Raw genomic sequence first — 72,089 nt, 5'->3', positions numbered from 1 at the left:
AGTCGGTCAACAGATACGCGAAAACAAATTCATGACAGAGATATGGAATTTGTTACAATATTGTACCGGCTCTAATATTGGACACATATAAAGTTGCGTTCGCGAACGATACAGAGTGGTATAGATTTGAAGAGCCGTTCAGAATTTATAATAGTTTAACACTCGTTGTGTCCCCAAACATTTTGACCACTCCTGTGCCAGTGACAAAAAACAATAAAAATGCGGTCGTTTTCCGGTCGGTAAAATACAGTGCGGTCGGAAATTAAGCGATCGATTAAAAAGTAGGAAGTTGGGCGAAATGAGTACTGTAGTTCAAGTGATGTAAGCATATTTCTAACTACATGTAGTTAATTCACTCACTGTTTACTATAGCCAGAACGCTGTACGTGTCTTTCCTTTCAGATTAGTTCTTCTGCCGATTTCTCGCAACTAACAACATGATTTTTTTATTTGGGATTTCGAGAAACTTAACATGAATCGTTATGGCATTCATAACTCAACACCTCGCCATGTTACAACTTTTGAGTTGTCAGTTAACAAGGCCTTTTATAGTAGCATTTCTATGGGATTGACGTACTAGAATGAATAGGTTCAATTATCAGTGTTCACTAATGACATCATTGACTGGCCCTCTAGAGGAGAAATGACGCCAGGCAAAGCGGAAGTTTGTCGTCTGCTTCACAGCCCGTTTTATACCAGATATTTGGGGCATTTCGGAGCACATACACGTTGTTTTTATTGATAGAATTCATCCATAGATCTCAAATTTCATGTACAGAGTGACAAAAGCCACACCCCTGCTCCCCTTTAAACAAGAGGTAACACCTCTCCAACCAAAACAGACTTCTGGTGTGTTTTTTTTCTTTTTTATTCAATATTGACAAGCAACACATTATTCTGTATTGTTGTATTTTAATACTTTATACCTGCATCCTAATATTCGATGACTAAATGGAAGAAAAGGCTGTCTATTTACTGATTTGTCACCTTAGATGGAATAGACAAAGGGGAAAACAAAGACAAACACGTCTCATTGCTTCTATGACAATGGCAGTTTTATCGATTATTTTGTAAATTAAAAAGCAAATACCCATTGTTTATCATACCAAGGTGGGTGTTTTCCAATAAAATTATGACAATTTAACTGATAACATTGTCATACAATATGGACAATGATCCCTAAATATACATCACAACATCAGACACACAAAATGTCATTGTTATACAAACAATGGGTTAATTTTTAACTAACTTAAACTATAAGTACACAAGCAGCTTGGTAGCAAAAACACACTTGTCGAGTGGTTGTTTGAAGCAATCGTGGATTCTGTGACCCACCTCCTGATTTTCCAGCAGTTATTGTAATTGGTGAGTTTTTATTATAAAAATATTCATAATTATAGCTTTCAAGCACACCAATCTATAACATATTTTAATTTCATATCACTGCGAGTATCTATAAATGCACAATAAGCACCGATTAAAGCCAAACGGTTGTGGTTCTGGTACTTTTTTTGTAAAATAACCACACCGAATGTGTTCTATATCTTTACTACCTTATACTAAAATATATTTGGATATTTAGAGTATTAACAAAATTCCAACTTCCGGTCTGATTAGATTTAAAATACACCACGAATATTCACTTTTGAGATATGATTTATGGTATGTGCTGGTTCTTGGATATTTCAGTTTCGTTGGCCTGTACTTCGTTTAGTAATTCGGACTTCCAAGACAGCGTAAAAATGGAGAGTTTTGCGATTTTGACACGGAAAATGCCTGAGCTAAATCATTTGCTGAGGGGCAGTCGCTTAGGTACATTTGTATGTGCACTGTAACTTGCAGCACATGAACCTAAAAGCGTTAGGTAATCAAACAAAAAATAATGTTGTACTAAAGTACGTTCTAGCATAAAAACGATTCGCTCCCTCGCTTATTTTGACACCCTCAAATATACTGATTTCCATTCCCCTCAAAAGTCAACAATGGTTTAGTCCCCTATTTTACGCTACGACTCAAAACAGTTTTTCATGCTTCACATGTTTATTTGCTTTCAAGTACGTTTTGGTGGTCGTCACTGTCGTCCCTGGAATCTAGCCAATAACGTTTTGGTCCAAATTCACGTAGCTATCACCGAGGAAATTCAAAAAAACAAATTGCAGCTATAGCAAATGGCGAATGCCATTAGCTTAACAAAGTTTTGACCTTTGTTGCCATGTTTATTTCACGATTCACTTCCCAAATCTAGTCGCTAATAAATCTAACCGCTGGGCTGAATTAATGACATAACCAAAAATTCATAGCAGATTGGGTGAAAATCTGTCGTTTTTGACTTCAACCTTTTTTCACTTGGAAACGCAAGGACGATAAGACTAGATTTTCAAGGACGCAGGTCATTTCAATCAAACATTTTTTTTTGTTTCGAGTTTATTGTTAGCCAGGAACATAATCCACTGTTTTGGTTAATATAGAAAATGTTCTATTCAAGGATTTTGATGTGCTCTACTCAAAATGAACTAGGTGTTCAGCGCGTCTTACATTGTAGCAATGTTCATGTCACTGCACTTAAAAACATTTGAGTGTTTTAAGGATAGCTACTGGCCGGGATAGCTGTATTTAGTGTTCAGTTCGATGCAATCTGCCCACACTCGCCATTCTCAATTTCTATGTGATCGCTGCTGTGGATGGCGATGAACGGCAGATTGTGTTAGGCAACTGACGTTTAGCTTTAGTATTTTACTATTCTGACGTTTTTCTGGTCGCATTTTGTATATACCAGTTAGGCACTGACAAGTAAATAAATAAATGGTCGGCGACATAGTCAACATGGGACTCAGAATCACATGCATATAATTACATATCTCATATACTTTGTATCATGCATGTTAATGTATTAATATTTAAATACAGATCATTCTATAATTAATAAACAATATTTTGCATGATCGTGTTACAATCATGAGTCTACTTTTATTTATACATGCCATTCCCAGATTAACACCGGTTGTTAATGACACAACATTAAATTCTCAACTCCGATGAAAAGACAAGTTTCTATCACTCGCCGTAAAAGCCACTGATCGTGATAGCCACTCATTGTGAAGCTACTAGTTATATAATAAAATGTGTATATTTTCAGATTTATTGGCGATCCGCTCTGCTAGGGTTGCTCTTAAAATCACTTTTGTGTGTCTGTCTGTGTGTGTGCGATTTCCAGTGTCTTCAATATTAATTTTTCTGTGTTTTTTTTTGCTTGGCCGATTTCCCTCAAACTTGGCAGGCAGGTCACATTTTCGCTCTAGTTAAGGTGGTAAAATCTGAAAAAAATCACAAAATAGATTTGCGGCAATTGTATCCTCTCGTACAATTCTAGGGCTAAACACCTCAGACATAGCTCATTTTACTCAGCTTGGGTGTGGGCACAAAGTTACTATTGATTTTCTGGTATCTTTTTTCATTACCGTGAATTTTGAACTCAAAGTTGAGGTAACTTTTCACCAGTAACGACATCTTAACTCTTCCGTGATTTTTTTGGTAGAGCCGATTTTGTTTATACTTGGCAGGCAGGTCATACCGTCAATCTAGTTGGGTGACAAAAACAGAAAAACAATTTCGGGCCCACCATTGCCAAAAAACTGAATAGCTACGCGCCAAATGTATCTCACCCTACAATTCTTGGACTTAAAATCTTGGACATAGCTAATTCTACTCAGCTTGAATGTGGGCACAAAGTTACTATTCTTTGGCGGTCTTTTTTCATTACAGAGAAATTTGGCCTCAAAGATGGAGTAACTTTTCACCAGTAACGCCTTTTTAACTCTTCTGTGTTTTATTTTGCGAGGCCAATTTTGTACATACTTGGCATGCAGATCATACCATTACTAATCGGGGAAACAATTCCTGGCCCGCTGCTGTAATGGCAACAGCCAAAAAACTGATTTTTGAATACTTTCGCCCCAAATATATTACCTTCTACAAGTCTTGTAACAGCTGTGTTCAAATGATCAAGCTTTTTATTTTGGCTGAGTTGCACACCGACGAGAGATCACTGGTGCCCACATTGTTAAAATGTATAATTGTTATTCCAACGCAACTTGAATGAACTGTAAATCCTGCATTCAATCACAGTCACAGTCAGATAGAGGGTCACTGGATAATAAGGTCACTGGATTGCCATCGGGGTAGTTTGAATGTCCTGTACCATGAGGTCGAAATGCAGTTGGTTCAATGTATTTACCTAGTTTGGTTATCGAGATATGGTTTTTCGGAATATATAATGGACCATGTGCTTATGTATGTCATGTCATTGTTAAATTAACTGAACTTTGAAACGTCTTATACCACTTCTTGATTGTATGTGTGTCTGATATTGTGATGTGTATTTATGGATCATTGTCCATATTGCATCACAATGTTATCAGTTGTCATCATTTTATTGGATAACACCCACCTTGGTATGATAAACAATTGGTATTTGCTTCTAATTTATAAGTATAGAATGATATATGAGTGAATTACAATCATTCAAATGTTGAAACTCGAGACAGTCACGGTCTGATTTTATATCAAGATGGTGGGCGGACAATACCTAGCTACATAAATGCACATGGATACAGGAACAGTCGGTCAAGAATGTCTATGAGAACAAAAAGTTAAAACATGTGAAGTGGTGTAATAAACCGAATAAAGCTGATAAATTTGGGTGACATGTGTTATTAATGTTTTGAGCTAATGCTACACATTGTTTAATTCACCTGTGTACTAGTTTATATTATTGTATCAACATTTGATTTTTACCAATTGTGATTGGTCAATCGGTTCAGCAGCCATATATAATTGAAATTGAACAGGAAGTGGCTGTTTGACCACTTTCTGAGGGTATAGGCAGTCAGATTTTGTTATGGCACATAGTAAAACTCATGTGTATTAGATATCAGCAATAAAAGCTTTAGCGGTCACGTGACTTTTTCCGCCATGTTTTTTTTCCTCCAAAACGGCAAAAACTACTTGAAAATCTTCTACAGTACCACTAGGCAAAATTCTCTCAAATATGGTATTTAGCATCTGTACATGCAGCACATTCAGGTTTGAAAAATTTGTTATGATTGGTCACATTGTATGGCTAAATGGTCACATGAACTTTTTTCGCCATGTTTTACTCATAAAATCGCTTGAAAATCTTCTTCTTCAGAACCACCAAGCAAAATGCTTTTATATATGATATTTAGCTCCTATATATGAAGCACATTAGGTTTGAATTTTTTAAAAAAAAATTTATGAGTCACAAGGTTGGCCGCTATCTTCGATTATTAACAAAATGACCAAAAGTTTGGGCATTTGTTTCTCATTGGTGCTTCAACCAAACAACTGGTGATTTTGTATATAACATGAATGGCCACAGCTTGTTGTAAGAACAATGTTATAAATTTAATCAGTCACATGGTTTGGCTGCCATCTTGGATTTCGTGAAAACGTGAATTGTGCGATTACATGTGTTATTTTTGTCCGATTTGGCTAAAATTTAGTATGTGCATTCTACTTGTGAGATACAATCTTTCACCCGGATGACACACATTCTAATTAAATAATATTCTCATTATATGCATAGCCGTTATGAATCAAGCACTGTTGCAGATAGGAAGATGAAACCTTTAGACTGTTGATACACTGGACTGTGTTGTCAGCAGAATTTGAGATACATACATTCTATTTCCCCTGTGGCAGAATGGTATGTCCCAGACAGTGGCATGGTGATTGTAAAATACCTTGGAATGTGCTGAGCCCAGTGTTGTTGGAAATGAAAATAGATATGACATCATTGACCCGAGTTCTATTTTTACCAAACGCTTCAGCGTGGTATTAAGAATTTGTTTTCAGGGTTGGGTGATACCAAGGTGGAAAATGGTTGCACATATGGGGGTAATTCCTGGAATTGCAATAGAGAGGGTTCAGGCCAAAATAGAATATATAGTGTTTCCATGTTTCGTCTGATATTTCTGTGGTATTCTGCTGCTGTAACTAATGCAAGATTTGTTCCGAAATTCAGTGTATTGTGTGCACTCAAGGGTTATTCGTTTTTTGCTGAAAAGACCCCTATATTTTAATGGCAGATTCGAACTAGGTTCACTCCCACTGGGAAATATGCTTTGTCGCTTGAATGAGAGCTAATTAAACACATTTTCCAGACCGGCGAAAGAGTATGTAACAGCCAATTGTAACAGCCTATCACGTGATTTTACTCAGAATGTCAACATGGAAAGAGGCTATTCCAATTTACGCAGGAATAATTGGGAGTAGAATATGTGAAGGATTGTATAAACAGAGATGTGTATACTGAAAAGTAAAATCTATCCTTCTTTTGCATCGCTGAGCATTACTTTTTTAGTATACTTGTTTAAAAATGCTATATTTGCATGATTTGCGATGTTTTTTTTTTTATTAAAACGCCCCTAATGGTTGAATCCCGGGTTTGAAGGAGAATGTAACAGCACATCACGTGGTTCGTTTGAATACAATGGTGAAGGGTTGGCACGATAGGGCACCGTCCGATCTAGATAGAATGTTTCGAATCAGTCATACGTAGTTTAAATTAAGTTAAACGTTCCTCCACAGAATTGTGCATTGGCAAACATGCCGTCACAACTGCAGTACTCTACTGACGGAATGACTTTCGTCGACAGCGGTCGTTGATGAGCTGCACGCTACAACTTCGCTTGTGATGTTGCTTGTTAGCCGTGGATTGAATGAATCTTGATTTCCGGTAAAAATGTCGCTCATTTGACGTTGGTATCTTTATTTGGAACTGCGTAATGCCGCAACTTCGCCAGCAGAAACCTCCTGGTACTTTCATGTTGATGGTCTATGATAAAACTCATTCAACATACATCAAGTTCTCCCAATCGTAGTATTCCATGTGGTGTACAGCTAATATTGAGGATTTCAGTCACTTGGTTAATGACAACGGAAGAAGTGGGTGTGGGCAGCTACCCTTTCAAAAACTACAAAATACATGAGCAAAACTAAAACCAAAAAAATAAAATTACCATGAATTCTAGCTCTATATCTTATGGAAATTTTCTGAAAATTGCAACCCATTGCGAGTAGCCGTTTTGACAACACGGGAGAATAAAAATTGAAACATTTGAACATCCTGGCAAGCGCCGTGAACGCGAGCGTGACCTCCAAATTTAACCCGGTGTTCTAAATCCAGAGAAGTTTGCTGCGTTTTCCCCGCCTTGGAATGGACCGTACGAAACGGCAATAAAAACAAAAGTTAAACGGCAATTTTCGTATCGACTTACAACTTTCTGGCTTATCTATCACTCATAATTTGAAAAAAATATATATTTCAATAGACAAAAATCTATGTTTTGTGAGTGTGACATCAATTTAAAAAGTGCGACAAGCCCATTTTAAAAGTGGTACCTCCAACCCGGTACTTTGTTTACATGGACTCCATTTTCATGTACGAAGAGAATGTTTCACTCCTTCAATTTTATATACGGCAAAATACGTTTATTTTGTTTTTAACATGTCGAAAATGCAGCGTGAATGCAAATTAAAACGAATTGTACAAGTTAGAGCATTCACAGCTGTAGAATTGAGATGACTCATTGGTTATTTTGGCATAAAAATAGATCGATCAGGCACAGAGATTTTTAAAATTTTCCGGGCAGCTCCCAGTTATGTTTTCCATGCATACTTCTTTTCTAAGTTGCCAAAAAATAAGCTGTACATTATGCTATAATGTTATATCTTAGATTTGTTTATTCGTGTGAAAGCTTTTTGTTTCATAAGTATTATTATAGCGTAAAAATAAGTAAAGCGAATTGGTAGAACGCATAGCCGGTCGATGAGGGCGTTTTCAATGCAATTGTATAGGAATAAAAACGAAGGCAACATAAACGAAAGTAAAACTTGTTTATCTTTATTGACACTGACAGATGATTTAAAATGAAATTTGAATATGCCTGTTTCCATGGTAACAGATGGTCTATATATTGCCCTCTAATGACATAAGATAAACATTGATATAAAGTTCATTTGTTGAAAATTTGGTGAAAATTCAATAAACAAGGGGAAAGATATGGCAGTTTAAATTCAGCTCCAATTAAATAATTAGTGCTTATTCATCCAAAATGGTGCCGTTGTCTTTACTATTCAGTAGTGCTTTGTTGACATCCTTTGTCCAAAATTAGGAAATGCTGATTGAAGCTACAAAGTACCATATCTCGAGAACGGTTACCCTGATTTTCATCAAATAAGGTCATTGTATTGCTCTAGTAGAGATCTATCCAATGCCACCATGTAAACTACTCTATGATATGTGTATAATTTCCCCCTGAAATCCCTATTGATACAGTGTAACAATGTCGGCGCCGGTGATATCTTACCAGTGCGCAACGTAGCCAAAATAAAAGGCATGATCATTTGAACACTGCTATTACAAGACTGGTAGGAAGTAATAAATTTGGGACAAAAGTATTAAAAAAAACAGATTTTGGCTGTTGCCATGGTAGTGGTGGGTCAGGATTGTTTTTCCAATTAGTGATGGTACTACCTACCTGTCAAGTATGAACAAAATCAGCAAGCCCACAAAACATCACAGAAGAGTTAGTTAAAAAGCCATACCTGGTGAACAGTTACTCTAAATTTGGGGTCAACTTTCTCATTGATGAAAAAAGATATCAAAAATTCAAATAGTATCATTGTGCCCACTCAAGCCGAGTAGAGTGAGCTATGTCTGAGGTGTTGTATCCTAAATTTGTAGGAGATACATTTAGCTCGAAGCTATTCAAAAATCATTTTTTTTACTGTTGCTTCGGCAACGATGGACCAACATGCAGATTGTTCCTAATAACTAGGGTGAAGGTGTGACCCACTAGCCATGTTTGAGCGAAATCGGCCAAGCTAAAAAAATCACAGAAGAACTAATACGTGAAAACACTGAAAATCACACAAAAATGATTTGAGGGGCAATCCTAGTGGAGCGGATCGCCAATACCATGTGCATTAGCATATTGACCTTGAAAATACCGAAAACATTATTGCATGGGTGATATGCAAATTAGTTTTAGTCAAAATAAGTGACTGCCATTACTATTGTTCAAATTTCATTTCACTCGGCAAGTATATTCATGTACCCCAAGGGTAAAATATCGCACTTCTAAATATTGTTTATTTCTGCAATGTTTCGAAAACGCTACTCTTGAAAGGACTACTTTATTTGCATATGGGGTGTGGAAATGCCGATTTCATAGACGAATCAAAATAAACTGCAGTACATATGTAATAATGTGGTACTGTAAAGGGGTTAATTATTCACTGGGTTTTAATTTAGCTTATTTCGCTGACTGGAAAATGCGCTAAATTAAAACCCAGTGAATAAAAATTATGTAAAATTTTGCATAGAACACATTATCTAAATGATAAAACCGTGAATTTAAAACCAACTTAATATGCCTGAAATGGCAATTCAGCGAAATTTAAACCCAGTGAAAATTTGTAACTTTACAGTATACTTACAGTATAAATTCCAGTGAAAATGCCATTTACCTCATACTCCACTGAGACACAGCACAGGGAAAATCGGATTCACATGTAATGCTTGAAAACGTTTCAGCGAAAATAAATTAAGTGAAATTCTATGTGACTTCATAAGAGTTGTAAATGAACAAATTATGTGACGCCCGACCCTACCACTCCATACACAATGTAGACTATACCCCTAAAACATCCTTTCACTCACAGTTACTACCGTGTTTCACCAGTGTATTCTATTTGACTTCAGAAAAAATTGAAATAAACAAATTATATGACAACGCACTTAATTATAATTTCAGCCTCTAGTTCAGTACTGATTAAATAAACTACCTCGTCTCCATACCAACTTGAAGTTATCATTCATTGCCTACATCAGTGACTTCAACATACATGTTTCAATCCCAGGAATTTCACTTGCTATTAATTGCATGGGACTGCCAGTCTTTTATGATTTTCTATTGTCATGTCAATTTCTTGCGATTACTCTGAACATGAAGCTGTAACCACAGACCGTCTTGGTGCTGTAATTAAATCCTTGTATAAGCACCGGTTAGGCAGGCTTGAGCTATGCATGTGAAGCCAGCTGAGAGGTATATTCAATCCTATAGATTTCTCATTGTTTGGTAACTATTTGCTGCAAATGCAACAAAAATCAATATAAAAATATTACCCACACATCATTCTACAGGTTACTTGTAAAATGGTAAAGCTTGGATAAAAACTGGCTATTCGAGATAACCAATCATTGTTTGCATGGCCATAATTTAATTGTAGTATTTAAGTTGAAACATGTGTGAAAACATTTAGTCAGGAAAGTGACCAGACTTGATCCTGTAACATCATATGACGCTGATTCCTGACTCCAGTGAGCTGTACCCTATACTGAGGAACATATGCAGACATACTGTGCGGTAATCCCGGCTGATCAACGGGAACCACTGAAGCTCACTGCCCGAAATACTCCCATTGCAGTGCAGTTGTCGATATTCCCTGGACACAGAGCATGAGCTTAAATTGTAGTACAGCTGCTTTGACAGTGTGCCACATATGAAGGAAAAAAATAAAATAAAATAAATTTGTTGGCAACAAATTAAAGACATACCTACTGATAAAGAAAAATTACAAATTTGAAAATTATCTAAAAGTAATTTTGAATTATAAAATAAGATCAGCAATTACAAAATTAAGAATTTGCAAGCCATAACTTGCCAATTGAGAAAGGACGGTACAATAATATCCATCAAAATCAAAGAATATGCAAATTGTGCACTCATCGGAAGTGGGTGATGAAAAACACTGTGTTATTATGAACTGTTCAAACTCAGATATTAAATTTAATAGAGAAAACATTTTTTACAATATTAGCTTTTCAGAATTTGAAAAACTAAATCAAGAATGTAAATTCATTTATTTGTTAAGTGCTTTGGATACTCATCTTACAATACCTTTCGCCAAATATGTTATTTCTATTTTAAATGTAGTTAATAGTTGTATTTAGTGGCCATACTGCCGTATTGTACTATATCGTTGTTGTGTCAATAACTTATTATTATTATTATTATGAAGGAACGCATCATTGTACATTGCTGTTTACCATAGAATGGAGTGTTCCCTTCTGCCTCGATCAAGTCCCTGATTTTATTTGTTTACTGCATACCCCCACGCCCATTCCTTGCTTATTGTATACTTCCCTGCACTGCCTCAGTTGTAGTATTATACTTTCACCAAATGATCCCCACCCATGACAGCGGACGAGGTGAAGGGAGAAGCAAGCTGCCAGAGATGTCTATTATTAGACCTGTATTGAAGATAAGCTCCCAGCTCCTGAATACAAAGGCCCGTATTTTACGCCACAATATATGCATACTATCATATCAGAAAGATTGTTGCACAATGGAACATGCAACCAGTGCCATAATGAAGACAAAAGGAATTATCATATATGATTATGTAACCTCATTAATATGCAGAGGCACGTGGCTCATATATTCTGGAGACCATATCTTAATTACCAAACCAGGTAAAACATTGAACCAACTGCATTTCGACCTCAAACTACCCTAATGGCAATCCAGTGACTTCAATAATTAATGAATGGATGTCTGATAGCTTGGGCTCCGCTGATGCCGTTTGCGACTTTAATATTATTAGGACCACTAAGTTACTTTTCGTAACATATCTTGTGAGAATATAATCTTTTGGCAAATAATATGAGATTATGCCATGATTGGACAAATCCATTGGATTACATTACAGTTACATTCTCACAAGTCTAAAAAATGCCGGTGTTCACCATTATTTTGTTGTGCAAATATTAAATGATCTGCTGAATGGTCACCTCGCGTTCTCAATTCAAAAACACCGGTGTTTTGCGCCCTCAACGAATCATATCATGGAAAGGCCAATAAACAAATGGAAGGTCAGTCGACAAAATGGCGTTCCCTCTGGTAAATATTATTAATAATAATAATGAATTTATTGTATCCTTGGAAATAATTTCCATTGGTCGACAGCAATAAAATGTTAGTAATAAAGTACAATACATATAAAACTAATGTAAAAGTAAAATGTCAGTTATTGTTATTTATGATTTCAAATATTTTGTATAAGTATTCACCAACTTGTCTTATAAGTAATCCTCTATAATATATTTAAATATCTGGTCATCACTTTTCAATTCTTTTGAAACATTGATATTATTAAATAACGTTTGTCTTTCTGTTTGGTACCTAAGACATTCCATGAAGAAATGTTCTTCATGTTTGCATCCGTGCGTCAGTTCGGCGCAATTTCTCGGACACCCTTTGACCGATCTCGTTCAAACTTGGCATACAGACAATTTATGCTGACCTACATATGCACGCCGGTTTTCGTTATGATTCGATTAAATATGGCTGACTGGCAGCCATTTTGTCTTCAAATTTGCTAAATTCTGATATTTAAACGTGTCTTGAACTGTTTCTCGGAGCTGAACAGGATGATTTCAATCAAACTTTGTATGATGATCATGCATATTGGGTTATAGGTGCACGTCACTAGTTTTTTTCCGTTTTCATGCTGATTCCTCCATAAGATATGGCCTTATTCAGTTTGTACATAGGTATTATACTTCAAGATAACACAACACCATGTTTTTGATTAAATTTGTTGAAATGGCAGCCATTTTGTTTAATGTCTTAAAATCAGTCTGTGATATGTCCGGAACTGTTTCCCAGGGCTCAATAGGGCGATTTCAATCAAACTTTGTATGATGATCATGTATATTGGGTTACACGTGCACGTCATATTTTTTTCAAAACTTGGACTAAAATGGCCGACCGGCGGCCATTGTGTTTTTTCCTTTTTTGTGCTGATTCCTCTGAAAGATATGGCTTGATTCACTTGAAAGTTTGCACATAGGTAGTATACTGCAAGGTAGCACAACAAGATGTTTTGTGTTGCGACTTGATCAAATTTGTTGAAATGGTGGCCATTCTGTCAAAAAAACGTAAATATCATTCTGTAACATGTCCGGAACTGTTTCTTGGAGCTGAACAGGACGATATGGCCTGATTCAGTTCAAAGTTGAATAGGGCAATTTTCAATCAAACTTTGTATGATGATCTTACATATTAGGTTACAATGCAAGCCATATTTCTTTTGGAGATACTTGAACAACAATACCCGACTGGCTGCGTTTTTCTTTCATGCTATTTCCTCTGTAAGATATAGTTCAATTCAGTTCAAAGTTTCCACGTAGGTACTGAAAGTAACACAATATATAATCTGTGTTAGTGTTAAAAAACACTGATCTTTCATTTCTACATGTCACTTGCACTGAACATTTACATCGACTACTAATACTTAACGGGGACTATGCATTATCAATGCTTATCAATTTTGATCTGGGAACAATGCTTACAGATTCTGTCTTCTAAAGGTATTTTGGGTTGGGTATGTATACCCTTCTCAATTTATAATACATGACTGTTTATTCCGAAACGAGTCATTATGATTTTATGTTTCTGATTACATAAGAGCAAATATGGTTCAAAAGTGTATGAGTCTTTAAACTTTATATACGTTCTCAGTTCTCTATTATCATTTGTTACACTCAACTTCCAGAACTCTATATACCTTTGTTGGATGTTTTTTCCTATGTTTTTTATTTTACTGTGTGGTAATTTTTGAGGGAAATGCATTTGCTTTGTTCCTGTTTTTCCGTGTGTTTTCTACGCTCGAGATTTATCGAGATTTCGATCATTGAAATGGGGTGTTGATACCAATATCACCGCATAATGAAGTGTAAACATGTTGAATATTTCTTTATATTCAACACCAGCATAACCATGTGACTGATACTGTGGGTAAAATTCGGGTGTATTGCTTATGCATATTTATGAGGTTACAGGATCATATATAGCAATTTCTTATGTCAGTTACATCTTTTGTTTGTTGCCTTCATTATGGCACTGGTTGCATGTTCCGTTCTGCAACAGTGTTACAGATATGATAGTTATGCATATTAATGAGCTCACATGACCATATAAGGTCATCGGTTATTTCAATCAAATCACTTGTCAACACTGTCATAATAACACAGGATTCATCTCCCTAGCTGCAACAGTATTTGAGATATAACAGTTATGCATATTCATGAGGTTAGAAACCCCCACCCCATGGGTGTCCAGCCGCAGGACCTAGCCATGTTCCATTCAGTTGGAAATCGGACCAATCGGACCAATACAACACATGTAATTGCCCATTTCCTGTTTTCACAAAATCCAAGATGGCGGCCACACCACGTGAACGATCGAATTTGTATTATTACTCATATGAAGCTATGACCAGCCATGTCATATACATATTTATTTAGTTGATGGGCGGATGCATATTGGAGAAACAGATGCCTAAACTTTTGGTCAATTTTGCCTAAATTCCAAGATGGCGGCCAAACCATGTGACTGATCGAAAATATATTATTTTTCTCATATGCATCTATGACCAGACATGTTATATACAAAATCGGCAGTTAATTGGTTTAAGCACCAATGAGAAAGAAATGCGCAAACGTTTGGTCATTTTTGTTAAAAATACAAAATAGCAACCAAATTTCATGTCATTCGGTCTGGAACTTTATAAGAAGAAGTTTTTTGAAGGATTTAGCCTCGTTTTCAAAAAAAATAGCGGCAAAAGTCACGCGATCTTTAATGTTCTTCTACGTCATTAAGAATAGGCATGAGCTAAAGGTGCAACACTTCTAGGCCGCCACAAAATGGTCAGAATGGTGGCTTTCGGTTTTCACTAAATCAAGATGGAGACCAAATTTATGGACAAGTTTCATAGTGACCGGCCATGTTGTTCAAGAGAAGAATGAGAACAAATGCTGAGTCAGCATTTTTTTTAATGAAAATAACAGAAAAAGTCACGTGACCGATACAGTTTTTATTGGCTGTATGTATGGCATTTAAGCATTACTACAGTAACAAATTTGAAAGCCCTAACCCTCAGAAAGGAGATATTACCCCCTCCTCCTTTTGATGGATAAATGCTTTACTAATTTATGTACGCATACATGACAGGAATGAGCACTTCCCGTTTGCGTAACTACTTGCTGCTAAACCTCTTTCATGTCTTGCTTGTTCCATGTAGGTTGGCCATAACAATCGCATACAATGAGCATGGGTTATAATCATATGATACCTCTCATGTTACACCATCACACAAGTTTTTGTGAATTTATAACCTTGCATCAGAAATCATATTAATACTATTGGAGAATGATTTACATTAGTTTTTTTGTTGTTGTTCCAGTGAACATGTTGAGTCGTGTAGCAGTTGACAATTATGTAAATTTCAACAACCCTCAAGATCTGAAGTTCTGCTTGCAGCAAGATGGAATTCATCTTTTTGTTGGTGAAAATGGAAGTGGTAAGAGTAGCCTTGTTGAGTTGATTGAATATGCTTCCCTAGACTATTCACCAAGAAAAAGAATAAAAAATATTAATGTGTGTAATCGACAACGTAATGCATATATGCTTTGTGATTATGATGTCAGTCAAAAAGAGTGGAGAGAACTTTATGAACACTGTCAGCGAGTTGATACCCATGGTGATGTTGACGAAGATGATGGTAACGATGGCGACAATGCCAGTGACCATGAAGAGAGTAAAGATGGCAAAAGTGTTGGCAATGCCAACCAGAGCCATAAAAAAGATGGCATATCATATAATTTGTGTACAGGTTTTATTTATCAATCGTCAACTAACAAGTCCGGGAAATTTTCAATTCTGATAGCAGGAACAAATGTTGTTACTTATGTTGAAGTTCCCCAAAATGCTTCATTCATCGAATCACCAACTAGGGCAACTCAAGCACATCCATTGTTACCTGCTGTGCTACATAACAAGACCGCAACGGAAGTTACAAATGAGCCTCTGAGTACTTTATTAGGAGTGCCAGAAAACATTATAATTCGTGAAATGAAATGTATTACGAAATATGATGAAAGAGATGAAAACTATCCATATAACAGGTTGAATATGGTTGAAGAATGTATAACGCATGGAGTCCAGGTGGAAGGGAAAAACGAGTTTATACCGACTGTTGTGAAGTTCCTACAAGACAAAATACTATCCAGAGCATATGCAGATGGATCTGGAATGACAGCTCCTAATGTTGGAACCAGGACAGATTGTTTACGGGACATCCAACAGAAAATAAAAAGTGGAGCTATAAAACACGAGAAGCTGGGAAGATTATTAAAATATCTGGATTTAGAACATATTGACATCACTGATAGTTTTGCAGAATCTGCAAACAGTGATATAGAGTGTAATATCTCTACGTATTATAAGAATGAAGACAGTTTGAAGATGATTCAATTAACAGCAACAAGAGATACTAAAACAAATACTGTAAGTGTAAAAAATGAAGTAGATAGTGCTATGTGCGAAGATGGGACCACGGGAAAGACATTCAACATAAAGCAACTTCCATCTGGTGATGCATCAACTTATGAAGCTGCTGCAATGTTAGCACAAATCAATGTGCAAACCATTATTTTTGATGACCCTGACATGTGTATGCACCCAATTAGAATAAAGAAATTCGCAGAACTCCTGGCCATGGAAGTAGCAGGATCTAAAAAGTGCATAATAGCCATAACCCATTCACCTTGTATGGTTACTACAAGAAATTTCTCCAATGTCTTTATGTTCAAGCGTGACCCTCAGTCTGGGAGCTGCTCAGTCAAACGTGTACGTGAATACGCACCCAAAGAAATGCGATTTGTCGTAGACCCAAGAGTTCGAGAAATATTTTTTTCCTCATTTGTCCTATGGGTTGAAGGTCCAGATGACATCAGTGTTCTCGAATCCATGGGGATAGTATTAGAGGAAGCTTTGAAGAATTGCAATATAAGGCTTCATCACTTTGAGAGAGCTCTAGATTTGATAAAGCGAGCAACTATTCTACCTCTGGGTGGCAAGGGCAATATTAGCCGGGGAAGTCAGATGTGTGATGACTTGGGGATTGCTAAAGCAGTTGTATGTGACCGTGATGCTGTTATATCAAATGTAGGAGAAAAACTGACGAAAACTGCAGCAGCTTCGAGTCTGAATGACAAGGAGAAGAAGTCTCTAGAGCTAACTTGTACAACAGATAAAGATGTGATTGACTTTTTTGAGAAACATCATATATATTCATGGAGTGATGGTTCTATAGAAAATTTCATTGCTTTAGACCCAACTGTTCTAGGACACAAGGGGAAAAGGAGAAAGGGTCCTTTGAAAAAACGCATTGTAGAATACTCAGCTGATGAGCTGGATGGCATATTGAAGAATATTTTATTCAGCTCAATGGAAAACATTGAAGTAAACAGATTCATTATGTTCTTGTCAAATGAGGCGTCTAGAATATAAAAATATGTATATGGCAAAATGAAGCAAAGACATAAATCAGTCAGATGTGTTTAATTGAATAAAAACTAATAGATATACTGTTTATGAAACAATATATTCAAGATAATTAATTATCAAGACTACAAACTATTTAGAGAATATTTGGCAGTTCTTTATTATTGCATAGAATATGTATTTTAAATGTGTAATATCGAAGAGCGTGATAACATTTGCACAGTCAATATGGATAATATTCGGTTGAGCATTTTTTTAAATAAAAATAATTACAATTTTGGCTGCGAACATAGCAATTTCAAACTTTTTTAATTATTTTATATGAATAGTGCCTGGATGCAGATGCAAGTATTTTTTTTTTTTATTAAATGGTGTGGTTGAATTCCTTCTTTTTTTCCCAGATGTGTGTTGGATTGTTTTCATATAAAATAAAGGAAATCAAATAAATATAGTAGGCAATAGCTTATCACAAATAATTAGCCCAATAATTAAACAAGTCTTGTTTACACCCAACCTTATAACAACAACAACACTAACTACCAATATGTACTGTGTGGTCACGCTGCTCATTTATTAACCAATATTTTCTGTATATATGCACAGCTTCCACTAATGGGTGTTCACATGTCTGTAGCACATTCTCCTTCACAGTACTAACAACTTGTGTCTTATTTGTGATTGAAATGAAGCAGAATATATGTCGTAGCATGAAAGTTTGAGAAGATAATGTTCAGAAATTTACTCAAACAAGCTCATGAATAATTGGATGCCTAGTCGTCTAAATAGCAAGAAACTAGATCGAACTACATATGTATTTTGTTGCATTTTTTTGTCCGAAAGATTCTTGCACACAAATATGTTGTGAATATTACCTCAATTCTGAAGCGGCTATTATGCACTCCATTTTGAATTTTGTGATCCTCTTTTAATGTATTGAATCTTGACAGGAATAATATTATATGACTTTATTTATATCACGATGAACTGACAAGTCTGCATCCAGGCACTATTATACATAAATTAATTAAAAAGCTTTGTATTATTTCCTTGAAATTGTTATGTTTGCAGCCAATAATATTTGTATGTGACAATTTACTTTCATTTTATTTTCGAAACATTTCTGAACCTCTGAGTTTTGACATTTTTATCTGGCGAGTGGTGAAATAACTTGCGTTTGAGAATTTTTTCAATTCATTTCAATAAATTTATACTCGATAAGATTAGTGATTCACATTGCTGAAACACGGTTACTAAAAAGAGTAACCGTGGCCGGAAGTAACATTTACTGTGTATTTAGTTTTTTCAGCTAACAATGTATGTATGTTATTGAGTAATGTGTCAGTGAAATAAAATATTGCATACTTCAAATATAAGTGTTGTTATTTCGTGGGAGAGCGGGTGTGAGTGATGTATGGTAGATGTAATTGTGCATGGTGGGTGGCCTTCGGCTCTGGCATCATCAGTATTATGGTCATAACCACCATTGGGCAAATCGTGATATTACCCTCACATGTGCTATTACTATTTGATGTGTACATGCCTGCTGTGTGATCATCAAGGTGTGTCAGCAAAATCAGCCCCCCCCCAAAAAAATGCAGGGAATAGCGTTTCAGAGGGTCTTTTACGGGGGTACATGCCCTCAGATCCCCTGGTGAGGTCACGCCTCCGGCGGATGGTGAGCAGATCTACACCCCGACCTATGCAAAATTTCGTGACACGGCCTCTATAATTAATAAACAATATTTTGCATGATCATGTTACAATCATGAGTCTACTTTTATTTATACATGCCATTCCGATCGTTTTGCTGTCAAGCTTTAAGGAGTTATTTCACAAGCGAATATTCGCCCTGGTTTCTTGTGCAAGACAAAACAGAAAAAGCGACCTACTTTCGTCCAATCTCAATAATTAAGCTCAACGTATTAGAAACACAAGAGGAAACAATATGGAAAGCCACAGCTGTCCTTAGTGTATAGATGATCCACTATTCCCGTTATATGAAAAGAGTATACCATTATATCATGCCAACTTGCCTTTATACGACGCGAACATACCTTTCTTTATACAATGTGAACACACCTTTATATGATGTGAACATACCTTTATACGATGTGAACACACCTTTATATGATGTGAACACACCTTTATACGATGTGAGGATTCTGTGACCCACCTCCTGATTTTCCAGCAGTTATCGTAATTGGTGAGTTTTTATTATAAAAATATTCATAATTATAGCCTTCAAGCACACCAATCTATAACATATTTTAATTTCATATCACTGTGAGTATCTATAAATGCACAATAAGCACTGATTAAAGCCAAAAGGTTGTGGTTCTGGTACTTTTATTGTAAAATAACCACACATAATGTGTACTGTATCTTTACTACCTTATACTAAAATATATTTGGATATTTAGAGTATTAACAAAATTCCAACTTCCGGTCTGATTAGACTTAAAATACACCACGAATATTCACTTTTGAGATATGATTTATGGTATGTGATGGTTCTTGGATATTTCAGTTTCGTTGGCCGTACTTCGTTTAGTAATTCGGACTTCCAAGACAGCGTAAAAATGGAGGGATTTGCGATTTTGACACAAAAATGCCTGGGCTAAGTCATTTGCTGAGGGGCAGCCGCTTAGGTACATTTGTATGTGCACTGTAACTTGCAGCACATGAACCTAAAAGCGTTAGGTAATCAAACAAAAAATAATGTTGTACTAAAGTACGTTCTAGCATAAAAACGATTTGCTCCCTCGCTTATTTTGACACCCTCAAATAGACTGATTTCCATTCCCTCAAAAGTCAACGATGGTTTAGTTACCTATTTTACGCTACGACTCAAAACAGTTTTTCATGCTTCACATATTTATTTGCTTTCAAGTACCTTTTGGTGGTCGTCACTGTCGTCCCTGGAATCTAGCCAATAACGTTTTGGTCCATATTCACGTAGCTATCACCGAGCAAATTAAAAAAAAAACAAATTGCGAACGCCATTAGCTTAACAAAGTTTTGACCTTTGTTGCCATGTTTATTTCACGATTCACTTTCCAACGATACAGAGTGGTATAGATTTGAAGAGCCGTTCAGAATTTATAATAGTTAATACTCGTTGTGTCCCCAAACATTTTGACCACTCCTGTGCCAGTGACAAAAAACAATAAAAATGCGGTCGTTTTTTGGTCGGTAAAATACAGTGCGGTCAGAAATTAAGCGATCGATTAAAAAGTAGGAAGTTGGGCGAATAGAGTACTGTAGTTCAAGTGATGTAAGCATATTTCTAACTACATGTAGTACAATATTAATTCACTCACTGATTACTATAGCCAGAACGTTGTACGTGTCTTCCCTTTCAGGTTAGTTCTTCTGCCGATTTCTCGCAGCTAACAACATGATTTTTTTATTTGGGATTTCGAGAAACTTAACATGAATTGTTATGGCATTCATAACACAACACCTCGCCATGTTACAACTTTTGAGTTGTCAGTTAACAAGGCCTTTCATAGTAACATTTCTATGGGATTGACGTACGAGAATGAATGGTTTCAATTATCAGTGTTCACTTAGGACATCATTGACTGGCCTTCTAGAGGCGAAATGACGCCAGGCAAAGCGGAAGTTTGTCGTCTGCTTCACAGCCCGTTTTATACCAGATATTTGGGGCATTTCGCAGCACATACTCGTTGTTTTTATTGATAGAATTCATCCATAGATCTCAAATTTCATGTACAGAGTGACAAAAGCAACACCTCTGCTCCCCTTTAAACAAGAGGTAACACATTTCCAACCAAAACAGACTTCTGGTGTGTTTTTTTCATTTTTATTCAATATTGACAAGCAACACATTATTCTGTATTGTTGTATTTTGATACTTTATACCTGCATCCTAATATTCGACGGGTAAATGTAAGAAAAGGCTGTCTATTTACTGATTTGTCACCTTAGATGGAATAGACAAAAGGGAAAACAATAAAGACAAACACGTCTCATTGCTTCTATGACAATGGCAGTTTTATCGATTATTTTGTAAATTAAAAAGCAAATACCCATTGTTTATCATACCAAGGTGGGTGTTTTCCAATAAAATTATGACAATTTAACTGATAACATTGTCATACAATATGGACAATGATCCCTAAATATACACCACAATATCAGGCACACAAAATGCCATTGTTATACAAACAATGGGTTAATTTTTAACTAACTTAAACTATAAGTACACAAGCAGCTTGGTAGCTAAGACACACTTGTCGAGTGGTTGTTTGAAGCAATCATGGATTCTGTGACCCACCTCCTGATTTTCCAGCAGTTAGCGTAATTGGTGAGTTTTTATTATATATTCATAATTATAGCCTCCAAGCACACCAATCTATAACATATTTTAATTTCATATCACTGTGAGTATCTATAAATGCACAATAAGCACTGATTAAAGCCAAAAGGTTGTGGTTCTGGTACTTTTATTGTAAAATAACCACACCGAATGTGTACTGTATCTTTACTACCTTATACTAAAATATATTTGGATATTTAGAGTATTAACAAAATTCCAACTTCCGGTCTGATTAGACTTAAAATACACCACGAATATTCACTTTTGAGATATGATTTATGGTATGTGTTGGTTCTAGGATATTTCAGTTTCGTTGGCCTGTACTTCGTTTAGTAATTCGGACTTCCAAGACAGCGTAAAAATGGAGAGTTTTGCGATTTTTACACGGAAAATGCCTGGGCTAAATCATTTGCTGAGGGGCAGCCGCTTAAGTACATTTGTATGTGCACTGTAACTTGCAGCACATGAACCTAAAAGCATTAGGTAATCAAACAAAAAATAAAAATAGCCAATAACGTTTTGGTCCATATTCATGTAGCTATCACCGAGGAAATTCAAAAAAACAAATTGCAAACGCCATTAGCTTAACAAAGTTTTGACCTTTGTTGCCATGTTTATTTCACGATTCACTTTCCAAATCTTAATTTTCCGGTCTCTAATAAATCTAACCGCTGGGCTGAATTAATGATATAACCAAAAATTCATAGCAGATTGGGTGAAAATCTGTCGTTTTTGACTTCAACCTTTTTTTCACTTGGAAACGCAAGGACGATAAGACTAGATTTTCAAGGACGCAGGTCATTTCAATCGAACATTTTTTTTTTCAAGTTTATTGTTAGCCAGGAATATAATCCACTGTTTTGGTTAATATAGAAAATGTTCTATTCAAGGATTTTGATGTGCTCTACTCGAAATGAACTTGGTGTTCAGCGCGTCTTACATTGTAGCAATGTTCATGTCACTGCACGTAAAGACACTTGAATGTTTTAAGGATAGCGGGAATAGAATCATATAGATGGAAATACCATTTACATCACTCATAAAGATTGAATTTTCGATTACTGGCCGGGATAGCTGTATTTAGTGTTCAGTTTGATGCAATCTGTCCACACTCGCCATTCTCAATTTCTATGTGATCACTGCTGTGGATGGCGATGGACGGCAGATTGTGATAGGCAACTGACTTTTAGCTTTAGTATTTTACTATTCTGACGTTTTCCTGGTCGCATTTTGTATATACCAGTTAGGCACTGACAAGTAAATAAATAAATGGTCGGGGACATAGTCAACATGGGACTCAGAATCACATGCATATAATTACATTACTCATATACTTTGTATCATGCATGTTAATGTATTAATATTTAAATACAGATCATTCTATAATTAATAAACAATATTTTGCATGATCATGTTACAATCATGAGTCTACGTTTATTTATACATGCCATTCCCAGATTAACACCGGTTGTTAATGACACAACATTACATTCTCAATTCTGATGAAAAAGCAAGTTTCTGTCACTCGCCCCAAAAACCACTCATCGCGATAGCCACTCATCGTGTAGCTAATAGTTATATAATAAAATGTGTATATTTTCAGATTTATTGGCGATCCGCTCTGCTAGGGTTGCTCTTAAAATCACTTTTGTGTGTCTGTCTGTGTGTGTGCGATTTCCAGTGTCTTCTGTATTAATTTTTCTGTGATTTTTTTTGCTTGGGCGATTTCTCTCAAACTTGGCAGGCAGGTCATACCGTCAATCTAGTTGGGTGACAAAAACAGAAAAACAATTTCGGGCCCACCATTGCCAAAAAACTGAATAGCTACGCGCCAAATGTATCTCACCCTACAATTCTTGGACTTAAAATCTTGGACATAGCTAATTCTACTCAGCTTGAATGTGGGCACAAAGTTACTATTTTGTTGGGGTCTTTTTTCATTACAGAGAAATTTTGCCTCAAAGATGGAGTAACTTTTCACCAGTAACGGCTTTTTAACTCTTCTGTGTTTTATTTTGCGAGGCCGATATTGTACATACTTGGCAGGCAGATCATACCATTACTAATCGGGGAAACAATTCCTGGCCCGCTGCTGCAATGGCAACAGCCAAAAAACTGATTTTTGAATACTTTCGCTCCAAATATATTACCTTCTACAAGTCTTGTAACAGCTGTGTTCAAATGGTCAAGCTTTTTATTTTGGCTGAGTTGCACACCGACGAGAGATCACTGGTGCCCACATTGTTAAAATGTATGATTGTTATTCCAACGCAACTTGAATAAACTGTAAATCCTGCATTCAATCACAGTCACAGTCAGATAGAGGGTCACTGGATAATAAGGTCACTGGATTGCCATCGGGGTAGTTTGAATGTCCTGTACCATGAGGTCGAAATGCAGTTGGTTCAATGTATTTACCTAGTTTGGTTATCGAGATATGGTTTTTCGGAATATATAATGGACCATGTGCTTATGTATGTCATGTCATTGTTAAATTAACTGAACTTTGAAACGTCTTATACCACTTCTTGATTGTATGTGTGTCTGATATTGTGATGTGTATTTATGGATCATTGTCCATATTGCATCACAATGTTATCAGTTAAATGTACATTGTCATCATTTTATTGGATACCACCCACCTGGGTATGATAAACAATTGGTATTTGCTTTTAATTTATAAGTATAGAATGATGTTGAAACTCGAGACAGTCACGGTCTGATTTTATATCAAGATGGTGGGCGGACAATACCTAGCTACATAAATGCACATGGATACAGGAACAGTCGGTCAAGAATGTCTATGAGAACACAAAGTTAAAACATGTGAAGTGGTGTAATAAATCGAATAAAGCTGATAAATTTGGGTGACATGTGTTATTAATTTTTTGAGCTAATGCTACACATTGTTTAATTCACCTGTGTACTAATTATTGTATCAACATTTGATTTTTACCAATTGTGATTGGTCAATCGATTCAGCAGCCATATAGAATTGAAATTGGACAGGAAGTGGCTATTTGACCACTTTCTGAGGGTATATGCAGTCAGATTTTTTTATCGCATATAGTACAACTCATGTGTATTAGATATCAGCATTAAAAGCTTTAGCGGTCACGTGATTTTTTCTGCCATGTTTTTTTTTCGAAAAAAAAAATCTTCTACAGTACCACTAGACAAAATGCTCTCAAATATGGTATTTAGCATCTATATATGCAGCACATTCAAGTTTGAAAAATTTGCTATGATTGGTCACATTGTATGGCTAAACGGTCACATGAACTTTTTTCACCATGTTTTTACTCATAAAATCGCTTGAAAATTTTCTTCTTCAGAACCACCAAGCAAAATGCTTTTATATATGATATTTAGCTTCTATATATGAAGTACATTTGATTTTTTTATGATTGGTCACATGGTTTGTTTTTACTTAAGCAACAATTATGTGTCCATCTTTTAATCATCTTCGCCAGCCAAGGACCATTTATTCGGCCGAAGCCAGGCTGGTTCATCTTGAATTTTCAAGGTGAATATTCCTGCGAAGCACTCCACTATCACCTTGAAGTATTTCATTAGAACTATGTGTATGTGAAAATGCCCTCACAGTTTAGAATCAGTTTAACAACAGCCTATCATATAACTTCTTTCTTCAACGCGCTTGGCCAAGCTATCAAAATCTTCGAGGCGGTACTAAGTCACCGCTCCACGTTGCTATTTAAGACGCGCACCACTCTAGCATGCATTTCTATGGAGCTGCTGTGCACTGATCAAAAAGCCGGTGAAAATAGCTAAAATCGAGAAAACAGCACAAACTTAACTTTGAAGAAATCCAGCCAAATTTAAATATGTTGCATATGTAGGGGATGACAACAACCATCCCAAAATACCGTTTTCTGAGAATTTATTGGCCTTTCTTTCACCATGATGGTTTCCAGGCGGTGAAAATGCCTGACCCGAAAATAATTGGCTTGGATGTCGAGGCGATACAGCGACAATAATCATACATCATGCAACTCACTGATATTCAGACCAAAGCTATTCAAGCTTTACTTAATAATAGTGGTAATAGTGTTGTTACCACTGTTGACTAGAACTAGGAAGACTAGGAAGAGTAGGTGTTATACCCCAAAGCTCGTGATATCACTGCAACACATATCGGCAGTAATGAAACCGAAAACATCAGAAATGCAGAGCTCCGAGCGCTTTCTGGCAGTCTTTGTAACAAAGCTTTCTACCCCCCCCCCCCCACTCAGGATCCATAGGGGGCCGCTTGCGCGTTCCCATTTTCTCGGGAAAGGGGGTACTTTTTGACGATCTGTCTCGGGAACATTTTCCCGAGAAAATCGTAGAAAACGGGGTATTTTTTGCTTGTTTTCCCGAGATTCTCAAAATAGGGGGTGTATTTCAAAACACTTCCCGAGATATACAAAAAAGGGGGGTTTATTGGGGGGTGTCTAGAATGAAAAGTTCCCTAGAAAGGAGTTCTAGACTGAAAAGGGGGTGAAATTCATTGGAAAAGCCCAGTAAAGGGGGGGGGGGTTAAATTTTCTTCTTTTCCCTAGATAGGGGGGGGTCAAAAAAATGAGGGAACAAGCATAGGCCCCCCCTAAATATAGGGAGTTGGGGGGGGGTTTCTATTGGTCGGTAAACTTTCTATCGCGCAACCACGTGACATACACGGTTATGTCAACTGCCGCATCTAATGCACGTTTACGGCCAGGGCCAATCAGATACCGCCAAGATGGCGACGCTGTTGACTCGCTGGCTAGTCATTTGTCAATTTCGCAAACTTTGTAGGTGTACGTACGGGCCCGTTCTTTTTTTAATCTACATGGCCGAACCTGGCATGAACCTTACCTTATGTAAGTGTGTGTTGTACATTGTCGGATGTGACGAGTCTAGTAAAGACATATTGTTAACCGCGTTTCGCAGTATAGCGGGTAACTATTGTCTGTTCAAGATGGCAAACAGACGGGCATGGTATGTGGGGTCATGTGACAAGGGGTATTTAAGTGGAGGACAGAAGGTTGAATGTCAATCTAGGCCAGTCTCGCTACAGTGAAGTTTTCAACTTGTTGTTTTGTAAGTTTGTTGTATAATACAGGGCGACACCCGCCACCTTCTCCTGGGCACGATCGACAGTGCGATGGGTACAGGTTTCCAGGTATTTTTTCCTCAAAGGGTTTTTTATTCCTGGTTTTTCCTGGGCGGTCGGCGTGCCAGAAACGGGGGTTACTAATTTGTCGATGTTTTTTGTCAGTTATTTTAAATGTTTCTTTAACCGAGTAATGTTGATTTCGAGCATCAATAGTCGATCTTTTTTGCAGTTCATGTAAGTTATTTTTTCTCTCATTTAGTTTATTTCAATTTGAACACTACACGCAATGTAATGGCAGCCGTTTTTAGTCGGCTTTATTAGTATGTTTTGTTAAATAAATGGTTCGCCGAACCGACTGCACATACGTGGCCGAACCTGGCATGAACCTTACCTTATGTAAGTGTGTGTTGTACGTTGTCGGATGTGACGAGTCTAGTAAAGACTGGTATTACCGCACGGTGTTGTAGAGGGAGGAATGTCCGAACGGAACAACACCGTGCAGGCGGACGATGATCAAATAGAGAAAACATTTTTTACAATATTAGCTTTCCAGAATTTGAGAAACTAAATCAAGAATGTAAATTCATTTATTTGTTAAGTGCTTTGGATACTCATCTTATAATACCTTTCGCCAAATAGGTTAATTCTATTTTAAATGTAGTTAATAGTTGTATTTAGTGGCCATACTGCCGTATTGTACTATATCGTTGTTGAGTCAATAAATTATTATTATTATTATGAAGGAACGCATCATTGTACATTGCTGTTTACCATAGAATGGAGTGTTCTCTTCTGCATCGATCAAGTCCCTGATTTTATTTGTTTACTGTATATCCCCACGCCCATTCCTTGTATTTGTATTTGTTACCGATATATTTCAGTTGTAGTAATATACATCACCAAATGATCCCCACCCATGACAGCGGACGAGGTGAAGGGAGAAGCAAGCTGCCAGAGATGTCTATTATTAGACCTGTATTGAAGATAAACTCCCAGCTCCTGAATACAAAGGCCCGTATTTTACGCCACAATATATGCATACTATCATATCAGAAAGATTGTTGCAGAATGGAACATGCAACCAGTGCCATAATGAAGACAAAAGGTATTATCATATATGTTTATGTAACCTCATTAATATGCAGAGGCACGTGGCTCATATATTCTGGAGACCATATCTTAAACCAGGTAAAACATTGAACCAACTGCATTTCGACCTCAAACTACCCGAAATAGCAATCCTGTGACTTCAATAATTAAAGAATAGATGTCTGATAGCCTAGGCTCCACTGATGCCGTTTGCGGCTTTAATATTATTAGGACCACTAAGTTACTTTTCGTAACATATCTTGTGAGAATATAATCTTTTGGCAAATAATATGAGATTATGCCATGATTGGACAAATCCATTGGATTACATTACAGTTACATTCTCACAAGTCTAAAAAATGCCGGTGTTCACCATTATTTTGTTGTGCAAATATTAAATGATCTGCTGAATGATCAGCTCGCGTTCTCACTTCAAAAACACCGATGTTTTGCGCCCTCAACGAATCATATCATGGAAAGGCCAATAAACAAATGGAAGGTCAGTCAGTCTGGTAAATATTATTAATAATAATAATGAATTTATTGTATTCTTGGAAATAATTTCCATTGATTTAAAATGTTAGTAATAAAGTACAATACATATAAAACTAATGTAAAAGTAAAATGTCAGTTATTGTTATTTATGATTTCAAATATTTTGTATAAGTATTCACCAACTTGTCTTATAAGTACTCCTCTCTTGAACTCATAATATATTTAAATATCTGGTCACCACTTTTCAATTCTTCTGGAATTCACCAACTAGTCTTATTAGTACGTTTTCTCTTGGCACAGTTATCTGCTCATCTTTTTTATCATTCTCATTATGTTTTCTGTCTTTAATAGGACCCTGTAGTTCTGCTTCTTTTTTATTATCATTTAACTGCTGGTGTACAAGTTTACCTCATCCCTAAGTGCATTTGTCTCTGTCATTTTTTAAAGTTTTTACACTCTCTGAGACACTATGATTGCTTGTTGTGCTGTTGGTTATTTTCTTTTCCAGATCTTGTATAGTTGATTGTAATGCAGTGTTTACTGTTTTTTCTGTTCTTGTATAGTTTCCTATAATAATTGTTTCTCTGCCTTTAGTTTGTTTATATTTGAGGTCAATTGATCACTGCATTGGCTATGCTTATTCTTAGATTCCAGAAGTAATCTTACAGCATTGTCTTGACCCTCTCTAACTTGAGCCAGTGCCTGTTTTAAGTTATTGATTTCTTCATTCTTTAATTCTATTTGTTTAGAAGCATCATCTTGAATTGCCTGTATTTGTGATAATTCTTTCTTTATGTTGTCTATTTCATCATCTTTTGTTTTCTTTGTATGGTTTATTTTTTGATTGAACATCCTTCATTTGAGAGATTTCTTTTTTTAACATGTTAATTTCATCTATGAAACATGTAGTTTTATGCATGACACTTGCTTGAAGACCAATTACAGTGCCTTCTAATTATTCTACCCTACTGTTTAATCGCTTGTTATCATTTGCAATGGGTGTCATAGAATGGCCTGGGATTGATCTTTTCCTGACATCAACTTTTCGTTTTCTATAATTCTTCTTTTTTGTCATTTTCATTGGTGTTATAGTCTCACAGTCAGATATTACTTCCTCATCTGCATATTGTTCATCATAAATATCCCCTCCCATATTTTCCTCTCTACATGTGATTTTTGATTCACCCATATTATTGCTAGCCACACAATGTGTGTCCTCTTCCTTGTTTCTATTTAACATTAATTCTCTCTGTTTAAGAAAATCTGGCATCCACATCTGTAGATGATTGGAATTGCCTTGGATGAGGAATTTCCCTGAGTTGTATACACTAAGTGTCACATAGTGTACAAGTTCATTGCCCTGATTGTATTTCAGTGAGTAGCATTTCCCGCCTTGGATATCAGATTCCAGCATGGTATATTTACTGTGCTCATAAAATGAATGCAAAGTTGAAATCCACTTATCTTTGTGTTTGGTCATAAATTGTAGATCACATCTTTTTTAGTGAGACTTTGTCATTGAAGATCACTTCTACAATGTACTCACCGACCTCCACTTTATAGTCTTGTTCATCTATCTGTTGTCTTGATTCTGCAATCTCTGCTTTCTCTCTGTTCTTCATAATTTGCTTGGTATATGTTTCAACAACCCATCCCCTTCTTCACTTTCTGACATGTCATATACATAGCTATCATCCACATGCTTTGTAGTTCGTCTTCCATATCTAGTTGTTGTGTGTCGCTCTAGTCCACAGTCTGCCATGATGTAAGCTGATCCCTATTAATGGTGGGGGACTGTAGAAAACTTTGATAAATTTCCACTTGACTTCTGTCATCCAGGCTGAATTATATATCCAGCCAACTTGTCTTATTAGTACGTCTTCTCTTGAACTCATAATATATTTAAATATCTGGTCATCACTTTTCAATTCTTCTGAAACATTGATATTATTAAATAACGTTTGTCTTTCTGTTTGGTACCTAAGACATTCCATGAAGAAATGTTCTTCATGTTTGCATCCGTGCGTCAGTCCGGAGCAATTTCTCGGACACCCTTTGACCGATCTCGTTCAAACTTGGCATACAGACAATTTATGCTGACCTACATATGCACGCCGGTTTTCGTTATGATTCGATTAAATATGGCTTTGCCGTGGTGTCTACAGTGCGAAATATCGTAACCCCCATCTCTTACCAACAACATAGTTGCGTTGGTGCGTGGTGAGGGCCGCGTGTAGTGCTGTAACTCTGCAAGGGCGGGCGATACCGACTGAGAGAACTGTAGCAAGTATGTTTTGTGTACCTAATAAACTATGGTTTCACGTAATTCATGTGTAGTGTCGTATGTGTAAGACTGGCCGGTGTGCATTATTGCTGCTTATATGTGCACATAGTAATATTGAATTCTACTGGAGCCCATCAGTCTAAATTATACTTGTGTTACACAAATTGTGTAATTTTATATTGGTTAAGAACCCGCACACGAGGTAGTAAACGTATTGCATACTATTGGGTATTTTGGCTTATATTTGACCCAGTGACCTCGTGATATCGTACGACTGAATATACGGTACGCTATACTGTTAATTACTGTGGGCACGATATCACTATATGCATTTTAAACCGGTTACGCTTACACATATCTTGGTTACTTTAATTAATTAATTATCTATCACGTTTAGATTTTCCCTGTGCTAATATTCGTTCGAAGTAAAGTCTAAAAATGGCTAAAGTACCTGTTACTGGCAAACATAAAAATCTGGCAGTTGCCGATTTACAAATTCAAGGGGGACAAATTGGTTTAACTGGGGAGAAGTTAGAGGATTGGGTGGCGGCCCAATATACCTTGATACTTGAAGAAGAAAGAGCTGAACGAGCGGCAAAGAGAGAATATGAGAGAGCAAGACTTGAAAAAGAAAGATTTGAACAAGCAGCTAAAATGGAGCTAGAAAAAGCTAAAGCTGAAAGGGAAGGAATAGAACAAACTTCTAAAGCTGAGAAAGAAAGGTTAGAACAGGTGGTCAAGCTCGAGAGGGAAAAGGCTGCCCAGGCAGTTAAACTAGAGCAAGAAAAGGTTAAATTCGAGAGGGAAAAAGCTGCATAAGCTATAAAACTCGAGCAAGAAAGGGCTAAACTTGAGAAAGAAAGGCTAGAGCAAGTAGCTGAAATTGAACTTGCAAAATTAAAAGCTGAAAGAGAGGCTGCCACAGAATTAGCTCAGCTCGACTTTAAGACTAAACTTGAATTGCAAAATAATACAATTTCGTCTCCCTTTGCTACAAAAATTCAGTCCCCTCCTAATTTTAAAGATAGTGATGACATGGACATGTATATAAATCGGTTTGAAATTTTTACTCAGAACTGTGGGTGGAAGCAAGACATTTGGGGTGTGGCATTTAGTGGTCAATTAACAGGGAAGGCATTGGCTGTTTATGATGCACTGTCCGTAGATGAGACTCGTGACTGGGACGTGGTCAAGCGCGTTATGCTGAAGGCGTATGGGTTGACAGAGGAGGGATATCGTATCAAGTTTCGTCAGGCACGTCCGACAAAATTTGAGACCGCAATGCAATTTATGGTTCGACTTGAGCACTACTTGACACAGTGGGTTAATATGGCAGGTGTTGTGAATACTGTGGAAGCGCTGAAAGACTTGTTCTTGCGTGGACAATATTATAGCACATGTAGCCCTGAAATGTTAGTGTTCTTGAGGGAACACCAGTGTCGAGACTCAAGTGAAGTTGCAAAATTTGCTGACCTCAGGAATGAGGCACGATACTATACTCAAAATAATAGTAAATCTGCAGCTGAACCCAAGTTTAACAAGACAGCTAACACCACCCAGAAATCACAAACACCACCAGTTACAAGCAAAACAGAGAAAGGGTACACACCAGTTAGGTGCCACAGATGTTCACGTGTTGGGCATAAGCGGAAAGACTGTCATGCCAAATTTGGGCAAGATGGCAAATTATTAACAGCCGCTTGTGGAGTTGAGGTAGAAAATTTGACTCCCTCTCTCGATTCCCTGACCACTGCCACATCAACGTGCATCATTATACCACATGCAACGACCACCAACACACATTCAACATGTCAACCTGTTGACACATTTGTCACATGTTCAGAGGTAATAGAACGCAATCTCGATAAACAGGTTGCGGGACTAAAATTGCCCACTGCCGAGGGCATGGTCAATGGACAGAAAATGACAGTACTTAGGGATACAGGGTGTTCTGGGATTGTTATTCGAAAGAACCTGATACGTCCCTCACAGTTCACTGGTAGACATCGTACTTGTGTACTAGCTGATGGTACATGGAAGCGAGTCCCTGAAGCCGAGCTGGAGGTCCACACTCCGTATTACACTGGAATTGTCAAAGCTGCATGCATGACCAGACCCCTCTTTGATATGCTCATAGGTAATGTTCTGGGAGAAATGGGCGTTCTCACTTCATGTGAGCGGCATTGTGGTACTTATAGTGGAGGTGAAATTCCTTGTGACGTGAATGTCACTAAATCAAAGCATTCAGGTGAAATTCCTAATGACACAGGTATGAGTGTCAAAACACAAAGACCCCGAGGGGCCAGTCAGGTGGACCAAATTGTGGCCACCCCTGAGACTGTTTCTGTGGGTGCAATTCCCGGTCATACAGTTGGTGTGATGAATAGGATTGAGGGTGATTCCCTAACCCCTGTCCAATATGGCACCAATTATGTAGGTGCAAGTCCTGGCCATGCTCTTGACATGGTGAACACGGGTGGCAATCCTGAGGGACAGGTGGCAGAGGGTAAGCTAGAAGACCCCTCGACCACTGTCCAAAATGGTGCCAATGACCAGTCTAGTGGGCTGGATATACTTGAGGTTACACAAGGTGTTGAGACAAGAGCACAGTCTCGGACCAAAAAGCATACGCAAAAGTTGGTGGTACCAGAGTTCAAGACTCATGACCTTGTGGTGACCCCCGACAGTTTGCGTGAATTACAACAAAATGACTCTAGTTTAAAGCGATTATTTAGGTATGCAGCTGAGAAAACAGAGGTAGCGACTGGAAAATCAAATATAACTAGTTTTCATGTTAAAAGGGGTCTATTGTACCGAAAATTTTGATCACCTCATTTTGATTTCGGGCGCATTATCAGTCAGTTGCTAGTTCCTTCTACATTTCGATCTGATGTCATGAGATTAGGCCATGAGTCCATCTTGGGGGACATTTGGGCGTACAGAAGACACAAGATAAAATATATCCCCAATTTTACTGGCCAGCGATGCATGATGACATTAAACGGTATTGTCGGTCATGTGACTCCTGCCAGCGTACTGTACCCAAAGGTCGAGTCGGAAAGGTTCCACTTAGTGCTATGCCCTTGATTGATATTCCATTCAAACGGGTTGCCATGGACTTGGTGGGGCCAATCCAACCAATTACTACTAGTGGGTGCCAATATATACTTACAGTGGTTGATTATGCAACCCGTTATCCTGAAGCTACATCTCTAAAAAGGTTCTCTACTGAAGTAGTAGCAGAAGCACTGGTTACTATTTATAGTCGTGTTGGTATACCTGAACAGGTTCTCACTGACCAAGGTCGCCAGTTTGTTGGTGATGTTATGCAAGAGGTTAGTAGACTCCTGTCAATTAAACGGCTCATCACGACTCCATATCACCCACAAACAAATGGCCTATGTGAACGTTTTAATGGCGTTCTTAAGTCCATGCTCAAACGCATGTGTAGAGAGCGACCAAAGGACTGGGACCATTACATAGCACCACTATTGTTTGCATACAGAGAAGCTCTGCAAGCCAGTTGGGGTTCTCCCCAGTCGTACTGTTGTACGGGAGAACAGTAAGGGGTCCAATGACCATCTTGCGGGAGCTATGGACAAAAGAGATCACCAACCCAAAAATTAAGGGTACATATGAATACGTCATTGACCTACGAAATCGATTGGAGGACACTTGTAAAGTGGCGCAGACAGAACTAAGCAAGTCCAGTGATCGGTATAGGGTCCATTTTGACAAACGTACAAAGCCCCGATCTTTCAACACAGGCGAGATGGTACTGTTATTGCTTCCTACAGCTCATGATAAGCTGCGGATGTAATGGCAAGGACCCTACCGTGTTAAAGAACGAATCGGACGGAATGATTATCGTATAGAAAAGGATGGTATAGATAAACTGTACCATGCCAATCTGTTGAAGAAGTACGAGGTAAGAGACTCGACGGATGATAATGCAAACACGAACATACACACTAATTCTTCAACTGTGCCAAAGGACACTCCTATGTGCGTGTCTACTGGCCTGATTGAAGTCCCATCTAACGACCATGGCGTAGAAGGTCCAGAGCACATTAATGGGGACTTGATAGAATTAGTCCCCCTGCACGGTAAAGAAAACATTCAGGATGTGCATTTGGGCCCTGAACTTAGCGATTCCCAGATTAAAGAGGTACAAGGGATATTGAGAGAATATACTGCTACACTTACAGACATACCAGGAAAGTCGAACATCGGTTGCCATGACATACAACTGACCTCAAATGACCCTATACGTTCTAAACCATACAGTACCGCTTTTGCAACACGTAACGCTGTGATTAAAGAAGTACGCGATATGAAAAAACTGGGAATCATTGAACGGTCCGATTCACCTTATTGCTCACCCATTGTGCTTATTAAGAAGCCTGATGGAAGTCTTCGGTTTTGTACAGACTTCCGAAAGCTCAATAAGATCACAATATTCGATGCTGAGCCAATGTCTAATCCAGAGGAATTATTTGCACAATTGGCTGATGGTAATTACCTGACCAAACTTGATCTTACTAAAGGGTTCTGGCAAATACCTTTGGCTCCTGAGGCGAAAGCCAAAACTGCTTTTCTTACCCCACTGGGCCCCACTGGTCTTGTAAATAGTCCCAGTACATTCAATCGCACTATGCGAACAGTCCTGATGGGTACTGAAGGAGAGGTTGTTAGTTTAGTGGATGACATTTTGATATATAGCAAGACTTGGCAATCCCATCTGAAGAGATTCGAGGATGTATTGAATCGCCTCCAGAAGGCGGCTTAATGGCTAAACCATCAAAATGCTATATTGGTTTCACTCAGCTTGAATTTCTTGGCCATGTGGTGGGGCGAGGCCAATTGAGTCTAGTCCCAGGAAAGGTTCGTGCATTGCAGAATGCTCCGCGACCCCTGACAGTAACTAACGTTATGTCATTTGTGGGGCTAGCGGGTTATTATCGCAAATTTGTCCCAAACTTTGCTGCCATTGCTGCACCTCTACACGAACTTACAAAGAAGGGTAAACCCAGGAAAGTTGAATGGGAGCCTTGCCATCAGCTGGCATTTGAACAGCTCAAAAATATTTTGAGTAATGCCCCTGTATTGAGAATTCCCGATTTTGAGCGAACTTTCGTTCTATGGACAGACGCTTCGGAAACGGGCCTTGGAGCGGTCTTGTTGCAATATTATGACGATGTTGCATTTCCAGTGGCATATGCTAGCCGGAAGGTGAGCCATGCAGAGTCGCATTATGCAGTGATTGAAAAGGAATGCCTGGCCATAGTTTGGGGAATAAAAAAGTTTCAGCCATATCTATACCTCTGTGAATTTTGGATTGAAACCGACCACAAACCTCTAGTCTATATGAAAACCGCTAAATTTTCTAATAGTCGAATTATGCAATGGGCCATATATCTTCAATCATTTTCCTATCGAATAATTAGTATAAAGGGTAATCATAATCTAGGGGCAGATTATTTAAGCAGAAATCCTGAGGTTTTAGTACAATGACCAATATGGTGTTGAATGTAATATTGTAAAGAATGGTTGTTTTATGTAGTTTCCCAGATTCGTGACTTCAATGAATTGTATTGTTGACGTAACCATAATACCATCTTTAATTGCATGGTTACATCTTAGCATGGGGGTATGTCACGAGGTGTTTGAATCATATCAGAAACTGTATTATTAAAAGGACATGGTTGTTATTATGTAATTTTGTATTTATTAATTTATTGTAATAGTACAAATTGATAACAGCCCAGAGGTAGGTTTTGTAGCCCAGTAGGTAGCCGCATTGTCACTACACGTACAGAAAGTACCTATTATGTGACCTCGAGGTCGCACTTGGACACTGCTGGACGAGTATCCGTGTGATGAATGAACAGGTGTCACGGACCAATTAGCGATTGACACAATTAGCCATTCTAACGAGACTAAAACAAAAGATTTTACAAGTTATCGTGGGGGAAATAACGTTGCTAAGTATTATCATGGAGCTAAAAAACGAAGGAGAGTGAACTCCCTTTGATGCTATTGTTACCATGACTTCTGCCGACTATTCAATTAGTCATGATCGGACGTTCTCGGATGAGTTCGGTCGTTATTACAAAGCAGGGTGAGGGACGAAAAAAAATTTATAACGACTCAAGTAGGAAAAAAACATGGCCAGAATTACACAGTAACTTCTAAATTGGTGATGTGTAATACACAAGTAATTGTGATGGAATCAATGTAGTGGGGAACAAAGTATCGTTAACTTCCAACCCGCCACAATATAACTATCCCCTATCCCTTAATATGAGCTATCAACACAAATCAAAGCAACGCAACGCATGTCAAATTCAATCGGCGATTGCCGGTTTGGCCGTGATATGCCGCTATTGGCACCTACCCTAGCATGACGTAGAAGAGGTCAGCTTACTATTTAACTAAATTTCGGCGTCCGCTGGAAAAGATTTTACGAAAAAAATAGAATTTACCGGAGCTCAAATGTAACGCTTCGTTTATCCAAAGCACGTGTTGTCTATGAGGGCCCACACAGGAAGTAGGACAGATGAACAGAAATGAAAAACGTGATTGTGAATTTGGCCATGGGAGCTCGAACTTCAATTCAAGCTTGTTGGAAAGTACATGGAAAACACTATATATCGGTGGTAATTTTATCGTCTGCGGCCAAGTATTTTATTTTAAAATCAATTTCTTGTGAGCAATGTTTTCGACATTACGATAACCACATACATTGTATGTATAACTTGCTGAAAACCCGTCCGATTTCCATGACTCAAACGCAGACCTGTAGAACTGACGACACTCTTCCTTAGTTACCGCTACGCGCATGTTCACCGACCTTTGACGTCAACTGCGCAGAACAAAAATGATCGTTACACCTCAGGAAGGCGGTGACGGCTGAATAATCAGTGTGACGGCAGCCGGCAGAAGTCATCGACATGAAAGGCGCGTAAACACAAAAGAATAATCAGCTGAAAACAAAAGACTCAAGTAGGATTAAAACCAGTTCAGTCTCCTTCTTTTTTTAGCTCCATGGTATTATCGTCAGGGAAAGCTATTGTTTAAGCTAGTCTGTGATTGGTTGCTGGCAGTGTTTGGGGGATTTTGACCAGTTTGTGACGTAGGCTTGTCTTAGAGAATGTGATGGCAGGGTATTTAAAGCGTGGTGCTCGGTGGTTGCTGCTGGAGATCTTGACAAACATCTACGCTTTGTACGACCCTGGAAGCGGCGAGCAGTACCACCACATACTACCATAGTCGAACCTGGCGTTGAACACCAGTCTGAAGTCTAACTGAGAAGGAAGCCTTGGCGCTGTGGACGAGAAGGGAGAGTTCAAGTCGCTAATTACCGTCGCTGGCTTCTTATAATTCGCCGGGCGACGCTGCCGACTGACACTGTTCGACGCACGTCGGGAAACATCAGGTACCGAACATTCCTACACACACACTAGTTAGTCTTGGGCTTTAAGTTATTATATTACCTTGTTAATTACTAGAATTGTTATTTTCCTGGCCAGTTTATTTATGTAACATTTTAAGAGTGCTTGGCACTGATAAACGTGACTAGTAGGGTACGCCGTTCCTCCCCTGGTCGTAGGGTAGTTACCGACTTTGCCGTGGTGTCTACAGTGCGAAATATCGTAACCCCCACCTCTACGTCACAGATCACATGACGTGCCTAGTGACGCCGTCAGCCATCTTTGTTTGGGGGAGTCGTACGCGTAGCAACGTGATCACTTGCTCAGCCTTAGAGCTCACAATTTCGTCTACCATGAGTTGCGTTGGTGCGTGGTGAGGGCCGCGTGTTGTGCTGTAACTCTGCAAGGGCGGGCGATACCGACGGAGAGAACTGTAGCAAGTATATGTTTTGTGTACCTAATAAACTATGGTTTCACGTAATTCATGTGTAGTGTACCACTACGTGAAATAGCGAAAATATTGTTAAGTACAGACATTTATTAAAGCCTGTATTTTTGGTAAATACAGGTAGATACAGGGTGATACACATGAAAACAGGAAACGGAAATACATTTCCTGTATTCATACCTTTATTCACCTGTAATTGCACTCTTGTAAATACATGGTGATTACATTGTGAATACAGGTAAATACTTACTATAAATACATTTTTTATTTCTGATGTATTTACCATTTATTTTTACGGTGTGTATTTACTTGTAATAGCCAAATACAAGTAAATACATATGCATCTAATTAAATACACTGATACATACTGGCACATAATTCTACTGGTGAGGGGATTTGATTTGATTTGACGGACTGGTGGGTATACACAGGGGGGGGGGGGGGTGCAGATACATTGTCGACATATGGAATTGATCTTAAAGGGGCTATCTGTTTCTGTACATGCTGAGAAATTTGAAGACATGTTTTGAACTATACTGAAAAACTATAAGTACACATCTCACCTCGGGTATTTATATGTTGTTACCGGTATGACCCCTTGGGTATACCAAGAAATAACAATTTCCTTATTCAAAACGACACAACACCCCCAATTCAAACTCGCCCATGCAATGCATTATTGCTTGATAACAAAGTACAAATTTGACAGGTTGTTATTTACTCCTGGGCAATTAGTTTAGCTGTATATGTAGTCCAAACCTTGTTTTGCTTTCCTGCAAGTTTTGCCATACTTGATTGGGAATTGGACATTAAATCATTTATGATAACTATAATTGTGCAAGACTAGTATGTATACTGACAGCCATGTTTAGGGGATGTAACATTGCTTTGTTATTAGACTGGCATAGTCTGGGCGAATAATTTTTTTTTAATTTAAAATTAAGAAAAAAAAATAGCGAAATGGAGGTGTTACCGCAAAATCCCTTTTAACCGCGAAATTTTGCAAAATTATTTTTTCCAATTTTTTTTTTTTATTATCATTTAAATGAAAAAAAGTCATCACAGCTGGGCCAGTCTACTTTTTCATGAATGCTTCTAACAAACATCGCATTGTAAGATACTTTCATGAATGGAATGGGGGGGGGGCATTGTGCAGCAGAAAACATTTTAATTTCAAGTTAAAATGAACCAAATCAAGTTTTTTGGCACAAACTCAATGGTTGGTAGAACCTTTTGTGTTGAAGTTCAAGATGCATATTGACCAGTGCTGTATACGTGTACAATGCAAACACTTAAAATCAACACAAATTCACAAAATTTTCATTTAAAAAAATTATTTTGAAACACAGAATACATCATAATTATTTAAAAAGTTACATCTCTGGTAAAGGTGGACCTCAAACATTTTGCCAAATATTAATAAAAATACAGACTGGCAGGTTTACCATAGCAATAAAGCACATGCAGTACCTTATTCAATCAAATGGGAAGTGTATATCAAAAAATAACACCTGAAACATGGTACTCTGTTTTGAAGAACACATTTTAAAGCACATGAACAGAAAAAAATTTGCATATTAGAAGCGTATTACCAATAGAAGCATATGTAAATAATTTCAGTGAGACTGCTGGCATGGGTGATTATAGTCCAAGGTAAACTTTTAAAAATCACATTCTGAGTAAACAAGTATGATTATGTAGAGCAGACCAGCATATAAAATAATAAAATAATAAACAATTATATACAAAATCTGAAAAATGTATTCGCTCTCTCACAGCTGTTATCAAAGAAAATCCAAGATACTGAAATAGTATGCCCTATAATGCATTTTATGACGCCACATACAGTAACTTTTCTTTTGTGACACAAAACATTTGCAATTTTTACACATTTTATTACTGAAATACAGGGGCCATCAGATGGTACAGTAACCAGTCCACATTCAATGTAAGACACAAGTGAAATTTACTTTTAAAATATCCTTCTTTGAAAAAGTCTTTCCACGCTTTCCCGTCATAGATGTCATTCAAAATGTTTTTTTCCTGGTTGTCTTGCTCTCCACTTGTTGCATGCAGTTGTAAATCTGGGTCTTCTAACAAACATTTCCAGGGATGTAACTAGACTTCTATAACAATAAACTTTCTTGGGATACAAGTACTGTACTCTCGACCATCTTTACCTTTTTGAGTAACACTTCACCACATTGCTTTTGACGTGACCGATGTTGATGTTGTGGAAAGGCAACATGTTGGCACTTTAATGAAACTTTCTTTCCGTTAAACTTGGTTTTAAAACAATCCTCAAATAAATAAACACTATGGCATTTAGCACATACCACATATTGCTTGAATGCGTCTCTGTCAAGTCCCAGAAATTTCCTAATAGTGAACAATGTGCCTGGTAAAATTTTTACAAACTTTGTCAGCGCATCAATGTTAAAGATCGTAGCTATTGTCAGTAGCAGATGTTTGATGAATGCCACAAGGCACTGAATACCTCTATCAGAAACAACATAGGTTTTTTGCCATGAAAGAATAAACAATAATATTGCAGTCATCAAATGAGAATGATCCGTTTGTGTTGTATCAGCATGTTGATTGTCAGGCACATCATTGTTGAACTGCATGGCTTCCTTGATGTCAGCCTCATCTACCCAGACCTCTTGTACATTTTCTTTATTGATTGATGGCCCAATTCCTGATGACTGACATCTATCATAATTACTTGATCTCTATAAAATAAAATTACACTGTTAATGAGCATTGGGGAGAAGTATACACTTTTTAACAAGCTGTGATCATGTCAACAAATCTATTGGTTAAGTGGACAAGCGTTTACAATGCACAGTCCTTGTGCTCTTCTGTTCTGTATTTAATGACCTGAGACGCTTTCTTACTTTTTTATTGTGTACTTTTTCAACATTGGGTATAAAATAACACCTAACCAATGGAGGATTAGTAGTTGGCACACTTTCATTTTTCAAAAAAAACAAAAAAACATAGCTTGGTATGATTGTCCATGACATAGGAAAACTTGAGAAGAAAATAGAGAAAAAAAAAATTCAAAATGTGTCCCTTATCAATAAATTTTATTGATCTAATAATGATCAAAATCTTTGATTTCATAAATAAAGTTTAACTGATTGAACTTGCGTTTTTAAAAGTATGACTGTGTGCCATTTATTTCACCCACCTAGGCAGTGTGCCATTTTATTTGCAGTTGTAAACAGCTCTCAGACTGGTAAAATTCTGTCATTGTGTTTTGGGAAGCATTTGGGTTACTCAATCATGGAAAATGTTGACATGAATGGCTTTGAATATAAATACCATGATTAAACATGATAATTATGAATAGTATATCACAATTTTGTTGTGAGAAAAACTGGTGTAACGGTTTGCAAATGTCACAGTAGAAAAGCTTACATGACTGAACACTGACAATCACTTAAATACTAAACAAAGGCCAGGAAACCATCTACCCTGTGCTGCAAGATGTAGCCACACCTCAATAATCATAGACTTACTTCATTGCTATCTTTCTTTTCTTCAGAGCTAGAATATACATCAAATTCACTGTGATCTTCCTCAACATCAGTGATTAAACTGGAAATGATGCCATAAAATATAAATGAGTACAATATCTATAAGGATTATTTTATTTGATGAAACATTGATCAATACATGTCTTTCACTTGCCCCATTTCACATAAATTTTAGTATCATATGACATCCATATTGGAGGCCAGACTGAATTTCCTCCATACATTCAACATGTAACAACTTTTCAGACTGTAAAACAATTTTGTCATACACCAAATACTTACAGCAGCACAGTGTCAAAGAGTGCAAAAATACAATGCCATAGACACAAAAGATAGTTTGAGTGCCTTTAGCATGGCAGACTTCCTGTTTAACCATACAGGCCTAATGACCTCCATACTGAAATTCTATACTGTAGAGCCTTCATTTGGGACTGAATTTTTATCAATAAGTTAAATCATCTCACCATTGTTCCTAACATTGTTCATCTGATTCCTGTAATGACTGGTTATGGGCATCTTTTGGTAAAATTTGGACAGCAACAGCATCACTGCCATCAGGCACATGAACTGGATGTACTTCAACTTCATGTAAAGCTGCAACTAAATAAAATACTAATCTTATTGCAAAAAACTAAGAATTATGAGTTGAATAAAAGAAACATTCAATTAATTTATACTAAATTTTGTGGTTTAACTTTATCATGATAATCCTGTTTACATATCATTAAAATAAATTATTTTTATTTGTAATTCTGTTTTAATGTGTTCAATGGGACAACAGTGTATAGCATGTGATTACTTCAAAATAATATGGAATACAATGACTTATTTTCTTTTTATATTTGACTAAGAACAAAAAAATAGATCTGTTTCTGGTCGTCAGTTCAAAAGGCCGCTCTCGAAAGTTTTTTTTTTTTAATTTGAAAAAAAGAAGTTAAGTATGCTTGTCGTTGATGGCACTGTATCTTGTTCACGCATGTGCAGATTGAATTTCTTGATTTTTCTCTATAGTGTCTGTGTTGTTTCTAAAACTCAATTTAAAAAAAAAAAAGAAAAAAAAACGTATCACTGCATTGTTTGTTAAGAAACTTCGGACCAGAAACAGATCTATTTTTTTTGGCCTAATAATTTTTACCACAAACAGATTTTATGTCTTTTTTTTTACATTATAAGGTATGAAGACCCTTCATTTTGTTCACATCAATATTTTAGCTGAAATTCTAATGTCAGTACACATCCAGCTATAAAGTGGTATTCTACTCCTTGTTTTTATCGATATCGCATTTACAGCCCAGAAATGTGTCCCATTTGTCAAAAAACACTGCATGTTAATGACAAAACTTTCGCCACCTTGCGACACTCAAAACATGCCCATAGAACATGTTTGATTTCATTTTAAATATATATGCACAATCTAGATTTTCAAAATAAATTCAGACAACAAAAAGTGCTCATGAGCCACAATATTATATTTTTATTACCCCTATGTCACCAGCAAAGATTTGTGATACAAAGACAAATCTTCGCTATAAGAACCATTGGTAAAAAGTTCTAAAACACTATCAGTGCTATACCCTAGTTTTTCTTTTGAAACTGTATGGTTAACCCACGTTTTCTGCACAGAAATAATCATACACTGACTCAGTGAACAAAATACTGAAATTTGAGGTATGTACGACCTAGAAATAGTGCCGTATGCGAGTACCAAGTTGCGAGTCGCAAGTAGCAAAATATGCCATATGCTAGTGGTAAAAACGGCATATGCGAGTGGTAAAATGTATCGTTTGCTAGTAGCAAAAAAGCCCTATGCGAGGGGTAATACAAAGGCTTGTAACGTTTGCTTATAATATAACAACGTACGTTCAATTGTGTTTTATCACAGTAAAATCAAATATTTACCATGGTTATGAAATGATGTGTACATAGTTGGTTAAGATTGGCATGATGCTGTATCAAAAAAGTTCGTTCAGTCGTTTGCATAGAATCGATGTTTGCTCTTCACGAAATTGCACAGGAAACGTGAAAGCACAATAATTTAATAAACGGCCATGACCAGCCAGCACACTCCGCATAACATGTGAAAATTGTTTTTTCTTTCGGTAAAATTAGTATGAACCCGTGGTCAGCGATTAAAGAATCATAGAATTATAATTGTAGTTAGTAACGGGTGCGTGTTCACCGAAGGGTCACAGAATTCTTGTGTCACGCGCCGCCGTTTAAATGAAGACAATGGCAGGTTTCAAAAGTAGTCACACCTCGGAGAGGTGTTAAATTTGCCACAACCCAAGTGTTAACTAGCACACAATTCCATAATACATAGTACTATGTAATAAAGAAATAAAGTGCATGTTGAGTGATAAGTCCGCATGTTTACGAGACGTCCCTCACACATGGAAAAATCATGGAACTATAAACCCCCATGCATATGCCGTTTTTACCACTAGCATATGGCATATTTTGCTACTTGCGACTCGCAACTTGGTACTCGCATACGGCACTATTTCTAGGTCGTACATACCTGGAAATTTGGACAAATTTTAGGTTGTATTAGTGTTGAGCAGCCTTTAAACTTAAAATCAAGCAAATTTATTAGCAAAATTTTTTTATTTGTAAGTTTTGTGTATCTTGAAGATGACAGTGCTTCAGTGTACAGGTCTGTGAATGTGGAGGCGCTCCTATTCATCGGGACCTTATCTGCGCCCTAATACACAGCCCTGTGAACGACCATAGGCATTTTCAAAAACACTACACATGTCATACAAAATGTCTCATTTCGGGACGAATTCGTACCTCTTTGCACCAAAAGCAGCGTCGATCACCTTAACATACTGAATGAACACTCGGTTGTTGAATTGATGTACTGTAGGGGAGTTTTGGATGTTAAAACAGACTATTTATTGCCCAAAATGCGTATACACGGTACTTAAGTATATAAACATAGACGCCATTTTGGTCACGCGAGATTGATCACGTGATAAAACTTTTTACTATGACGTCAGAGCTGAATGACGAAAACGTGTTTTCTATGAGGAAAATCAATATAAAACTTGTTTTACAAATAATTGTTGTGGTTTTTGACTAATGTTTAAATTTTCAGTTATTTTCAGGAAAAAAATACTTTAATTTTAAAAAAGTAATATATTATTTTGTTATCCATCCTGCTTGGCAGAAAAAGTATACTAAATCTTAATGATGGAGGTTATAGCTGCTACAGATGTGTCTCAAATATATACAGCTCAACACAACATCTGTGATCAAAGATGGGTGGAGACTGCTCAGCATGATGGGTTTTTAAAATTAAAAATAAATAAAAATAAATTAAATTTTAGTTATAATGCATCATTTATTTATGTTAATTTTCAAAACAAATACACAATAAATGAATAATAAATTCATGAAATATTTATTGAACAGTTGTATTCATGTTTCTTTATAGTGTTCGTTGAACGGGATTCGATGAAAGTACATGCAGATTTCTTTTTCGCGGCTGTGATGTCAAGAAAAAGTTGTATCACGTGATCACCCTTAATCAATTAAGTCGTGCATGAGGTAGTAAACGTATTGCATACTATTTGGTATTTTGGCTAATATTTAACCCAGTGACCTCGTGACATGGGTTATAGGTGCACGTCACTAGTTTTTTTTTCGTTTTCATGCTGATTCCTCCATAAGATATGGCCTTATTCAGTTTGTACATAGGTATTATATTATACTTCAAGATAACACAACACAATGTTTTGTTTTGAGATTTGATTAAATTTGTTGAAATGGCGGCCATTTTGTTTAATGTCTTAAAATCACAGTCTGTGATATGTCCGGAACTGTTTCCCAGGGCTCAATAGGGCGATTTCAATCAAACTTTGCATGATGATCATGTATACTGGGTTACACGTGCACGTCATATTTTTTTCAAAACTTTGACTAAAATTGCCGGCCATTGTGTTTTTTCCTTTTTTGTGCCGATTCCTCTGAAAGATATGGTTTGATTCACTTGAAAGGTTGTACATAGATAGTATACTGCAAGGTAACACAACAAGATGTTTTGTCTTCCGACTTGATCAAATTTGTTGAAATGGTGGCCATTCTGTCAAAAAAACGTAAATATCATTCTGGAACATGTCCGGAACTGTTTCTTGGAGCTGAACAGGACGATTGGCCTTATTCAGTTCAAAGTTGAATGGGGCAATTTTCAATCAAACTTTGTATGATGATCTTACATATTAGGTTACGGTGCAAGTGATATTTCTTTTGGAGATACTTGAACAACAATACCCGACTGGCTGCGTTTTTCTTTCATGCTATTTCCTCTGTAAGATATAGTCCAATTCTATTCAAAGTTTTCACGTAGGTACTGAAAGTAACACAATATATAATCTGTGTTAGTGTTAAAAAACACTGATCTTTCATTTCTACATGTCACTTGTATTGAACATTTACATCGACTACAGCTAATACTTAACGGGGACTATGCATTATCAATGCTTGTCAATTTTGATCTGTGAACAATGCTTACAGATTTTGTCTTCTAAAGGCATTTTGGGTTGGGTATGTATACCCTTCTCAATTTATAATACATGACTGGTTATTCCGAAACGAGTCATTATGATTTTATGTTTCAGATTACATAAGAGCAAATATGGTTCAAAAGTGTATGAGTCTTTAAACTTATATACATTCTCAGTTCTTACACTCAACTTCCAGAACTCTACATACCTATGTTGGATGTTTTTTCGTATGTTTTTTTATTTTACTGTGTGGTATTTTTTTAGGGAAATGCATTTACTTTGTTACTGTTTTTCCGTGTTTTCTACGCTCGAGATTTCGATCATTGAAATGGGGTGTTGATACCAATATCACCGCATAATGAAGTGTAAACATGTTAAATATTTCTTTATATTCAACACCAGCATAACCATGTGACTGATACTGTGGGTAAAATTCGCGTGTATTGCTTATGCATATTTATGAGGTTACAGGATCATATATAGCAATTTCTTGTGTCAGTTACATCTTTTGTTTGTTGCCTTCATTATGGCACTGGTTGCATGTTCCGTTTTGCAACTGTGTTACAGATATGATAGTTATGCATATTAATGAGCTCACATGACTATATATGGTCATCGGTTATTTCAATCAAATCACTTGTCAACATTGTCATAATAACACAGGATTCATCTCCCTAGCTACAACAGTGTTTGAGATATAACAGTTATGCATATTAATGAGGTTAGAAACCCCCACCCCATGGGCGCCCAGCCACAGGACCTAGCCATGTGCCATTCAGATGGAAATCGGACCAATCGTACCAATACAACACATGTAATTGCCCATTTCCTGTTTTCACAAAATCCAAGATGGCGGCCACACCACGTGAACGATCGAATTTGTATTATTACTCATATGAAGCTATGACCAGCCATGTCATATACATATTTATTTAGTTGATGGGCGGATGCATATTGGAGAAACAGATGCCTAAACTTTTGGTAAATTTTGCCTAAATTCCAAGATGGCGGCCAAACCATGAGACTGATCGAAAATATATTATTTTTCTCATATGCATCTATGACCAGACATGTTATATACAAAATCGGCAGTTAATTGGTTGAAGCACCAATGAGAAAGAAATGCGCAAACTTTTGGTCATTTTTGTTAAAAATACAAAATATCAACCAAATTTCATGTCATTCGGTCTGGAACTTTATGAGAAGAAGATTTTTGAAGGATTTAGCCTCGTTTTCAAAAAAAATAGCAGCAAAAGTCACGTGACCTCTAATGTCCTTCTACGTCATTAAGATGGAGACCAAATTAATGGACAAGTTTCATAGCGACCGGCCATGTTGTTCAAGAGAAGAAGAGATTTCAATGAGAACAAATGCTGAGTCAGCATTTTTTTAAATGAACATAACAGAAAAAGTCACGTGACCGATAAAGTTTTTATTGGCTGTATTTATGGCATTTAAGCATTATTACAGTAACACATTTGAAAGCCCTAACCCTCGATATTACCCCCCCCCTCCTCTGTTTTGATCGAATTTTGATGGATAAATGCTTTACTGATTTATGTACGCGTACGTGACAGGAATGAGCACTCCCCATTTGCGTAAATACTTGCTGCTAAACCCCTTTCATGTCTTGCTTGTTTCATGTAGGTTGGTCATAACAATAACAATCGCATACAATGAGCATGGGTTATAATCATATGATACCTCTCATACTACACCATCACACAAGTTTTTGTGAATTTATAACCTTGCATCAGAAATCATATTAATACTATTGGAGAATGATTTACATTAGTTTTTTTGTTGTTGTTTCAGTGAACATGTTGAGTCGTGTAGCAGTTGACAATTATATAAATTTCACCAACCCTCAAGATCTCAAGTTCTGCTTGCAGCAAGATGGAATTCATCTTTTTGTTGGTGAAAATGGAAGTGGTAAGAGTAGCCTTGTTGAGTTGATTGAATATGCTTCCCTAGACTATTCACCAAGAAAAAGAATAAAAAATATTAATGTGTGTAATCGACAACGTGATGCATATATGCTTTGTGATTATGCTGTCAGTCCACAAGAGTGGAGAGAACTTTATGAACACTGTCAGCGAGTTGATACCCATGGTGATGTTGACGAAGATGATGGTAACGATGGCGACAATGCCAGTGACCATGAAGAGAGTAAAGATGGCAAAAGTGTTGGCAATGCCAACCAGAGCCATAAAAAAGATGGCATATCATATAATTTGTGTACAGGTTTTATTTATCAATCGTCAACTAACAAGTCCGGGAAATTTTCAATTCTGATAGCAGGAACAAATGCTGTTACTTATGTTGAAGTTCCCCAAAATGCTTCATTCATCGACTCACCAACTTATAGAGTAACTCAAGCACATCCATTGTTACCTGCTGTGCTACATAACAAGACCGCAACGGAAGTTACAAATGAGCCTCTGAGTACTTTATTAAGAGTGCCAGAAAACATTATAATTCCTGAAATGAAATGTACTACGAAATGTGATGAAAGAGATGTAAACTATCCATATAACAGGTTGAATATGGTTAAAGAATGTATAACGCATGGAGTCCAGGTGGAAGGGCAAAACGAGTTTATACCGACTGTTGTGAAGTTCCTACAAGACAAAATACTATCCAGAGCATATGCAGATGGATCTGGAATGACAGCTCCTAATGTTGGAACCAGGACAGATTGTTTACGGGACATCCAACAGAAAATAAAAAGTGGAGCTATAAAACACGAGAAGCTGGGAAGATTATTAAAATATCTGGATTTAGAACATATTGACATCACTGATAGTTTTGCAGAATCTGCAAACAGTGATATAGAGTGTAATATCTCTACGTATTATAAGAATGAAGACAGTTTGAAGATGATTCAATTAACAGCAACAAGAGATACTAAAACAAATACTGTAAGTGTAAAAAATGAAGTAGATAGTGCTATGTGCGAAGATGGGACCACGGGAAAGACATTCAACATAAAGCAACTTCCATCTGGTGATGCATCAACTTATGAAGCTGCTGCAATGTTAGCACAAATCAATGTGCAAACCATTATTTTTGATGACCCTGACATGTGTATGCACCCAATTAGAATAAAGAAATTCGCAGAACTCCTGGCCATGGAAGTAGCAGGATCTAAAAAGTGCATAATAGCCATAACCCATTCACCTTGTATGGTTACTACAAGAAATTTCTCCAATGTCTTTATGTTCAAGCGTGACCCTCAGTCTGGGAGCTGCTCAGTCAAACATGTACGTGAATACGCACCCAAAGAAATGCGATTTGTCGTAGACCCAAGAGTTCGAGAAATATTTTTTTCCTCATTTGTCCTATGGGTTGAAGGTCCAGATGACATCAGTGTTCTCGAATCCATGGTGATAGTATTAGAGGAAGGTTTGACGAAACGAAATATACTGCATATAGGGAATTGCAGTATAGGGCTTCATCACTTTGAGAGAGCTCTAGATTTGATGAAGCGAGCAACTATTCTACCTCTGGGTGGCAAGTTCAATATTAGCCGGGGAAGTCAGATGTGTGATGACTTGGGGATTGCTAAAGCAGTTGTATGTGACCGTGATGCTGTTATATCAACATTAGGAGAAAAACTGACGAAAACTGCAGCAGCTTCTAGTCTGAATGCCACTGAGAAGAAATCTCTAGAGCAAACTTGTACAACAGATGAAGAGGTGATTCACTTTTTTGAGAAACATCATATATATTCATGGAGTGATGGTTCTATAGAAAATTTCATTGCTTTAGACCCAACTGTTCTAGGACACAAGGGGAAAAGGAGAAGGGGTCCTTTGAAAAAACGCATTGTAGAATACTCAGCTGATGAGCTGGATGGCATATTGACGAATATTTTATCCAGCTCAATGGAAAACATTGAAGTAAACAGATTCATTATGTTCTTGTCAAATGAGGCGTCTAGAATATAAAAATATGTATATGGCAAAATAAAGCAAAGACATAAATCAGTCAGATGTGTTTAATTGAATAAAAACTAATAGATATACTGTTTATGAAACAATATATTCAAGATAATTATCAAGACTACAAACTATTTAGAGAATATTTGGCAGTTCTTTATTATTGCATGGAATATGTATTTTAAATGTGTAATATCGAAGAGCGTGATAACATTTGCACAGTCAATATGGATAATATTCGGTTGAGCATTTTTATAAATAAAAATAATTACAATTTTGGCTGCGAACATAGCAATTTCAAACTTTTTTAATTATTTTATATGAATAGTGCCTGGATGCAGATGCAAGTATTTTTTTTTTGTTATTAAATGGTATGGTTGAATTCCTTCTTTTTTTCCCAAATGTGTGTTGGATTGTTTTCATATAAAATAAAGGAAATCAAATAAATATAGTAGGCAATAGCTTATCACAAATAATTAGCCCAATAATTAAACAAGTCTTGTTTACACCCAACCTTATAACAACAACAACACTAACTACCAATATGTACTGTGTGGTCACGCTGCTCATTTATTAACCAACATTTTCTGTATATATGCACAGCTTCCACTAATGGGTGTTCACATGTCTGTAGCATATTCTCCTTCACAGTACTAACAACTTGTGTCTTATTTGTGATTGAAATGAAGCAGAATATATGTCGTAGCATGAAAGTTTGAGAAGATAATGTTCAGAAATTTACTCAAACAAGCTCATGAATAATTGGATGCCTAGTCGTCTAAATAGCAAGAAACTAGATCGAACTACATATGTATTTTGTTGCATTTTTTTGTCCGAAAGATTCTTGCACACAAATATGTTGTGAATATGACCTCAATTCTGAAGCGGCTATTATGCACTCCATTTTGAATTTTGTGATCCTCTTTTAATGTATTGAATCTTGACAGGACTAATATTATATGACTTTATTTATATCACGATGAACTGACAAGTCTGCATCCAGGCACTATTATACATAAATTAATTAAAAAGCTTTGTATTATTTCCTTGAAATTGTTATGTTTGCAGCCAATAATATTTGTATGTGACAATTTACTTTCATTTTATTTTCGAAACATTTCTGAACCTCTGAGTTTTGACATTTTTATCTGGCGAGTGGTGAAATAACTTGCGTTTGAGAATTTTTTCAATTCATTTCAATAAATTTATACTCGATAAGATTAGTGATTCACATTGCTGAAACACGGTTACTAAAAAGAGTAACCGTGGCCGGAAGTAACATTTACTGTGTATTTAGTTTTTTCAGCTAACAATGTATGTATGTTATTGAGTAATGTGTCAGTGAAATAAAATATTGCATACTTCAAATATAAGTGTTGTTATTTCGTGGGAGAGCGGGTGTGAGTGATGTATGGTAGATGTAATTGTGCATGGTGGGTGGCCTTCGGCTCTGGCATCATCAGTATTATGGTCATAACCACCATTGGGCAAATCGTGATATTACCCTCACATGTGCTATTACTATTTGATGTGTACATGCCTGCTGTGTGATCATCAAGGTGTGTCAGCAAAATCAGCCCCCCCCCCAAAAAAAATGCAGGGAATAGCGTTTCAGAGGGTCTTTTACGGGGGTACATGCCCTCGGATCCCCTGGTGAGGTCACGCCTTCGGCGGATGGTGAGCAGATCTACACCCCAACCTATGCAAAATTTCGTGACACGGCCTCTATAATTAATAAACAATATTTTGCATGATCATGTTACAATCATGAGTCTACTTTTATTTATACATGCCGTTCCGATCGTTTTGCTGTCGAGCTTTAAGGAGTTATTTCACGAGTGAATATTCGCCCTGGTTTCTTGTGCAAGACAAAACAGAAAAAGCGACCTACTTTCGTCCAATCTTAAGCACAATAATTAAGCTCAACGTATTAGAAACACAAGAGGAAACAATATGGAAAGCCACAGCTGTTCTAAGTGTATAGATGATCCACTATTCCCGTTATATGAAAAGAGTATACCATTATATCATGCCAACTTGCCTTTATACGACGCGAACATACCTTTCTTTATACAATGTGAACACACCTTTATATGATGTGAACATACCTTTATACGATGTGAACACACCTTTATATGATGTGAACACAACTTTATACGATGTGAACACACCTTTATACGATGTGACGATTCTGTGACCCACCTCCAGATTTTCCAGCAGTTATCGTAATTGGTGAGTTTTTATTATAAAAATATTCATAATTATAGCCTTCAAGCACACCAATCTATAACATATTTTAATTTCATATCACTGTGAGTATCTATAAATGCACAATAAGCACTGATTAAAGCCAAAAGGTTGTGGTTCTGGTACTTTTATTGTAAAATAACCACAGAGAATGTGTACTATATCTTTACTACCTTATACTAAAATATATTTGGATATTTCGAGTATTAACAAAATTCCAACTTCCGGTCTGATTAGATTTAAAACACACCAAGAATATTCACTATTGAGATATGATTTATGGTATGTGCTGGTTCTTGGATATTTCAGTTTCGCTGGCCTGTACTTCGTTTAGTAATTCGGACTTCCAAGACAGCGTAAAAATGGAGAGTTTTGCGATTTTGACACGGAAAATGCCTGGACTAAATCATTTGCTCAGGGGCAGCCGCTTAGGTACATTTGTATGTGCACTGTAACTTGCAGCACATGAACCTAAAAGCGTTAGGTAATCAAACAAAAAATAAAAATAGCCAATAACGTTTTGGTCCATATTCATGTAGCTATCACCGAGGAAATTCAAAAAACCAAATTGCGAACGCCATTAGCTTAACAAAGTTTTGACCTTTGTTGCCATGTTTATTTCACGATTCACTTTCCAAATCTTAATTTTCCGGTCGCTAATAAATCTAACCGCTGGGCTGAATTAATGACATAACCAAAAATTCATAGCAGATTGGGTGAAAATCTGTCGTTTTTGACTTCAACCTTTTTTCACTTGGAAACGCAAGGACGATAAGACTAGATTTTCAAGAACGCAGGTCATTTCAATCGAACGTTTTTTTTTTGTTTCGAGTTTATTGTTAGCCAGGAATCTAATCCACTGTTTTGGTTAATATAGAAAATGTTCTATTCAAGAATTTTGATGTGCTCTACTCGAAATGAACTTGGTGTTCAGCGCGTCTTACATTGTAGCAAAGTTCATGTCACTGCACGTAAAGACACTTGAATGTTTTAAGAATAGCGGGAATAGAATCATATAGATGGAAATACCATTTACATCACTCATAAAGATTGAATTTTCGATTACTGGCCGGGATAGCTGTATTTAGTGTTCAGTTTGATGCAATCTGTCCACACTCGCCATTCTCAATTTCTATGTGATCACTGCTGTGGATGGCGATGGACGGCAGATTGTGATAGGCAACTGACTTTTAGCTTTAGTATTTTACTATTCTGACATTTTCCTGGTCGCATTTTGTATATACCAGTTAGGCACTGACAAGTAAATAAATAAATGGTCGGGGACATAGTCAACATGGGACTCAGAATCACATGCATATAATTACATTACTCATATACTTTGTATCATGCATGTTAATGTATTAATATTTAAATACAGATCATTCTATAATTAATAAACAATATTTTGCATGATCATGTTACAATCATGAGTCTACGTTTATTTATACATGCCATTCCCAGATTAACACCGGTTGTTAATGACACAACATTAAATTCTCAACTCTGATGAAAAAGCAAGTTTCTGTCACTCGCCCCAAAAGCCACTCATCGCGATAGCCACTCATCGTGTAGCTAATAGTTATATAATAAAATGTGTATATTTTCAGATTTATTGGCGATCCGCTCTGCTAGGGTTGCTCTTAAAATCACTTTTGTGTGTCTGTCTGTGTGTGTGCGATTTCCAGTGTCTTCTGTATTAATTTTTCTGTGATTTTTTTTGCTTGGGCGATTTCTCTCAAACTTGGCAGGCAGGTCACACTTTCGCTCTAGTTAAGGTTGTAAAATCTGAAAAAAGACACAACATAGCTTTGCGGCAATTGTATCCTCTGCTACAATTCTAGGGCTAAACACCCCAGACATAGCTCATTTTACTCAGCTTGGGTGTGGACACAAAGTTACTATTGATTTTCTGATATCTTTTTTCATTACCGAGATTTTGAACTCAAAGTTGAGGTAAATTTTCACCAGTAACGACATTTTAACTCTTCCGTGATTTTTTTGGTAGAGCCGATTTTGTTTATACTTGGCAGGCAGGTCATACCGTCAATCTAGTTGGGTGACAAAAACAGAAAAACAATTTCGGGCCCACCATTGCCAAAAAACTGAATAGCTACGCGCCAAATGTATCTCACCCTACAATTCTTGGACTTAAAATCTTGGACATAGCTAATTCTACTCAGCTTGAATGTGGGCACAAAGTTATTATTTTTTGGCGGTCTTTTTTCATTACAGAGAAATTTGGCCTCAAAGATGGAGCAACTTTTCACCAGTAACGCCTTTTTAACTCTTCTGTGTTTTATTTTGCGAGGCCGATATTGTACATACTTGGCATGCAGATCATATCATTACTAATCGGGGAAACAATTCCTGGCCCGCTGCTGTAATGGCAACAGCCAAAAAACTGATTTCTGAATACTTTCGCTCCAAATATATTACCTTCTACAAGTAACAGCTGTGTTCAAATGATCAAGCTTTTTATTTTGGCTGAGTTGCACACCGACGAGAGATCACTGGTGCCCACATTGTTAAAATGTATGATTGTAATTCCAACGCAACTTGAATGAACTGTAAATCCTGCATTCAATCACAGTCACAGTCAGATAGAGGGTCACTGGATAATAAGGTCACTGGATTGCCATCGGGGTAGTTTGAATGTCCTGTACCATGAGGTCGAAATGCAGTTGGTTCAATGTATTTACCTAGTTTGGTTATCGAGATATGGTTTTTCGGAATATGTAATGGACATGTGCTTATGCATGTCATGTCAATGTTATATTAACTGAACTTTGCAACGTCTTATATCACTTCTTGATTGTATGTGTGTCTGATACTGTGATGTGTATTTATGGATCATTGTCCATATTGCATCACAATGTTATCAGTTGTCATCATTTTATTGGATAACACCCACCTTGGTATGATAAACAATTGGTATTTGCTTTTAATTTATAAGTATAGAATGATATATGAGTGAATTACAATCATTCAAATGTTGAAACTCGAGACAGTCACGGTCTGATTTTATATCAAGATGGTGGGCGGACAATACCTAGCTACATAAATGCACATGGATACAGGAACAGTCGGTCAAGAATGTCTATGAGAACAAAAAGTTAAAACATGTGAAGTGGTGTAATAAACCGAATAAAGCTGATAAATTTGGGTGACATGTGTTATTAATGTTTTGAGCTAATGCTACACATTGTTTAATTCACCTGTGTACTAGTTTATATTATTGTATCAACATTTGATTTTTACCAATTGTGATTGGTCAATCGGTTCAGCAGCCATATATAATTGAAATTGAAAGGAAGTGGCTGTTTGACCACTTTCTGAGGGTATATGCAGTCAGATTTTGTTATGGCACATGGTAAAACTCATGTGTATTAGATATCAGCAATAAAAGCTTTAGCGGTCACGTGACTTTTCCCGCCATGTTTTTTTTCCTCCAAAACGGCAAAAACTACTTGAAAATCTTCTACAGTACCACTAGGCAAAATTCTCTCAAATACTGTATGGTATTTAGCATCTGTACATGCAGCACATTCAAGTTTGAAAAATTTGTTATGATTGGTCACATTGTATGGCTAAATGGTCACATGAACTTTTTTCGCCATGTTTTTACTCATAAAATCGCTTGAAAATCTTCTTCTTCAGAACCACCAAGCAAAATGCTTTCATATATGGTATTTAGCTTCTATATATGAAGTACATTAGGTTTGAATTTTTGTTTATGATTGGTCACATGGTTTGGTTGCCATTTTAGATTTCTTATAAACAGGAAGTAGTGTTTTTACTTAAGCAACAATTATGTGATCATCTTCTAATGTGCTACATTGCATCTCTATATTGAACTCTTTTGGACATTTAAAAAAGAATTCAGATCAGTCATGTGGTTTGGTCGCCATCTTGGATTTTAGACAAAATTTACCAAAAGTTTGGACCTTTGTTTCTTAAATGTGCTTCAACCGATCAACTGGGTATTTGGCATATAACATGTCTGGTCATAGCTTCATATGAGAAAAATAATATAATTGTGATCAGTCACGTGGTTTGACCGCCATCTTGAATTAAATGTAAAAATGACCAAAAGTTTGGACATTTGTTTCCCTTGAATGCTCTAACCAATGCACTTGATATTTTGATTATAACATGTTTAACCATAGCTTGATATGAAATTGTTTTAAAAAAAATTATGAGTCACAAGGTTGGCCGCTATCTTTGATTATTAACAAAATGACCAAAAGTTTGGGCATTTGTTTCTCATTGGTGCTTCAACCAAACAACTGGTGATTTTGTATATAACATGAATGGCCACAGCTTGTTGTAAGAACAATGTTATAAATTTAATCAGTCACATGGTTTGGCTGCCATCTTGGATTTTGTGAAAACGTGAATTGTGCGATTACATGTGTTATTTTTGTCCGATTTGGCTAAAATTTAGTATGTGCATTCTACTTGTGAGATACAATCTTTCACCCGGATGACACACATTCTAATTAAATAATATTCTCATTATATGCATAGCCGTTATGAATCAAGCACTGTTGCAGATAGGAAGATGAAACCTTTAGACTGTTGATACACTGGACTGTGTTGTCAGCAGAATTTGAGATACATACATTCTATTTCCCCTGTGGCATAATGGTATGTCCCAGACAGTGGCATGGTGATTGTAAAATACCTTGGAATGTGCTGAGCCCAGTGTTGTTGGAAATGAAAATAGATATGACATCATTGACCCGAGTTCTATTTTCACCAAACGCTTCAGCGTGTTATTAAGAATTTGTTTTCAGGGTTGGGTGATACCAAGGTGGAAAATGGTTGCACATATGGGGGTAATTCCTGGAATTGCAATAGAGAGGGTTCAGGCCAAAATAGAATATATAGTGTTTCCATGTTTCGTCTGATATTTCTGTGGTATTCTGCTGCTGTAACTAATGCAAGATTTGTTCCGAAATTCAGTGTATTGTGTGCACTCAAGGGTTATTCGTTTTTTGCTGAAAAGACCCCTATATTTTAATGGCAGATTCGAACTAGGTTCACTCCCACTGGAAAATATGCTTTGTCGCTTGAATGAGAGCTAATTAAACACATTTTCCAGACCGGCGAAAGAGTATGTAACAGCCAATTGTAACAGCCTATCACGTGATTTTACTCAGAATGTCAACATGGAAAGAGGCTATTCCAATTTACGCAGGAATAATTGGGAGTAGAATATGTGAAGGATTGTATAAACAGAGATGTGTATACTGAAAAGTAAAATCTATCCTTCTTTTGCATCGCTGAGCATTACTTTTTTAGTATACTTGTTTAAAAATGCTATATTTGCATGATTTGCGATGTTTTTTTTTATTAAAACGCCCCTAATGGTTGAATCCCGGGTTTGAAGGAGAATGTAACAGCACATCACGTGGTTCGTTTGAATACAATGGTGAAGGGTTGGCACGATAGGGCACCGTCCGATCTAGATAGAATGTTTCGAATCAGTCATACGTAGTTTACATTAAGTTAAACGTTCCTCCACAGAATTGTGCATTGGCAAACATGCCGTCACAACTGCAGTACTCTACTGACGGAATGACTTTCGTCGACAGCGGTCGTTGATGAGCTGCACGCTACAACTTCGCTTGTGATGTTGCTTGTTAGCCGTGGATTGAATGAATCTTGATTTCCGGTAAAAATGTCGCTCATTTGGCGTTGGTATCTTTATTTGGAACTGCGTAACGCCGCAACTTCGCCAGCAGAAACCTCCTGGTACTTTCATGTTGATGGTCTATGATAAAGCTCATTCAACATACATCAAGTTCTCCCAATCGTAGTATTCCATGTGGTGTACAGCTAATATTGAGGATTTCAGTCACTTGGTTAATGACAACGGAAGAAGTGGGTGTGGGCAGCTACCCTTTCAAAAACTACAAAATACGTGAGCAAAACTAAAACCAAAAAAATAAAATTACCATGAATTCTAGCTCTATATCTTTTGGAAATTTTCTGAAAATTGCAACCCATTGCGAGTAGCCGTTTTGACAACACGGGAGAATAAAAATTGAAACATTTGAACATCCTGGCAAGCGCCGTGAACGCGAGCGTGACCTCCAAATTTAACCCGGTGTTCTAAATCCAGAGAAGTTTGCTGCGTTTTCCCCGCGTTGGAATGGACCGTACGAAACGGCAATAAAAACAAAAGTTAAACGGCAATTTTCGTATCGACTTACAACTTTCTGGCTTATCTATCACTCATAATTTGAAAAAAATATATATTTCAATAGACAAAAATCTATGTTTTGTGAGTGTGACATCAATTTAAAGAGTGCGACAAACCCATTTTAAAAGTGGTACCTCCAACCCGGTACTTTGTTTACATGGACTCCATTTTCATGTACGAAGAGAATGTTTCACTCCTTCAATTTTATATACGGCAAAATACGTTTATTTTGTTTTTAACATGTCGAAAATGCAGCGTGAATGCAAATTAAAACGAATTGTACAAGTTAGAGCATTCACAGCTGTAGAATTGAGATGACTCATTGGTTATTTTGGCATAAAAATAGATCGATCAGGCACAGAGATTTTTAAAATTTTCCGGGCAGCTCCTAGTTATGTTTTCCATGCATACTTCTTTTCTAAGTTGCCAAAAAATAAGCTGTACATTATGCTATAATGTTATATCTTAGATTTGTTTATTCGTGTCAATGCTTTTTGTTTCATAAGTATTATTATAGCGTAAAAATAAGTAAAGCGAATTGATAGAACGCATAGCCGGTCGATGAGGGCGTTTTCAATGCAATTGTATAGGAATAAAAACGAAGGCAACATAAACGAAAGTAAAACTTGTTTATCTTTATTGACACTGACAGATGATTTAAAATGAAATTTGAATATGCCTGTTTCCATGGTAACAGATGGTCTATATATTGCCCTCTAATGACATAAGATAAACATTGATATAAAGTTCATTTGTTGAAAATTTGGTGAAAATTCAATAAACAAGGGGAAAGATATGGCAGTTTAAATTCAGCTCCAATTAAATAATTAGTGCTTATTCATCCAAAATGGTGCCGTTGTCTTTACTATTCAGTAGTGCTTTGTTGACATCCTTTGTCCAAAATTAGGAAATGCTGATTGAAGCTACAAAGTACCATATCTCGAGAACGGTTACCCTAATTTTCATCAAACAAGGTCATTGTATTGCTCTAGTAGAGATCTATCCAATGCCACCATGTAAACTACTCTATGATATGTGTATAATTTCCCCCTGAAATCCCTATTGATACAGTGTAACAATGTCGGCGCCGGTGATATCTTACCAGTGCGCAACGTAGCCAAAATAAAAGGCATGATCATTTGAACACTGCTATTACAAGACTGGTAGGAAGTAATAAATTTGGGACAAAAGTATTAAAAAAACAGATTTTGGCTGTTGCCATGGTAGTGGTGGGTCAGGATTGTTTTTCCAATTAGTGATGGTACTACCTACCTGTCAAGTATGAACAAAATCAGCCAAGCCAACAAAAAAATCACAGAAGAGTTAGTTAAAAAGCCATACCTGGTGAACAGTTACTCTAAATTTGGGGTCAACTTTCTCATTGATGAAAAAAGATATCAAAAATTCAAATAGTATCATTGTGCCCACTCAAGCCGAGTACAGTGAGCTATGTCTGAGGTGTTGTATCCTAAATTTGTAGGAGATACATACTGTTGCTTCGGCAACGATAGACCAACATGCAGATTTTTCCTAATAACTAGGGTGAAGGTGTGACCCACTAGCCATGTTTGAGCGAAATCGGCCAAGCTAAAAAAATCACAGAAGAACTAATACGTGAAAACACTGAAAATCACACAAAAATGATTTGAGGGGCAATCCTAGTGGAGCGGATCGCCAATACCATGTGCATTAGCATATTGACCTTGAAAATACCGAAAACATTATTGCATGGGTGATATGCAAATTAGTTTTAGTCAAAATAAGTGACTGCCATTACTGTTGTTCAAATTTCATTTCACTCGGCAAGTATATTCATGTACCCCAAGGGTAAAATATCGCACTTCTAAATATTGTTTATTTCTGCAATGTTTCGAAAACGCTACTCTTGAAAGGACTACTTTATTTGCATATGGGGTGTGGAAATGCCGATTTCATAGACGAATCAAAATAAACTGCAGTACATATGTAATAATGTGGTACTAGTATACTTCATTTTTACTGAAAACATTTTCCCCCTGAAATAAATTCCAGTGAAAATGCCATTTACCTCATACTCCACTGAGACACAGCACAGGGAAAATCGGATTCACATGTAATGCTTGAAAACGTTTCAGCGAAAATAAATTAAGTGAAATTCTATGTGACTTCATAAGAGTTGGAAATGAACAAATTATGTGACGCCCGACCCTACCACTCCATACACAATGTAGACTATTATACCCCTAAAACATCCTTTCACTCACAGTTACTACCGTGTTTCACCAGTGTATTCTATTTGACTTCAGAAAAAATTGAAATAAACAAATTAAATGACAACGCACTTAATTATAATTTCAGCCTCTAGTTCAGTACTGATTAAATAAACTACCTCGTCTCCATACCAACTTGAAGTTATCATTCATTGCCTACATCAGTGACTTCAACATACATGTTTCAATCCCAGGAATTTCACTTGCTATTAATTGCATGGGACTGCCAGTCTTTTATGATTTTCTATTGTTATGTCAATTTCTTGCGATTACTCTAAACATGAAGCTGTAACCACAGACCGTCTTGGTGCTGTAATTAAATCCTTGTATAAGCACCGGTTAGGCAGGCTTGAGCTATGCATGTGAAGCCAGCTGAGAGGTATATTCAATCCTATAGATTTCTCATTGTTTGGTAACTATTTGCTGCAAATGCAACAAAAATCAATATAAAAATATTACCCACACATCATTCTACAGGTTACTTGTAAAATGGTAGAGCTTGGATAAAAACTGGCTATTCGAGATAACCAATCATTGTTTGCATGGCCATAATTTAATTGTAGTATTTAAGTTGAAACATGTGTGAAAACATTTAGTCAGGAAAGTGACCTGACTTGATCCTGTAACATCATATGACGCTGATTCCTGACTCCAGTGAGCTGTACCCTATACTGAGGAACATATGCAGACATACTGTGCGGTAATCCCGGCTGATCAACGGGAACCACTGAAGCTCACTGCCCGAAATACTCCCATTGCAGTGCAGTTGTCGATATTCCCTGGACACAGAGCATGAGCTTAAATTGTAGTACAGCTGCTTTGACAGTGTGCCACATATGAAGTTAAAAAATAAAATAAAATAAATTTGTTGGCAACAAATTAAAGACATACCTACTGATAAAGAAAAATTACAAATTTGAAAATTATCTAAAAGTAATTTTGAATTATAAAATAAGATCAGCAATTACAAAATTAAGAATTTCAAGCCATAACTTGCCAATTGAGAAAGGACGGTACAATAATATCCATCAAAATCAAAGAATATGCAAATTGTGCACTCATCTGAAGTGGGTGATGAAAAACACTGTGTTATGAACTGTTCAAACTCAGATATTAAATTTAATAGACAAAACATTTTTTACAATATTAGCTTTTCAGAATTTGAAAAACTAAATCAAGAATGTAAATTCATTTATTTGTTAAGTGCTTTGGATACTCATCTTATAATACCTTTCGCCAAATATGTTATTTCTATTTTAAATGTAGTTAATAGTTGTATTTAGTGGCCATACTGCCGTATTGTACTATATCGTTGTTGTGTCAATAACTTATTATTATTATTATTATGAAGGAACGCATCATTGTACATTGCTGTTTACCATAGAATGGAGTGTTCCCTTCTGCCTCGATCAAGTCCCTGATTTTATTTGTTTACTGCATACCCCCACGCCCATTCCTTGCTTATTGTATTCTTCCCTGCACTGCCTCAGTTGTAGTATTATACTTTCACCAAATGATCCCCACCCATGACAGCGGACGAGGTGAAGGGAGAAGCAAGCTGCCAGAGATGTCTATTATTAGACCTGTATTGAAGATAAGCTCCCAGCTCCTGAATACAAAGGCCCGTATTTTACGCCACAATATATGCATACTATCATATCAGAAAGATTGTTGCAGAATGGAACATGCAACCAGTGCCATAATGAAGACAAAAGGTATTATCATATATGATTATGTAACCTCATTAATATGCAGAGGCACGTGGCTCATATATTCTGGAGACCATATCTTAATTACCAAACCAGGTAAAACATTGAACCAACTGCATTTCGACCTCAAACTACCCTAATGGCAATCCAGTGACTTCAATAATTAATGAGTGGATGTCTGATAGCTTGGGCTCCGCTGATGCCGTTTGCGACTTTAATATTATTAGGACCACTAAGTTACTTTTCGTAACATATCTTGTGAGAATATAATCTTTTGGCAAATAATATGAGATTATGCCATGATTGGACAAATCCATTGGATTACATTACAGTTACATTCTCACAAGTCTAAAAAATGCCGGTGTTCACCATCATTTTGTTGTGCAAATATTAAATGATCTGCTGAATGGTCAGCTCGCGTTCTCAATTCAAAAACATCGGTGTTTTGCGCCCTCAACGAATCATATCATGGAAAGGTCAATAAACAAATGGAAGGTCAGTCGACAAAATGGCGTTCCCTCTGGTAAATATTATTAGTAATAATAATGAATTTATTGTATCCTTGGAAATAATTTCCATTGGTCGACAGCAATAAAATGTTAGTAATAAAGTACAATACATATAAAACTAATGTAAAAGTAAAATGTCAGTTATTGTTATTTATGATTTCAAATATTTTGTACAAGTATTCACCAACTTGTCTTATAAGTAATCCTCTATAGTATATTTAAATATCTGGTCATCACTTTTCAATTCTTTTGAAACATTGATATTATTAAATAACTTTTGTCTTTCTGTTTGGTACCTAAGACATTCCATGAAGAAATGTTCTTCATGTTTGCATCCGTGCGTCAGTCCGGCGCAATTTCTCGGACACCCTTTGACCGATCTCGTTCAAACTTGGCATACAGACAATTTATGCTGACCTACATATGCACGCCGGTTTTCGTTATGATTCGATTAAATATGGCTGACTGGCAGCCATTTTGTCTTCAAATTTGCTAAATTCTGATATTTAAACGTGTCTTGAACTGTTTCTCGGAGCTGAACAGGATGATTTCAATCCAACTTTGTATGATGATCATGCATATTGGGTTATAGGTGCACGTCACTAGTTTTTTTCCGTTTTCATGCTGATTCCTCCATAAGATATGGCCTTATTCAGTTTGTACATAGGTATTATACTTCAAGATAACACAACACCATGTTTTTGATTAAATTTGTTGAAATGGCAGCCATTTTGTTTAATGTCTTAAAATCAGTCTGTGATATGTCCGGAACTGTTTCCCAGGGCTCAATAGGGCGATTTCAACCAAACTTTGTATGATGATCATGTATATTGTGCTACACGTGCACGTCATATTTTTGTCAAAACTTGGACTAAAATGGCCGACCGGCGGCCATTGTGTTTTTTCCTTTTTTGTGCCGATTCCTCTGAAAGATATGGCTTGATTCACTTGAAAGTTTGCACATAGGTAGTATACTGCAAGGTAGCACAACAAGATGTTTTGTGTTGCGACTTGATCAAATTTGTTGAAATGGTGGCCATTCTGTCAAAAAAACAGGAGCTGAACAGGACGATATGGCCTGATTCAGTTCAAAGTTGAATAGGGCAATTTTCAATCAAACTTTGTATGATGATCTTACATATTAGGTTACAATGCAAGCCATATTTCTTTTGGAGATACTTGAACAACAATACCCGACTGGCTGCGTTTTTCTTTCATGCTATTTCCTCCGTAAGATATAGTTCAATTCAGTTCAAAGTTTCCACGTAGGTACTGAAAGTAACACAATATATAATCTGTGTTAGTGTTAAAAACACTGATCTTTCATTTCTACATGTCACTTGCACTGGACATTTACATCGACTACTAATACTTAACGGGGACTATTCATTATCAATGCTTATCACATTTGATCTGGGAACAATGCTTACAGATTCTGTCTTCTAAAGGTATTTTGGGTTGGGTATGTATACCCTTCTCAATTTATAATACATGACTGTTTATTCCGAAACGAGTCAATAAGATTTTATGTTTCAGATTACATAAAAGCAAATATGGTTCAAAAGTGTATGAGTCTTTAAACTTTATATACGTTCTCAGTTCTCTATTATCATTTGTTACACTCAACTTCCAGAACTCTATATACCTTTGTTGGATGTTTTTTCCTATGTTTTTTATTTTACTGTGTGGTAATTTTTGAGGGAAATGCATTTGCTTTGTTCCTGTTTTTCCGTGTGTTTTCTACGCTCGAGATTTATCGAGATTTCGATCATTGAAATGGGGTGTTGATACCAATATCACCGCATAATGAAGTGTAAACATGTTGAATATTTCTTTATATTCAACACCAGCATAACCATGTGACTGATACTGTGGGTAAAATTCGGGTGTATTGCTTATGCATATTTATGAGGTTACAGGATCATATATAGCGATTTCTTATGTCAGTTACATCTTTTGTTTGTTGCCTTCATTATGGCACTGGTTGCATGTTCCGTTCTGCAACAGTGTTACAGATATGATAGTTATGCATATTAATGAGCTCACATGACTATATATGGTCATCGGTTATTTCAATCAAATCACTTGTCAACATTGTCATAATAACACAGGATTCATCTCCCTAGCTGCAACAGTGTTTGAGATATAATAGTTATGCATATTAATGAGGTTAGAAACCCCCACCCCATGGGCGCCCAGCCACAGGACCTAGCCATGTGCCATTCAGATGGAAATCGGACCAATCGTACCAATACAACACATGTAATTGCCCATTTCCTGTTTTCACAAAATCCAAGATGGCAGCCACACCACGTGAACGATCGAAATTGTATTATTACTCATATGAAGCTATGACCAGCCATGTCGTATACATATTTATTTAGTTGATGGGCGGATGCATATTGGAGAAACAGATGCCTAAACTTTTGGTCAATTTTGCCTAAATTCCAAGATGGCGGCCAAACCATGTGACTGATCGAAAATATATTATTTTTCTCATATGCATCTATGACCAGACACGTTATATACAAAATCGGCAGTTAATTGGTTGAAGCACCAATGTGAAAGAAATGCGCAAACTTTTGGTCATTTTTGTTAAAAATACAAAATAGCAACCAAATTTCATGTCATTCTGCCTGGAACTTTATGAGAAGAAGTTTTTTGAAGGATTTAGCCTCGTTTTCAAAAAAATAGCGGCAAACGTCACGTGACCTCTAATGTTCTTCTACGTCATTAAGAATAGGCATGAGCTAAAGGTGCAACACAACTTCTAGGCCGCCACAAAATGGTAAGAATGGCGGCTTTCGGTTTTCACTAAATGAAGATGGAGACCAAATTAATGGACAAGTTTCATAGCGACCGGCCATGTTGTTCAAGAGAAGAATGAGAACAAATGCTGAGTCAGCATTTTTTTTAATGAAAATAACAGAAAAAGTCACGTGACCGATACAGTTTTTATTGGCTGTATTTATGGCATTTAAGCATTACTACAGTAACAAATTTGAAAGCCCTAACTCTCAGAAATGTGATATTACCCCCCCCCCCCCTCCCTCCTCTGGTCGAATTTTGATGGATAAATGCTTTACTGATTTATGTACGCGTACGTGACAGGAATGAGCACTTCCCGTTTGCGTAAATACTTGCTGCTAAACCTCTTTCATGTCTTGCTTGTTCCATGTAGGTTGGCCATAACAATAACAATCACATACGATGAGCATGGGTTATAATCATATGATACCTCTCATGTTACACCATCACACAAGTTTTTGTGAATTTATAACCTTGCATCAGAAATCATATTAATACTATTGGAGAATGATTTACATTAGTTTTTTTTGTTGTTGTTCCAGTGAACATGTTGAGTCGTATAGCAATTGACAATTATGTAAATTTCAACAACCCTCAAGATCTGAAGTTCTGCTTGCAGCAAGATGGAATTCATCTTTTTGTTGGTGAAAATGGAAGTGGTAAGAGTAGCCTTGTTGAGTTGATTGAATATGCTTCCCTAGACTATTCATCAAGAAAAAGAATAAAAAATATTAATGTGTGTAATCGACAACGTGATGCATATATGCTTTGTGATTATGATATCAGTCAAAAAGAGTGGAGAAAACTTTATGAACACTGTCAGCGAGTTGATACCCATGGTGATGTTGACGAAGATGATGGTAACGATGGCGACAATGCCAGTGACCATGAAGAGAGTAAAGATGGCAAAAGTGTTGGCAATGCCAACCAGAGTCATAAAAAAGATGGCATATCATATAATTTGTGTACAGGTTTTATTTATCAATCGTCAACTAACAAGTCCGGGAAATTTTCAATTCTGATAGTAGGAACAAATGCTGTTACTTATGTTGAAGTTCCCCAAAATGCTTCATTCATCGACTCACCAACTTATAGAGTAACTCAAGCACATCCATTGTTACCTGCTGTGCTACATAACAAGACCGCAACGGAAGTTACAAATGAGTGCCAGAAAACATTATAATTCCTGAAATGAAATGTACTACGAAATGTGATGAAAGAGATGTAAACTATCCATATAACAGGTTGAATATGGTTAAAGAATGTATAACGCATGGAGTTAAGGTGGAAGGTCAAAAGGAGTTTATACCAATGGTTGTGAAGTTCCTACAAGACAAAGTACTATCCAGAACATCCACTGATGGATCTGGAATGACAGCTCCTAATGTTGGAACCAGGACAGATTGTTTACGGTACATCCAACAGAAAATAAAAAGAGGAGCTATAAAGCGTAAGAAGCTGGAAAGATTATTAAAATATCTGGATTTAGAACATATTGACATTAATGATAGTTTTGCAGAATCTGCAAACAGTGAGTTTAGAGTAGAGTATACTAGTAATATCGCTACTAATGAAGACAGATTGGAGACCACCAAATTAACAGCAACAAGAGATACTAAAACAAATACTGTAAGTGTAAATAATGAAGTAGATAGTGCTAAGTGCGAAGATGGGAACACGGGAAAGACATTCAACATAAAGCAACTTCCATCTGGTGATGCATCAACTTATGAAGCTGCTGCAATGTTAGCACAAATCAATGTGCAAACCATTATTTTTGATGACCCTGACATGTGTATGCACCCAATTAGAATAAAGAAATTCGCAGAACTCCTGACCATGGAAGTAGCAGGATCTAAAAAGTGCATAATAGCCATAACCCATTCACCTTGTATGGTTACTACAAGAAATTTCTCCAATGTCTTTATGTTCAAGCGTGACCCTCAGTCTGGGAGCTGCTCAGTCAAACGTGTACGTGAATACGCACCCAAAGAAATGCGATTTGTCGTAGACCCAAGAGTTTGAGAAATATTTTTTTCCTCATTTGTCCTATGGGTTGAAGGTCCAGATGACATCAGTGTTCTCGAATCCATGGGGATAGTATTAGAGGAAGTTTTGAAGAAACGAAATATACTGCATATAGAGAATTGCAGTATATGGCTTCATCACTTTGAGAGAGCTCTAGATTTGATGAAGCGAGCAACTATTCTACCTCTGGGTGGCAAGGGCAATATTAGCCGGGGAAGTCAGATGTGTGATGACTTGGGGATTGCTAAAGCAGTTGTATGTGACCGTGATGCTGTTATATCAAAAGTAGGAGAAAAACTGACGAAAACTGCAGCAGCTTCGAGTCTGAATGCCACTGAGAAGAAATCTCTAGAGCTAACTTGTACAACAGATGAAGAGGTGATTCACTTTTTTGAGAAACATCATATATATTCATGGAGTGATGGTTCTATAGAAAATTTCATTGCTTTAGACCCAACTGTTCTAGGACACAAGGGGAAAAGGAGAAAGGGTCCTTTGAAAAAAAGCATTGTAGAATACTCAGCTGGTGAGCTGGATGACATATTGTCGAATATTTTATCCAGCTCAATGGAAAAAAATGAAGCAAGCAGATTCATTATGTTCTTGTCAAATGAGGCGTCTAGAATATAAAAATTATGTATATGGAAAAATGAAGCAAAGACATAAATCAGTCAGATGTGTTTAATTGAATAAAAACTAATAGATATACTGTTTATGGAACAATATATTCAAGATAATTAATTATCAAGACTACAAACTATTTAGAGAATATTTGGCAGTTCTTTATTATTGCATGGAATATGTCTTTTAAATGTGTAATATCGAAGAGCGTGATAACATTTGCACAGTCAATATGGATAATATTCGGTTGAGCATTATTTTAAATAAAAATAATTACAATTTTGGCTGCGAACATAGCAATTTCAAACTTTTTTAATTATTTTATATGAATAGTGCCTGGATGCAGATGCAAGTATTTTTTTTTTTTTATTAAATGGTGTGGTTGAATTCCTTCTTTTTTTCCCAAATGTGTGTTGGATTGTTTTCATATAAAATAAAGGAAATCAAATAAATATAGTAGGCAATAGCTTATCACAAATAATTAGCCCAATAATTAAACAAGTCTTGTTTACACCCAACCTTATAACAACAACAACACTAACTACCAATATGTACTGTGTGGTCACGCTGCTCATTTATTAACCAATATTTTCTGTATATATGCACAGCTTCCACTAATGGGTGTTCACATGTCTGTAGCATATTCTCCTTCACAGTACTAACAACTTGTGTCTTATTTGTGGTTGAAATGAAGCAGAATATATGTCGTAGCATGAAAGTTTGAGAAGATAATGTTCAGAAATTTACTCAAACAAGCTCATGAATAATTGGATGCCTAGTCGTCTAAATAGCAAGAAACTAGATCGAACTACATATGTATTTTGTTGCATTTTTTTGTCCGAAAGATTCTTGCACACAAATATGTTGTGAATATGACCTCAATTCTGAAGCGGCTGTTATGCACTCCGTTTTGAATTTTGTGAGCCTCTTTTAATGTATTGAATCTTGAGAGGAATAATATTATATGACTTTATTTATATCACGATGAACTGACAAGTCTGCATTCAGGCACTATTATACATAAATTAATTAAAAAGCTTTGTATTATTTCCTTGAAATTGTTATGTTTGCAGCCAATAATATTTGTATGTGACAATTTACTTTCATTTTATTTTCGAAACATTTCTGAACCTCTGAGTTTTGACATTTTTATCTGGCGAGTGGTGAAATAACTTGCGTTTGAGAATTTTTTCAATTCATTTCAATAAATTTATACTCGATAAGATTAGTGATTCACATTGCTGAAACACGGTTACTAAAAAGAGTAACCGTGGCCGGAAGTAACATTTACTGTGTATTTAGTTTTTTTCAGCTAACAATGTATGTATGTTATTGAGTAATGTGTCAGTGAAATAAAATATTGCATACTTCAAATATAAGTGTTGTTATTTCGTGGGAGAGCGGGTGTGAGTGATGTATGGTAGATGTAATTGTGCATGGTGGGTGGCCTTCGGCTCTGGCATCATCAGTATTATGGTCATAACCACCATTGGGCAAATCGTGATATTACCCTCACATGTGCTATTACTATTTGATGTGTACATGCCTGCTGTGTGATCATCAAGGTGTGTCAGCAAAATCAGCCCCCCCCAAAAAATGCAGGGAATAGCGTTTCAGAGGGTCTTTTACGGGGGTACATGCCCTCGGATCCCCTGGTGAGGTCACGCCTTCGGCGGATGGTGAGCAGATCTACACCCCGACCTATGCAAAATTTCGTGACACGGCCTCTATAATTAATAAACAATATTTTGCATGATCATGTTACAATCATGAGTCTACTTTTATTTATACATGCCGTTCCGATCGTTTTGCTGTCGAGCTTTAAGGAGTTATTTCACAAGCGAATATTCGCCCTGGTTTCTTGTGCAAGACAAAACAGAAAAAGCGACCTACTTTCGTCCAATCTTAAGCACAATAATTAAGCTCAACGTATTAGAAACACAAGAGGAAACAATATGGAAAGCCACAGCTGTTCTAAGTGTATAGATGATCCACTATTCCCGTTATATGAAAAGAGTATACCATTATATCATGCCAACTTGCCTTTATACGACGCGAACATACCTTTCTTTATACAATGTGAACACACCTTTATATGATGTGAACATACCTTTATACGATGTGAACACACCTTTATATGATGTGAACACAACTTTATACGATGTGAACACACCTTTATACGATGTGACGATTCTGTGACCCACCTCCTGATTTTCCAGCAGTTATCGTAATTGGTGAGTTTTTATTATAAAAATATTCATAATTATAGCCTTCAAGCACACCAATCTATAACATATTTTAATTTCATATCACTGTGAGTATCTATAAATGCACAATAAGCACTGATTAAAGCCAAAAGGTTGTGGTTCTGGTACTTTTATTGTAAAATAACCACAGAGAATGTGTACTATATCTTTACTACCTTATACTAAAATATATTTGGATATTTCGAGTATTAACAAAATTCCAACTTCCGGTCTGATTAGATTTAAAACACACCACGAATATTCACTATTGAGATATGATTTATGGTATGTGCTGGTTCTTGGATATTTCAGTTTCGCTGGCCTGTACTTCGTTTAGTAATTCGGACTTCCAAGACAGCGTAAAAATGGAGAGTTTTGCGATTTTGACACGGAAAATGCCTGGACTAAATCATTTGCTCAGGGGCAGCCGCTTAGGTACATTTGTATGTGCACTGTAACTTGCAGCACATGAACCTAAAAGCGTTAGGTAATCAAACAAAAAATAATGTTGTACTAAAGTACGTTCTAGCATAAAAACGATTTGCTCCCTCGCTTATTTTGACACCCTAAAATAGACTGATTTCCATTCCCTCAAAAGTCAACAATGGTTTAGTTCCCTATTTTACGCTACGACTCAAAACAGTTTTTCATGCTTCACATATTTATTTGCTTTCAAGTACGTTTTGGTGGTCGTCACTGTCGTCCCTGGAATCTAGCCAATAACGTTTTGGTCCATATTCACGTAGCTATCACCGAGGAAATTAAAAAAAACAAATTGCGAACGCCATTAGCTTAACAAAGTTTTGACCTTTGTTGCCATGTTTAATTCACGATTCACTTTCCAACGAT

General features: G+C 36.7%; 1 protein-coding gene and 1 long non-coding RNA gene across 5 annotated transcripts; one reads left to right on the top strand and one right to left on the bottom strand.

The window, feature by feature from the left end:
- Window positions 1–21,693: 21,693 nt before the first annotated feature.
- On the top strand, window positions 21,694–51,988 carry LOC146738365 (uncharacterized). Of its 4 annotated transcripts, none has more exons than XM_085503191.1 (2): window positions 21,694–21,768; window positions 48,490–51,988. In XM_085503191.1, exon 2 carries the CDS (start codon window positions 48,495–48,497, stop codon window positions 50,622–50,624), a length of 2,130 nt encoding a protein of 709 aa, XP_085359317.1. In that variant the 5' UTR covers window positions 21,694–21,768; window positions 48,490–48,494; the 3' UTR covers window positions 50,625–51,988. The 4 variants fall into 4 exon arrangements, with proteins under 4 accessions (XP_085359317.1, XP_085359316.1, XP_085359318.1 ...); XM_085503190.1 differs by lacking the exon at window positions 21,694–21,768 and adding an exon at window positions 37,849–38,184; XM_085503192.1 differs by lacking the exon at window positions 21,694–21,768 and adding an exon at window positions 38,451–38,615.
- Window positions 40,889–42,766, bottom strand: LOC144363196 (uncharacterized). Its single transcript, XR_014930551.1, has 3 exons — window positions 42,634–42,766; window positions 42,152–42,230; window positions 40,889–41,359 (listed from the first exon to the last, which is right to left on the bottom strand). It is a non-coding gene; the product is annotated as an uncharacterized LOC144363196 (long non-coding RNA).
- Window positions 51,989–72,089: the final 20,101 nt, after the last annotated feature.

Source organism: Saccoglossus kowalevskii, chromosome 9 (assembly GCF_978046115.1).
Source record: "Saccoglossus kowalevskii chromosome 9, keSacKowa6.1, whole genome shotgun sequence".
Classification (NCBI taxonomy): Eukaryota; Metazoa; Hemichordata; class Enteropneusta; family Harrimaniidae; genus Saccoglossus; species Saccoglossus kowalevskii.
The sequence above is the reverse complement of the archived record's forward strand: the minus strand, read 5'-3'. Positions and strand labels throughout refer to the sequence as shown.